General features: G+C 38.5%; 2 protein-coding genes and 1 pseudogene across 2 annotated transcripts in view; 2 read left to right on the top strand and 1 right to left on the bottom strand.

The window, feature by feature from the left end:
• BHLHE22 (basic helix-loop-helix family member e22) overlaps nt 1-514 on the top strand; it is a 1545-nt gene extending 1031 nt beyond the window's left edge. The window contains exon 1 of the mRNA XM_040995930.1: nt 1-514. This exon is cut by the window's left edge and continues 1031 nt beyond it. Within this exon, the coding sequence (XP_040851864.1) occupies nt 1-510 (510 nt within the window). The 3' untranslated portion in view covers nt 511-514.
• Nucleotides 515-15173: 14659 nt separating this feature from the next.
• Nucleotides 15174-47539, bottom strand: LOC121164859 (cytochrome P450 7B1). The gene is made up of 6 exons (XM_040993205.1): nt 47484-47539; nt 45653-45789; nt 35745-36332; nt 35080-35286; nt 25280-25455; nt 15174-16986 (listed from the first exon to the last, which is right to left on the bottom strand). The coding sequence occupies exons 1-6, from the start codon at nt 47537-47539 to the stop codon at nt 16699-16701; spliced, it is 1452 nt and encodes a 483-aa protein (XP_040849139.1). The 3' UTR covers nt 15174-16698.
• A 1606-nt stretch (nt 47540-49145) lies between these two features.
• Nucleotides 49146-49554, top strand: LOC121166674 (annotated as a pseudogene).
• The last annotated feature ends 22535 nt before the right edge of the window (nt 49555-72089 follow it).

Raw genomic sequence — 72089 nt, 5'->3', positions numbered from 1 at the left:
GGCGGGGGCAGCAGCGGCGGTGGCGGCGGCAGCAGTAGCAGCAGCAGCAGTAGTAGCAGCAGCAGCAAGAAATCCAAAGAGCAGAAGGCGCTGCGGCTCAACATCAATGCCCGGGAGCGCCGGAGGATGCACGACCTGAACGACGCGCTGGACGAGCTGCGCGCCGTGATTCCCTACGCACATAGCCCCTCGGTGCGGAAGCTCTCCAAGATCGCCACGCTGCTGCTCGCCAAAAACTACATCCTCATGCAGGCGCAGGCCCTGGAGGAGATGCGGCGCCTCGTCGCCTACCTCAACCAGGGCCAGGCCATCTCGGCCGCCTCCCTGCCCAGCTCCGCGGCCGCAGCGGCGGCGGCCGCTGCCCTGCACCCCGCGCTCGGCGCCTACGAGCAGGCGGCCGGCTACCCGTTCAGCGCCGGCCTCCCCCCGGCCGCCTCCTGTCCGGAGAAGTGTGCCCTGTTCAACAGCGTCTCCTCCAGCCTTTGCAAACAGTGCACGGAGAAGCCTTAAACACCCCCTCCCGCCCCCGTGTCCCCGGGAAAACACAAGACGGACCCAAAAGCTAGAAAACCCCGAGAAGCTGCTCCCCACCCCACCCCGCCCCTTTGTACTTTTGATCCTCTCGTAGTGGTGAAACGCTTGCAGAGCGAACAAAACGGTGACGAGAACTGAGAAGTTATCAGAGACGAGCCGGACTTTTAACCTTGACGTCCCCGAATCTCGGTCTTTCGGGGTGGAGAGGGAGGGAGGAGGGAGGTGGAGTTGGGATATCTGGTTGTTTTTGTTTTTCCCCTCTCGGAAAAGTGGCAACTTTTAGACCGAGAGGAAGTGGGGTCTTTCTTTTTACGTGAAAAAAAAAGTTGAGAAGTAGAGTTTGATTACTACGCGTGGAAACTGTTGAATGGCAAAGTGCTAACCCTATTCCTAATTGTGAATTTGCCTGGTACTGTTGGAAACAGAGGCGTCCGGGGTGGGACGGCGTGCGGGACAGGCTATCCATTCAGACAAATCAGAAAGGACACTTGAAAACAAATTTTCATTCTGAGCCAGGAGAAAAACTTGCTATGTAGATTGACTTCAGAGAGGTGGGAGGGAGGAGGTATTCCAGAGAGAAGGGAAAGAGACGTGTTGCTAAGAAAGACTTGTATTTTTTATTGTCTCTGAACTTTAATCCTGTGAAAATGCTCAAAGTTTTGGCGAGAGTGACTGTGGCTGGAAGAATTGCATTTTAAAAATATTTATGTGCACCTTGCTGCTTTCTACTCTGCAATGATGTATTAACAATTCACGGTATTTATTTGTTCTCCAATGAACCTTCCACATCAACAGGATTTCATATGTGTTAAGGTTATGGGTCTTATGTGCAGACTTTTTTTTTTTTTACTGCTTCTAAAATTGTTTTATAGGTTAACTTATACTGTGTGCCAAGTGTTTAAAGGTTTATTTGCCAACAGAGAAATATTGGTGTATCTGAGCTGCTTAGGTTTTGAAAGGCCACCTGGATTTTTTTTTTCAGTTGCATCACCCCTGTATTTAAATTGAGCTTTAATAAATTGCTTCAGTCCAAAAATTACAGGAAAGGTGTATTCTTAATTGATGACATGAATTAATCTCTGTTTTTTTTTTTTTTTTTTTTGGAAAGGGGACTTCTTTGCATTCCAAAAGGGAAGGACATCCATCACAACAGTAGACCCTCTAAATAAGAACATGCTAAGCAAATATAATTTTTCAGGCTGTGCTGCATATTTATAAAAGGCCTAGTTTAATTGCTTTTAATATATATGTACATATATATATATAAGTTATTTTACCTGCGGAGAATTATTGAAGTTTAAAACACTGGTTTGATTTGCCTATGGTGTAAAATCCTTTGTTATTTTTCTAAAAAAACAAATAATAAAATTTAAAAAGAAAATAGAACTAAGGAAGAACAAGATGCTATTTACCCAAAGTGAAGTTTGAGTTTGCATGGCTGCCTGCCTGCCCTTCTGTCTTAAGGAAATTAAAAACAAAACAAAACAAAAAACAAACAAAAAAAACCCCCAACTTTTTAAGAAATGGACTCCTTCTATTTTCCACTCCTTTCAGATAATACAGATTCAGGTTGCCTGGTTGGATGGTGAGGTGAGAGCTATGATGGATCTTCTGGTGGGTTTGGATGTGTAAAGAGTGATATCTATATCTATATTAAATAGGTCAATCAGACTGACAGCTATGTACAACCGTTTGTATGTGTATCTATGTCAGAAAGAATCTTTATTAAAATATTTTGATCAAACATTTTTATTATACTGTGCTTTGTGAAAGGAGCAGTCACCTCTCTTCTATGTTACTCTTTGCTTGAAAGATAACAACCAAGGAAGGAGTTTCAGAGAAGGTGCAACTAAAGTTTTGGCAGGGATACACAATGAGGAGTAGCTCTACTTCACTAATTTAAAAGTGCAATAGCTGGACATGTCCACAAAACCAGGGGTGAGTCGGGTCCATGGGCAGACCCAGGAGCGGCCCAGAGGTTCAGAGCTCCTGCTGCTGGCATGAACTTGGAAGGCCAAGGTTAGACCTAGTTATCTTTTCCCATTTATGTGGCATGCCTAACTATGCCAACACCCAGTTAAGGAGTTGATTTTTAAATAATCTTGAATAAAATTATTATTCCTATTATTTGCCTCCATAAGCCTGATGGCCAAGGAAAAAGATGGATTTGGAGTCTCTGAGCACTGGTTTCTATCATGGCTTTCCGCTTGTTTGAAGACAACTGCTAGGTTGAACTATACGTACAAATGATGCCAACAGAGATACTTAGAACTTAATACTAGTGCTTGTTTATGAGATTGCTAGATGCTTGGATCGAGTCTGGCATTGTTTTTGGTACAGAATGACTGCACGGGCTTGCCTCTGGATCTTCATGCTGTCTTCCAGTGCAGGAGGTGTGGCATCCGTGGTAGAACAGGTTGCAGTGATAGTGGTCATGGTGTTGGAGCTGTAGTGGTGGAAAGGCAGAGTGATTCCTCTCTACCCAGTGCATAACTGCACTTCTGTCTGTGCGGCCTCAGCTCATAAGGATATCCTGAAATGCCACCAAACAAGGTGGTGGGGTGGGGGGGTGAGGGAGGGTGTCTTCTGCTCCACTTGCCATCAGAAAAGATTAATCAGAACCTGCAACTTCGAAAAACATAACAGCACAGGGCCTTGAAGCTGAAGCCCTCCCTGACTGGGAGTGGGGGCAGATGAAGGGAAGACACCAGGGCAGCCCCCAGGCGGGAGGAGACCGTCTCTCAGCATTTACCAGACAAAGCCTGGGTGCGTCTAATTATGATTATTAAAACAATTTCCATGACGATGTCTAATATTATGTTAATTTGAAAACAACTGTGTATGAAAACTGTCGACTATAATACCTAAATTCATTTAATGAAACACATCGTTAAGGCAATTAGACCTCCTGGATGTGATTAAGAAACATAATTACGACACTGTTCTGCACCGTAATTGGGTGTCTTTAATCAAGGAGTAAAGTGATCAGCAACACAGCCATTAGTTTGTATTGTTCTGGCCCTGCTGTCCATCATTCTGATTAGGAATTAACCACAGCCACCATCCTTGGATTTTTTTTTTCTTTTTGCATATTAGCATTGTAAGGGATCCATGTTCTGCAAGATTTATGCCTATTATTTCTTGTTATTAAGGCCTCCTTGAAATACTTCCTGTTTAACCTCTGCAATGGCCAGCTACCATTAGGATGTGTACAGACTAACACATTTTGGCCTTCCAGCCTGAATCCTGAAAGAGAACTGAAATGGATGGGGGTGGCCAAGAGGAAAGGTTGGAGAGTAAGGTGAAAAGTCAGAGGAACAGTTCTAATCAGTGCCACAGAGTTAATGATATCTGTTAGCATCTTAATAATTCAAGGCCAATCAATTTTCTTTCAAATGCAGGTGTTGGCTGCCTCCTGGTTGCAAGAATAAACCTGAGGCAACTGAGAGCACCGGAAAAAGGGTTTTCTGAATGACCTGGGTTCTTTGCCCTAGCTCCAACTTCCTGAAGTTTATTCAGCCACAAACAGCTTTTAGAGGGGAAAACTGGTCCTTGGCAGAGGACTCTAAACTAGGGGGGAGGAGGGGTGTGCTGTGGGGCTGTGGGTAGCTTTGTGACCTTTCTTTTCAACTCTACAGCCCTGAATTCCCACCTGGTCCGCACAGTTGACCTCCCATAAAAACTGAGCCTCAAATATCTGTCTACAAAGGGGGCACCTGCGCCTGAACCGGGTAGTCAGCTTGGCGTGGGCTAGGGGCCCTTGGGACACAGAGTACAATCTGATCCCTGAAACTGCTGCATGAGCTAGGGTACCTTGGGCAGCCTGGACTGCTCCGGGATCCGCCGTGCCTTGGGGTTCTTCCGGGCGCCTCTCGCAGGCCGGTGTGGACCTGGAGTCCCACTTTAGGTTCTTCCTGAGAACCTAACCCCAGCTTGACACTGGCTCCCGACAGGAAAGTCAGCCTTTCCAAGACTAACAAAGTTAACCTTTCCAAGACGAACAAATGATCATCTCCGAAGAGCTCTCTGGTCTCCTCCTTTTACTTCCCTGTGTGTGTGTGTGTGTGTGTGTGTTCCCTCGTGTGCACGCGCGCACATTCTCTGCCCCGCTCTGTCCCTCAATGCGCCCTTTGCTTCCCGCAGCTGGTCGACTCTCTAAGACCTTGTGTTAGCACTAAAAAATCCTTGACTCTCCTGTCACACCCACCACCCATCCTTAATAGCCTGCAGCCCACTGAGAGAATTCCCCTCTCCAGGCATTCTTGGTCTCCAATCTCCGACGCCGGAACCGAACCTTTCCAAGCGACCCGGACCCTACGACTGCGCCAGCCAGAGTGGCATTGGCTTTTTCAATGTAATGACTTATGAAAGATATAATCATGTGTTAAATTGAATCCTCCGTTTAACTGTTAATGATGTGCTCTGGGCACATTTACGTATTAGATGCTATGGTAACTAATTACCACTAGGAAAAAGGATAATACACTTCCCAGTCTTTGAAAAATAATGATGAGAGTTCACTTCCCGGCTCGCAGCACATTGTGGCAGCTCTGCCCGGCGGAGCGAGGGAGCGAGCGGAGAAGCGTAAGTGGGCTCTTGGAACCACGGGAGGCAGTGGATCCTGGGCAGGGGGATCAAACCTGTAATGAAAGCGTGATCCAGATGGGGAATTCCGGGGCGGGGTTGAAGGTCAACTAAGTGCTCACAGTGCAGCAATGCAAAATTAAATGGTAATACTAAACACCAGAAGCATAAGTAAGTTTTGTTTTAATTAAAATGCAAGTCAGGTTAAATTATCTACGTGCCAAGCAATTTTGCAACAATTAACTTTTTGTTGTTGTTATGTGAGCAAAATAATTGAACCCGTATTCTGCGTGCTCCGCGCTGGCGTTTGTGGATTTGCCATCACTGAGCTTCAGGTTGATTAAACTTGGCCTTTTAAATCAAAGGTTAGACACAGTAGAGGGAAGGAGGGGAAACAAGGAGACACAGTAAGTTCAGCTGAAGGGTACTAACAACTTTCAGGATCACTGCGTCTCTCCCGGCCAGTTGTCTTCCGATGGACTGCTGTTGCTGAGTAGAGCCCCGGTTTTGTAGCAGCGGAATTTGCTTAGGAGCCGGCCCCGCACAGGGCCTGGGCAAGTGTGTGTTTGGGGCATCTGAAAAGCCAAGGGGCGAGCGACGCTTTCCAGAAGACCCGCCGCCCCGGACTGCTGAAGAGTTTAAGGACTTGCACAGCCTGCGCGCACCTAAAGGCTTGCCGTGCGCCAGGATGAAACTCAGGTTTCTGCAGTCTCCGAAGCAACCTTTTCGGGGTTTCCCCTTAGTCTGGGCCCCTCCTACTTGCCTTGCAGCCATCCAACCTCCACCACGTTTTTTGAACTTCAGGCATTCCACGTCAAACTCTAACATGGAGTAGCGCAAGGATTGGGGTGTTGTCCTTGGCAGCCCTGGGGCCAAGTGGGTGAAGCATAGAGGTGATGCTTTCCAGGAACACCCCAGCCCCGCCCATGGCCGTCCCAAACACTGAGATGCTGTGGAAACTTGCCAGTGTTAAATATCAAGAGCTCTTCCCTTCCTCACAAGGCAAGGAAACTTTGCTGGCCTTGACTTAAGTTTGTTTTGGATTAAATTCTGCCACAGAAAGAAGAGAGAGGAGAGGAGAAGAGAGGAGAGGAGAGGAGAGGAGAGGAGAGGAGAGGAGAGGAGAGGAGAGGAGAGGAGAGAGGAGAAAAGGAAGGAGAGAAGAGGAAGAAAGAAAAAGAGCTAACAAACCCCTTGACACTATGCAGGAGACTGCAGGACTTTATAGCAAAATTGTCAGGTCCTCTCGAATGTTTGTGTACAACTTTTCTTTCCCTTTTCTGGTGTTTTCTGATTGGAGGAAAGCAGAGAAAAAAAAATATGAGAGAGCTCTAAGAGAGTTAAGAGTGGGCTAGGCGAAAGGGAAGAAGAGCTAGCAGTTGCCCATTCCTTGCCTACTAGCTGTGTGATGGACAAGCCAGTATCACAAGGCACCAGGATGCTCTGATGGGAACGTGGTTTTAGTTAGGCACCATGTGATATCATTCTTCGTCCAGTTTGGGAAAGAGTTAATTCCTTCTTGAAGATCGTAGTTGCCCTTGTCTTCTCAACCTGATTCAGAGATGCAATAAAATAGGAAGCAAATTTATGATCTGTTTCAAGCATTTTACTGCTGTATTTTTAAATTCATATATGCACATATAAGAACTATGATCTGTGAATAATTTGAAATGCTACAGTAGAATGATACATTTTAGATAAAACATAACCATGTCTTTGCATAATTGTCTCAGATTAAAATAAAAAAGAAAAATAGATTTCTAATGTGGACCAAACTGAAAAACTAATGACAGCTATAAACTGCTAACTAACCATAAATTAACATCTTCATCAAATGTTAAAATGGTATTGATGTTATATAAAGCAATTATTACTCTCCTTATATAAGTTATAGAGTAAAATTCAGGCATATTTAAAGGATCCATTATTTACAAATATTCCTCAGTCTTAAAGATTGCATTTCTGATCAGGAGGATGGTTGCCATTCAAGGCTGGTATGTTAATACACATATTTACAGATGAGAATTTAGACCTAAGCATAAAAATGCCTCATGGCCTGATATCCTTTCATAAATTCATTCTGCTCTGGCAATGACTGAAGAATTTTGTACCTGGGTTTCTTTGTTAAATATCCCAATCTACACTTTGAAAAAAGAAGACATGTGCTAATTTATTATGAGACACTCTCCAAAGAGTACCTACTAGTTAAAAGGTGACATCACGCACTGTCTGTTCAAGTCATGATAGCTACCTTTGGCCTGCACAGCCTTTCTGTAGTACTGTGGTCAAAATTTGGCTGTCAGTCTGAGTCAGTGTGCTCCACTTGAGGCTTTTATGAAAAGACATGATTCTACTTGCCAGGCCTCCACAGATCACCAAGAACCATGGCACCGGAAGGATGTGTGTCTCTGAAATGCTTGACATCCCAGGACTCAGGGCCAGTGAATACTTGTGTCTGATTAACTTTAACTTTCCTGAACAGAAGCACCAGCCAGGCAGACCTTTAAAGTGAAGACTTCTCAAGAGAGAGAAATTTAACAAGACCCAAAATCACTCTACAAAAGAAGCTCCCTTAAAAATTTAGACAATTATGTAAAGGTAGCAAATCAGTATTAGAATTCTGGATGAACTGTAGAGCCCACGCACGCCAGGGATCTTCGCTGCTTGCTTCGTGATCCCTCAGAATCATCTAGATGACCCATCCCAAAGGCCAGGGACAAAGGGGTACTTCAGCTGCTGCAGTACTGGGCCCAGTGGCAAGTTTAACTCCGTGAAATCCTTTTTCAGTCCATCAAATACTTCTTTCTATAAAACTGAACATTATTTTAAACTTGTTGTAACTCTAAAATTAATTCAAAAAAGATTTGAAATATGAGTAAGCAACTACACAACATAGGGGAAGTACTACTACTTGTAATACTTTTAGCTGCATCAAAAGTTCAAAAGTGATTTCAAATACCTTAAAGATATTCTATTAAAAGCACAAAATAAAGACACTTTTACAACTTTAAATATGCTAGTTAGTTCTTAGAATTAGAGAATTATATGTATTTCATTTAAAATTAATTTCAAAATATAAGATTAAAGTTTGAGTTATCTGTCATGTGATAATGACACACATTTCTTATTAAATATAATAGGTTATTTTAGAAACAAAAGCTATGTGGAATAAATGTTCTTCTGAAACCAAATAAAAATCTCCTACAAAAAATCATAAATGCTTCATATTTATAACTGTTTAAGCTGAATAATTTGGGATGTTATTTCTGTTCCTCTGGTTTCTACTAAAAGCATACATTGTTGTAAGAGGGTAAGGGGACAGCTCCCTAATTCTATCTCTAATTATTATTGTGTGGCCTCAAATATACATTTCTCACATGATAATGCAATGCATTTATCATTGAGAACATCAATTAGTTAATGACAAGCAATACAATACATACACCAAAGACAGTGTGTGTGTGTGTGTGTGTGTGTGTGTGTGTGTGTTTTATTTAGATCTGTCATGAGTCATAAATGCACAGTATTACACTCTCATGGCTAATTCCAGAAAGTTCTACAAATTTTTATTTATTCAATATCTGTTTATAGAGTAAAATTGAAGGCAAAATTTCATATTGCACTGCTTGGCTTGTCAGAGAAAAATGACTCTTGTTAAATATTACTGAACCAGGCACCTTCCAACAAAGGACTCTTTAGAGAGTCTAATGCAAGTTGCTGTCAAAAATGAGAACTCACATGAGCATGTCTCAGGAAGCCAAGTGTCACAGTAAAATAACATCTACATAGTTAGGAATATAGCCACACTGCATTGTTACCAACAGCATTTGGTTTTATATGCTTTATTTGCAGTTTGCATTTCAGTTTTACAAAAAAAGAAAGTGTTGTCCAACTATTACTCAGCTTTATTCATTAATTGTGGTAAACTGGAGAGATTTATAGGAGATAAAGATTACATCTGATGATGTCTCCGTCCTACTTCTTGTTCTTATATATCCCTCTCTTTCTATAGAATTTTAGTGAGTGTAGCACAGCAAGGTCAGCCTGCTAAAAATTGAAACTGATTCTTGGATCAGCTTTTATCTCAGATAAAAATACTCTGAATATTATAGTGAATGCATTTTTAGACAAAGCATCAGAAAATAAGAATTTATGTATATGTAATGAGGGATATGAAGACATGATGGGCATTTAGGCAGCAAAATTATTTTCTAAATAGTTTGCTACTTGCCATTTAATTTTGTTGCCACCCAACATAATTTTACTTGTGCTTTAAAGGTTGATTTATTTAACTTTTATTGTAAATAACATCAGTATTAGATTTACAAAACATTTTAATTCTTAATGTAATATTTTTAAAGGAAACTGATCCCCCATACATTGTGCCTTATAGATAGATATGTCTGTGTCAGTTTAAAAGATAAAAACAAATAATTCAATGTTGTATTTGTTTATAACATACAACACTATTCTGTCTGAAAATATTTTAAAACATTAGTATTGACAAATAATTGCTCTTTAAATTGTGTAGTTGAGTTTTCACGAATTATATTTATCTTACTCTAAAAAGTGGTACAAACAAAACATTTAACCTAAAAAGTGAAAACATGAATGATCACTGATTTAGATTCACATTACGAAATAGATTAAGTGATAATTGCTTTAGATAAATATTGGAGAGTTGTACATGATTGCTCATTATAGTTTGAAAAAATGCTACAGGGAATGTAATCTCAACATGCTATCCTCCTCTTAATTGAGTATATAGATATGAATACCTAATAATGCAGTGCACATAAATAATAGTTTGAATTAATGGCAAATTCTTGCCTAAATCATTATCATTATTTTTCACATTAAATTCAAAATCTAGAAAGATTTTTTTTGCTGTGATCTAGGAAGCATTTTAGGATTCCATTGTCAAATTAGAGGAAGCTGACAGTTTCCCGAATTAAAAATATCTATGTATTCATTTCCTGGAGTGGCAGAGACACGTCTACACCCACACCCACACTGAGAAAGGGAGAGAAGAGACAGAGAGATGGGATGAGGTGGGAGAATGGGGGAATCTCTGGCTGCTGGTTTGCATCCCAAGGGCCCATAAGAGTTGGAGCTGGCTCGGCTAGCTGTGCAGAATTGGAAGCAAGGAAGGAGTTACAAGGATTTCAGTTTCCTGAACCGTCACCACTGCCTCTCATGATCTACATTAGCAAGGAGTGGCTGCTGGGGCTGGGAAACGGAGCAGGTACACATAAGGACAAATGGAGCCTACATGTCCCACTCTGCCAACTTGTTTAAGAGAGTAAGCAAACGTATCCCATTTAGATTTCAAGTCAGGAGGCTCCTTTGCCTTAAATTTGTGACCGAAAATTTAATGTTGAAATGGAGATGATGTAAAAATGTGCTGGGAAAGCCAAAACAAAGAATATAGATGTTTCCATGCAGATTGCATACGAATAAGCCTTATTAATTAGCGAACAGCTTTTTCTTAATTCGTTCAGGGCATTTGGTTTCTGCAAAATGAAATCTTCACTACTGTTGGTCATTGATTGAAAACAGTATCTTAGTTATCACCTAATTCTACAAAAAAACTAAATCAATAAAAATGAAAAGGCAGGGTTTATGGTATACATGGTTTTAACATATTCTGGAGCCTCATTGGCTACTTGGTTTGGGTCTTTTTTAATCATATTACCCCAATGTCTATCACATGTTTTTATTGTACATAATTTACATAGGAATATCTCACTATAGACATTATTTTGGAATGACTGTGCTACTTAGATTTATTGATGTCAGAATTTTAGAATGATCTTAAAGAGAACTTACAATTTTATCCATTAATTTTATGTAATCTTTATTTGTTCCTAGTTTCAATTCTAAAATTCAGCACACATTTCCAATTACATATCAAGCAGAAATTAAGGGAAAAAATACCTCCTTCCTTTATTTTGCTGTAACATCATGAAAAAGTTCCACTAAGTAAGAACATACATATTTCCACTACAGACATTATGGTGAAACAGATGACCTAAAATTGAATGAAAAGATCATTCAATGATCTTTGTGGATGGCAAGAGAGAAAGCATAGTGACCCGGAGCCTTGGCCTAGTGGCTAAAGTCTTTGCCTTACATGCGCTGGGATTCCATATCCAGGCTGCTCTACTTCCCATCTGGCTCTCTGCCTGTAGCCTGGGAAAGCAATTGAGGACAGCCCAAAGCCTTGCAACCCTGCACCCACATTGGGGACCTAGAAGAAGCTCCTGGATCCTGGCTTTGGGTCAGCTCAGCTCTGGCTGTTGTGGCCACTTGGGGAGTAAAGTAACAGATGGAAGATCTTTGTCTCTTGTTCTCTCTGTAAATTTGATTTCCCAAGAGTAACGAATAAAAAAAAAATCCAAAATAAAATAAGAGAGAGACAGAAAGCACAGGGTTAAGGCTGGGCTTACCTGTGCTACCTGTGCATTAAGCTCAACATACCACCACAGAGGCAAAAATGGGGATCTAAGATGTGAACCAGAAAGAAACTTCATCTTGCAGAGCCAGATTTGCCTGTTTCTCAAGGTCTAGGTGAACCATCCAATCAACCTAGAAAATATCTCCTCTCTATTCTTAGCCATGCAGTTATACTGTACCCCACACAAATATGTAGCCCTCATTTCCCCATCCCCAAAGTACAAACTAATAATTTAAAGTTATTTGACTTTTACACTAGCATCAACAAACAAAAGTAAACACAACTTCTTTCTGGAGAAATGAAACTTAAATTCAGGTATTAAAATATTTCCAGAGACAAGAATAAAAAAAAAAAAAATGGCTCAGTAAGCAAGCCATCTCAGGCAAGAATTCAAGGGGAAAAAAATCAACAGAGTCAGCAACAAAGCACAAATTGAAAAATCAGATAAAAGATAAAATCTGACTTAATATAATTAAAGCAATGAAAGTGGATATAATGTGTATGATGAAGCAATGATATTCAAAATGACCTGGCAGATATGAAGAACAAAGCATTCTCAAACTGTACTCATTGAAGTTAAGAAACTCAGTGGACTGGAAAACTTAAAGGTCTGATTCATCAACCATGGAGACCACATAAGTGAGAGAAGGGGCTGAATGGATCTGAGAATGCACATAGAACATTAAAGGGAAAATGAAGACTGGTAAGAACTGTGTGTATGTCAGAGAGAAAGAGAGAGAGGGAGAGAGAGAAAGAGACAGCAAAAAAGAGGAGAGGAGAGGAGGTTGGAAACTAAGTTTATAGCAACCCAGATATGAAGGTGGCTGGGTATACCCTTGGAAGGATAGGTGGACTAGAGTTTTTGTTTGTTTTTTAAGAGATTTATTTATTTTATTTATTGGAAAGGCAGATTTACAGAGAAAAGAAGGGAAAAAGAGAAAGATCTTCTATCTACTGGTTCACTCTTCAAATTTGGCTGCAACAGCTGGAATTGAGTTGATCTTAAGCCAGTAGTAAGGAGCAAGGAGCCTCTTCCATGTCTCCCACATGTTTCTTTTCTTTTTTTAAAGATTTATTTTTATTATGTTTTCATTGGAAAGGCGGATCTACAGAGAGGATCTACAGAGAGGAGAGACAGAGAGGAAGATCTTCTGTCCAATGATTCACTCCCCAAGTGAGCACAACGGCCGATGCTATGCCGATCCGAAGCCAGGAGCCTCCACACGGATGCAGGGTCCCAAAGCTTTGGGCTGTCCTCAACTGCTTTCCCGGGCCACAGGCAGGGAGCTGGAAGGGAAGTGGGGCTGCCGGGATTAGAACCGGCGCCCATATGGGATCCTGGGCGTGCAAGGCGAGGACCTTAACCACTTGCGCCACCGCGCCGGGCCCCATGTCTCCCACATGTGTACAGGATCCCAAGACTTTGGACCATCCTTCACTGCTTTGCCAGGCCATAAGCAGGGAGCTAGATGGGAAGTGGGGCAGCCAGGACAGGAATTGGTACGCATATGGGGTGTCAGTATGGTAAGATGGATTAGCTAGTTGGGCCAATGGTGCTGTCCTGAGCTTCGCTTCTTTTCTTTTCCTTTCTTTTCTTTTCTTTTCTTTTAATTTTTTTGAATGGTAGGGAAGGAGGGAGAATGATCTTCCATTTGCTGATTCATTCCTCTAATGCCTGGAACAACTGCGACTGAGCCATGCTGAAGACAGGAGACAAGAACTTTGGATGGGTTTCTCAAATCAGTGACAGGCATCCCAGGTTGATCATTAGCAGTAAATTGGATCAGAAACAGAAGCAGGACTAGATCCCTGGTGTTCTGCCAATAAAGATGCAGAGGTTCCAAGTGGAGGATTAAACCCATGTGCAACATCCATCTAGCTTTTTAAAGAGATTTATTGCAGAAAGAGAATTAGACAGAGAAAAATATCCCCAACAACTGATTCACTTCTCAAATATCTGCAACAGGAAGCCCTGGGCCCTATCAAAGACAGGAGCTGAGAACTAACTCTAGATCTCTCACATGGGTGGCAGGGAGTTAGCAACATGAGTAAATCACTTGCAGCCTCTCACTCTGCAACAGCTAGAAGGAATCAGGAACGCCAGGCGAGACTTGAACCTAGTATCCTGAGCAACATCCCAACCACTGTGCAGAATGTCCATCGCAGGGTACACTTCTCAAATTCTTCTTTATCACCCTCACATTAATGGACAATTATATCATTAATGGAATGTAAAGTTATAAGATCAAATGTAGAGTGTGAGGGGAAATAACTAAAAGAATAGCCAAGAATATGTACACTTCATGACATAATTCAAATCTCAGGGTCAAAAAGCAGCATAACAGGCAAGCAGGATAAACAGAAAGAAGCTAAGAATATCAAAAAGAGGAAATGTTAAAGCACTTGGAGGGAAGAGGCTGACTACCCACAAGGCAGAGGCAAAGACGGGGAACTTTTTAAAGATTTATTTTATTTTTATGGAAAGGCAGATATACAAAGAGGAGAGATAGAGAGGAAGATCTTCCATCCGATGATTCACTCCCCAAGTGGGCCGAAGCCAGGAGCCTGTTCCAGGTCTCCCACGCAGGTGCAGGGTCCCAAAGCTTTGGGCCGTCCTCCACTGCTTTCCCGGGCCACAGGCAGGGAGCTGGAAGGGAAGCGGGGCTGCCAGGATTAGAACAGGGGCCCATATGGGATCCCGGGCGTGCAAGGTGAGGACCTTAACCACTGCACCATCGCTACGGGCCCAAGGACGGGAAACTTTCGAACACAGAATAACATCAGTGCTATGAGGAACTGACTCTCAACCTAAAGTTGAGCATCTTGAAAAAGATTTTTCAAAGATGAATGCATCCAGGCATCTTGCTTCTGAACATTTTACTTAAAATATTTACAATCAATTTTGTTGAAGAGGTGATTGCACTGTGTGTATTAACACGCAGCACTCTTCAGAGTAGCCAAGTTACAGAATCAACACAAAGCTTCCGTATCTGCCGACATCAACGGGCGAGTGGGTAAAGGAAACGGAGTGTGTGAACAATGGAAGGCTGTTCAGCCTGAAACAAGTAATCTTTTTATTGCAGCGATGCAGATTGAAATTAAAATCATGATGCTATGGTAAAATAAGCCCGGCACAGCAACAAATGTATCACACACTCTCACTAACATGTAAAACCTAAACAGACTCATAAAGCAGAGAAAATAATGGTGATTACAGAGGCTAGGAAGTGGGAACAATGGAGAAATGATAATCCAAGTGTATAAAATCTCAAATTCATGGTATGGTAAATATAGCAATAAGAAAGAATATTATAAATGTCAAGATTTCTAAGTGCAAATTTTAATGTTTTCATCATAGAAAAGACTAAGTATTTGGGATGAAGGACATCTTGTCTAGCTTGATTTAGAAATTCCACATTATATTTCAAACAACATCTCCTTGTACCCCATATAAGAAAAAAAAAAGAGTAAAGAAGAATAGGGATAAAAACAAATACATCAATCAAATAAAACACAGAATTTGTCCTAGTAGATCTTTACTAAAGGGACAGTTAGAGCATTTTTTTTTCAAGAAGGAGAAAATAAATGCTAGAACATCTTATTTATTTGTTAACCAGAACAAATATTTTATTTAAAAATTAATTTTCTTTTTCAAAAACAATAACAATTTTCTGAAATATTAGACATTCCAATTAACATGACCTGAATTAATTGAGTCTTATCACCTGCCCTGCCTCTTTACATGCTGCACCGTCATTTGTGTCAAATGGCAATCACTTCACAAACTAATGCTGGAAACGTTTGGAACACTGAAGCCATGCTGCATTGTGTCAGATGCAATTATACCATGTTACACAATGTTGTAATTCAGAGTAATACAAATGAACTCCAAGTCCGAAAGGCAAGGTGTCAAGAACAAATATTGTGATCTAGTTTCTCCATTATATAAATGGCACCATTTAGTAAAGAGCTCATTGCACTATTATCAGTACCACCCTTATAGTTTACACTGAAGCCAAATGCTACAATCAATGCTACAATGATTTCAACATTTGCTTCTATAATAAACCCAATGCTGATGTCTAGGGCAATTTCTGAATATGTAATAGGTTTTGTGTTTTCTTATACATGAAATGTATCAGTATCTAACCTGAACAGGAGTTATAAAACAAGAAATTTTATCCTATTGAACTTTACTATATGAAGTAATAAAGAACATTTATGGATGATTAAATACTGATGCGAAGTTGAAGCATTTAATATTCTGCAAAACTCATTTAATGCAAATCTTCCCCGGCAATATATAGATATTATTGATATTATACTCGAAGGGAACATTGTCAGCTAGTGTAGCTCATGGAAATTTAATTTCCTTTATCTTTCAGAATTTAGAATTTGCCAGACTAGTACAATTTTCTGTTTTGAAAAAATAATTGTTTGTTTATCTGACAAAGTAACACAGAGAGAGTGAGAGAGACAGAGAGAGGGAAAACATCTGTCTGCTGGTTTATTGCTTTAAATTCCTGCAACATCTAAGGCTAGCTAATTTGGAGCTAGCAGCCAAGAATTCGATCCAGGTCTCCTACATATGTGGCTGGAGCAGGAGTTGTTCTATCAATCCTTCATACCTCCTGGGGTCTGTACCAACACAAAGCTGGAGACAGAAGCCTGACAAAAGTGTCAAACCTAGGAACGCTGACAATGGGATGAGGGCATCTTAATGGCATCAGAGCCATTGGATAATTTTTCAGAAAATTTTCCAATGGTATCCACAATGTGTTTATGGAAATTGGAGAGGAATTTTGAGTGACTTTAAAAAAAATCACACAATGCCAAATCTATTGCTGTTAAGGAACAGTTACTAAAATAACTAAAATCACAATAAGTAGAACCCAAGGAAAAACTATTTTGAGCTTATCATTAAATTCATTTTACCATCTACTTTTCATGCCACTACTGTCTTTTATGTTATGATAGGTTTGTAACAAAGAACAAACTGAGCTGATCTCAGATCAAATAGAAATTGCCATGTTTTGAACAAATAAACATGGAAGTTAAAAGCAAATAGATGTGATTAGATCATCTTAATTTTCACAGACTTCTCTTCTTCCCTCTCAGTGTCTCTAATATCTTGTCTTGTACCTAAATAAGACATCTGAATCGGGATGCTGAATTCCAAACATCATACGGCTATGATCTATTCCTACAGGCTTATCATCAACTATTTCTAAATCTAAGTGAGTTAAGAGGTAAAACATCAAGTGTTTTAGTTCAGCAACTGCAAGAAATCTTCCCGGACACATGCTGACTCCAAATCCAAATGGCATTAGGTAATGCTTCAGTTTTCTCCCTCTTTTGAAAAAGGTCTTTTTCTTCTTACCATCTTCGACGAAACGGTCAAATTTAAACTCCTGTAAAGAACAGATTAAAATTAAACAAATTAAAATTTTACATGAAATAGTTTGAGTTTAGTATACAAATTTGCCAGGTCTCCCTGTCTGTTGGAAAAACTGCCTTTGATTCCTCAAACACCAGAATGTTAATTTTGACTAAGTGTAAACCATGCATGAACTTTCAAGAAAATATTACTTGTTTGCTGTCAAAAGAAAATTCAAACACCCCCAATGACTTGTCTTCCCTATTCTTATGAGAGAACTTCAAACAGTGCATAGAAGATGAATTTATTTTGTTGCAAATATTGGAGTCTTTTTGCTGTAGCCTGAAAGGGTTGCTGTTGAAAAGGGAAGTTCATGAAATCTGGGAAAATGTTGCTGGTTACCTCACATTTTTCTTTCTTCTTTTAATCTATTTTCTAGTGCTATATCTGAAAAGTTGAGAGAATAGTTCATAACGAAGAAAGATTTACTTTGGCTCCTAATTTTGGGATTTAGGAAATCCAACTTCAGGTCATCACTGAGGGCCCAGTGCTGCTTCAACTCATGGTGGTAAGCAGAGGGCAAATAGCACATATGGAAGAGGCAAAACACAAGAAGTGGCCACTCACTCTCAGAGCAAGTACCTATGCCATGAGAGCTGGAACTCATGTAGGAAAAACATTATTCCCTCTGAATGATCCAATTATCTCTTGAAGGCCCCTTTTCTGGCACTACTACAATGACAGTCAAACTTGACAGGAACAATCTTGGAGAGAACAAACAATATTCAAACAATAACACCTATGTTGAGCTTCCTAAGGGTGGAGGTTGTGTCCTCATTTTTGCAATAGAAGATGTGTCTTGATATATAGGGACTGGACATATCAAAATTGGGTAAAAAAAAATGGCTTCTACTGTGTTACCATGGTTAGCATAAAATAATGAATCTTATTAATCCTAACAGCTGCCTAACTACAAGTTCTAATTTGATTGTCTTGTTTCTTCCAGAGCCCAGTGGGTGAGAACTATCAGTTTGGGATTCAATCCTTATACAGGGGTTAACCAGACAAAATATGAGACTGAGGTTAGAGAGGAAGTGAGCTATGATATCAATATTGTTTATTTTTGACATTGCAGCTAATTTCTCCGATGAAATTATCCTATGGATTTTCTTTATGGATTGTGGGTGGTGCTTCTGATATATTTAAAAAAATATGCTTATATTTATTTGAAGGGACGAGTTACAGAGGGAGCAAAGGAGAGGCAGAGAGAGATCTTTTATTCCTTGTTCCACTCCCCAAATGGTAGCAATGGCAGGAGCCTGGTCAGTCTGAAGTCAGAAGCCAGGAGCTTTTTCCAGGTTTCCCACATGGGTGCAGGGGTACAAGGAGTTGGGCCATCATCCACTGCTTTCCAAGGTCATTGGCAGGGGGCTGGGTGGGATCTGGAGCAACCAGGCCTGGAAGTGGCACTGGAATACTGGCATTGCAGGTGAAGGCTCAGCCTATTATATCACAGTGCCAGTGCTTATCTTCTTAATTTTGTCTTGTTGCTAAGGTGCTACTGTTCCAACTCTCAGTCGAATTTCTTAGAGGGGAATGAATGAGTTTATTTCAGTCCATGAAGAATAAAACTGTTGATTAGATTAATGCTTTTGGTTTGCATAGAAATGACCACCTGTTTCCTGAACTTGGTGCTCAGTAGCATTAAAACTGCTCAGCACACAATTTTAATGTGGGATACATGAAGTTGAACTTTAAGAAATAAATCCAGATTATTTCAATTTATGCTCAAAACCCAACATGCAGATAGAATCCTCACAAGCTATCCAATTTTTTCGAGACTTGCCAGTATTGTCGATGTCAGGATATCAATGAATGATGTCATTTAAATGTACTGTGCTTATCCTCACCTAGTAATACTTATGTAACACTTAACACATATATATTTTTTAAAGATTTATTTATTTTTATCGGAAAGTCAGATGGACAGAGAGGAAGATCTTCCATCAGATGATTCACTCCCCAAGCGGCCACAACGGCTGGAGTTGAGCCAATCCGAAGCCAGGAGCCAGGAGCTTCTTCTGGCTCTCCCATGTGGCTGCAGGGTCCCAAAGCTTTGGGCCGTCCTCCACTGCTTTCCCAGACCACAAGCAGGGAGCTGGATAGGAAGCAGGGCTGCCGGGATTAGAACAGGCGCCCATATGGGATCCGGCGCATGCAAGGCGAGGACCTTAACTATTATGCTATTGCGCTGGGCCCTTAACACATATTTTTACAAGAATTAAGCTATCAAGAAATTTGAGTATTTCATATTCTCTTCCAACATGAAAGATGATACAATAATTATGACAAAATGAACCTGCATTTTTGAAGTGTTTAATTGCTGACGGGTGTATTTTACTACTGTTCCAGTTGTAGGAATGAAAGAAGACACCCCTAGTTGACAGACTCTGTTGCTGGAGGTAGATTTACTATGTGAATCTCTTCACTGGTAAGCTTCTTCTGTCACTGGGACCTAGGTCGCTTGCCTTAGATGAGCCCTGATGTTTCATACTTGCCGAACAATCTGAAGGGACCAGTAAGGTCACCATGAGCTGCCTCTGAATGCCAGATCAGTTTAAGTGAGCTCTGGCTGCTATGAAATGATTTGCTACTAAAGGTCTCAGTGTTGCCCCATGATTTATGCCAGAAAATACAAAAGGAAAACTAAGTTTCAGTAAAGATGTCATACTGTTCTGGCAGCATGAATAATCAAGAAATCATCATAACCCTCATGTGCTTTGAGAAAATGAATGTGGTTTCTTGGGTTTCTTGTGAGAGTCCAGAGTGCAACACTAGCCGTACATGGAACGGTGTTTCATTTGTGACCTACAGTGAGTATTTACAGCGAATTCCTCCAGTTCCTTGTAATGAAACAGTGATGACGCTCCTTGTGTTTTTAGTTGCCATTTATAGATCTTCCTCATAATAAGCATTTTAGAAATCTATTTTGTGGCTTCTTTTAGAAAATTAAATAAAAATGGCCAGTAGCTTATGTTCTGGTACCACCATCAAGTTCAAAGGGCACATAACTCTACTTTTGAGTTAGGATTAATTTTCAGTTAGTTTCATGGAGACTTTCAGCAAGAACTGATGCTAAGACAAGCTTATGGCATTTGCTATGGATATAGTTTGGATGGGGTCTAACAGTCTCAGCTCTGAGATTTTGGGGTCAATGTTCAGGAAGATGTTCAGGAAGCTTACAATGTGTCCACTTATTTGGAACAATAGAATCCTTGAATTCAACCCTCTGATTAAGTTATTTTTAGTAACCATTATAAACTCAGCAACTTGCAATTAAAGGACAACTAAACTTATGGAAATAAAGTGATTCCAAGAGATAATGAGAGACAATAAAATCTCCATTGCTTTTCTGAAGGGTCTCATATTAATGCCCCAATATGGTTCTTCTTGTAAGCTTTATCTAAATAACAACACTGGGAACACATGGCTGTGACCTAAATAAGACGTGGTTTCAGGGATGTATGAACCGGCCTGATCTATCCTGTAAGGAAAAGGTCTGTGGGGCGTAACTTGGAGAAGAATTCTTGTGAAGAAAGAAAATCAACAACAAATGGTTCATTGTCCATCCTTCCCTGGATCCTGTCATGTGTGAACACGTCTGGAACTTCCACACTATCCTGCAACTAGGCTAAGGATAGAGCTAACCCATGGGAGATGGCAAAGCCAAAACTTCCCAGCAGAGTGCAGCTGCCACAATATTTTATTTATCTTTGCATTTTCCAAACCTCCAATACTATGACATTTCCATAACAGAGGTTCCATATGTGTTTGTTGACTTAGCAAATAAGCACATGAGAGTAAACTTTATTTTAAAAGAAATTTTCAAGCTTTTGGAGAAAACATAGACATTGAATAAATAGGCATTCAGTAAATAATGAAGAATATATAAATGTTCAGTGCTAACAATGTAGAAAATGGTATAGTACTGAAACAATTATATTCAAAGCTGGATAGTTTATACAACTTTCTGGACAGTGAAGAGTTTGGGGTATACACAATAGAGGAAGATTGTATAATATCCTAATTTATGTTTTCTAAATATTATGTTTAGTTCAGGTCAACAGATTTTTTTTGGCACTTTCCTATCTGTGAAGTTTTGAAGTTACAAAGACATGAAACAGTTTCTTGCTGAGGTGGATATCACATGACACGACCATTGAGTATTGCACTTATGCAATTTATAATTTGGGGTATTGAAGTTTAATTTAGACTGAAGTCATAATTCCTCTGTAATGAACCAAATTCACAACAATTTGAATGAATTGCTATGGAGCTGCACTGTCAGCCCTGGATTACCATGCTTGTAGTGGAAACACTGTGTCTTGGGTTCACATCCGCTGTGAGATGCAGACAGCTTGCACCTGCTTGTGAGGAGGTATACATCTGTTTTGACTCTGGCAGCACATACTCAGTAAAAGGTGAGTATATTTAATTCCATGAAAATGGACAAGCAGCACGATCCTAGGCCTTTCCCTACACCACTCGTTTCAATATGGCAGCTACGAAGGGCCAATTTACTGGCATGGCACAAAAATCTCTCACCATGAAGCATCTGGCTATGAAGAGCAAGTAAGCTGTTAACAGCAGGGGCCTTTTAAAAATTCTGTGACCTGTAATGCCTACCAAAGAGCTTTCTGGGTAGTAAATGTTCATTATAGACTCGTTCCATTGAAGTCTGCTGGAAGTCTATTGCTGTTTGAAAGACAGACAAAAATGATTAAGAGCATTTCCTCATCTGTCATTACCAGTATCTTGCAAGGCCAATGACATAACAAAAACATTGGTATTACAATTTGTATAGTGATCTAGGATTTCTTTTTCCCAAGGGCTTTCAAATTCTCTCATCTTTCTTATTATTCTACAACTCAGAGATGTGGAAAATGACAGAATTGAGATTCAACAAGATCTTTCAGTTTCAGAGATTTGGGGAATACACAAAGGCTTTAGATTTTCCCTGTGATTTCACTGTTTCTTTCTGAGGCTACATTTTTGTGATAATGTATAGCCATCTTGAATATTTGCTATTTCCCCCTAAATTTTAGCAGTGTCACCACACTTCCTTTAATTCCTTAGCATCTCTGATTTTCGAAAAAGCAAGCTGCAGATTTGATCTTCTCCAGAGCTCTAATTCTGTATGTTGGCAGAAGAGAAATGGTGATCACTTACTACTGATGACTTGAGTTGGCTGCTTGAATTCTGTCTGATAACATAAAAATTTTGGAAAGTCTTCAGAAAAAAAATTTTTTTTAAAGTTTATCCAGTTCTAGTTCGTATAATACATTATCTGGTCTTTTGTGCATAATAGGAACAATTGTAAAGACAAAAAGAGTCAAGAAGGGATGCTTATTCTGCTCTCTTTTATTGTATTCAATTTCACTTGCCAATTTTTTTTCTCCACACAGGCAAAAGCCACTATTACAACAAGCTAAGCAATCAAAATTCAAGGAAAGGATAATTCTTAACAGAGGCTTGTAGGCCAATTAGGTCTCAAAACCTTTTGTTTATCTAATACTATTTTAAACTTTATTTTCCAAAATATTTAAGAATTCAAAGTTGCACTGAAAATCTAATGTCTTAAATTCTTTAAAAAAAAAATGGCCCAAACTACTTGAAACGGATAATGGTTTGTTGGAAGATTCTGGCGGTGCTCTTTTCCTTTACTAGTATGTCTTAAAATATTTTTTTTATTTACTTGAAAGGCAGAGTTAAAGACACACACACACACACACACACACACACACACAAACACATTCCATCTGCTGGTTCATTCCCAAAATGACTGTAACAGCTGGGCCTGACCACATTGAATCCAGGAACCAGGAGCTTCATTTGGGTCTCCCACACGGGGAACAAGGGCCCATGTACCTGGGCCACCTTGTGCCATCCTTCCCAGAGCAACAGTAGGAACTCAGAGATGCTGTCACAGTTTTTACCAAATTCAAAAATGTTTCTTTTTATACACAAGACACTTCTTTATTTGATTCATTTAGGCCCCTACCTATTTGAGTATCCAATTTATGTCCTAATTTTAACTGATGCATATTTTCATTTTTAATGCATTCACTTTCATGCAAGTATCCTCTCATTTACTTAAGTTGGACAGACAACCAAGATGAGGAAGATATGTTCTTTCCCCCTCCGGAGCTTACAGTATGTAAGCGTCCAAATAGACAAGTAATTGCAGAATTGTGGGTTCTATCGTCACAGAGCACATGACGACAAACTTTGTGCAGAATATAGAGGCACCTAGACATCATCAAAAAAGAGGTAATGTGCATGGAGCAATTTTAAATCTGCTGGGTGGAGAAGTAAACAGGGACTTGCGGAAATAGTGATATGAATGTACAAAAGACCTAAAGCATGAGGCAATATCATAGCCATCTCTTAATCATACATTCTAGAATCCTCTGGAGTTTGGAAATTCTGAACTATGCCTAGCTCACTTGGAACAATATTATGCTCTTTGGGCATCATCCAAGAACAGTTACACCTATATTCAGAGTTAATCTTCCTCATACTTTTGACTTACCAGCCATTATCTGTTTTCTATCTCTAAGTTCTTCCCACTCAAAATCTGAAGCATAGAAAAGGCAGCTAGTATTGAATATGAATCTCTAGTGAGTACCTTGGCCAGCATCCTCAATGACAAATGACCAAGGACAGAATTTTCCTCTTTTTAACTGTTAGCACATGATGGTATGGGATGAATTTCTGTCACATGAGCATTTATAAGGCTCCTGTCCTTAGTTAAGAATAAAAAGAGTCAATTTATATTACTGACAGTGGTGGGTGCTACGTATCATTTGCAAAACTGAATACAACCTGGTCAAGTCATCTAAATATCATGTGGAAATATATAACATTTTTTCTTGTGCAAGGAATTCCCAACATTCCAATACTAATTTGAAGATGACAACATTATGACAAAAATTAGCTAATTTATTTGAACACTAGTCAGGCATAATGGGCTACTGTTAAATCTGGCATATGATGGAGAATATTCATCAAGTCAAGTTAGAACTACTCTAATGATGCAAAATCAGTACTCATACTATAGACAAGTGAATAATCACACCACGAAAATAGTAAGGAAAAGTGCAATAAATAAAAAAATTAAAGATAGCAATGAGGCCATTCTAAAACTTACCAGTATTTTTCAAATATTAGCAGCTCATTTCTTCTATTTCTTATCAACTTGAATGTGAAATTTTTGTTTTGATATTTACAGAAGTAGCAATAAAAGATATTCATTGGCTGCAGAGTGATCACTTCTTTATCAGCACTGTAGCCTTACTGCAATCACCAATGTACATAAAGCACACAACACATGAAGATTTGCCTTTGCACATTACTGCCTTGTCTTGGAAGTTTATTCTCTTCTTGCCAATTTCCACATTCTAACAATGTTGTTATTCAAACTAGGCATCAAGCTTCTAACTTAGAAATCAGAGTTAAAGGGGTTCAGCTATGAACTGCTCAAAGGATCACAGAAGACTCCCTTTGAAAAAGGGCATTTTATATGTGAAAAAAAATAGCTGCAGCAACATCACTTCATGAGAAGCACAGGCAGAATATGACTGCATTTAATTTGCATGCAGGTGGTGAATCTCTGAAGTGGTATTAAGGGATGAACCAGGGTGGATTAATTTCCAGTCTTTGATATTCATTAACTCCAGCCTCAGAAAAAAACACAAGGAGCTGACACAATTACCCTCGGAGCATCACCCGTTAGCGGCAGCTTTACAATTTCATGTTCATAATGCCACACTAATTGATCAAGAAGGGGTACATACCTTTATTGAAAAGGTATAAGGATTTAGCTACACAATGATGGTATTTGGCTCCAGGACAGTCAACCCCCCATTAAGAGTTTCCATTTGTAAACATTCAGCAAAATAGTTGTCATTATTTACTTTCTAAGGTGGCTCCCAATAGCTAGCCCTCCACAGTTTGCAACAACCCTCTAGGCAAAACCTAATTTTGGACTAATGGTTAAAGGTGGCCGAAGTACAATGTCCATTTGATTTGAAGTGACTACTAGCAAACAGTCTCATCACTGCATTTCTATTCATGGATTACACAACTTTTCAAAGATAAATTCCTAGGAAACACTTTATTCAAGGGGAAATTTTTCCTATTAGAAAGAAAAAAAAAGTTACCATTAACTTATCTCAAATACCTCCTGGAGAGGCAGAGTTCATGAGGGAGACAGGCATACTTGAAATAAGTAAGAAGTAGCAATGATTGGAGTAATGCTTATTTACCTTTGGAGCTTCAAAGATTTCAGGATCCGAATGTGTGATTGCAGGCAATATGGTGACAAAGTCTCCCTTTCGCAGACAATACTCCCCAATTTCTGTACTGAGAGTCATGTCCTCTTCAACAAAACGCAAGGTGCCCGAAAATGAGGATAGTCGTAAAGCTTCATGAATGAAGCTGTCTAAAGGAAGCAAACAATACCATTCTGAAATACACCTGCTCCTGTAAAGTGTTCTCAATTTACCATTAAAGCTCATGATTAACAGCTCTCATTGATATGGAAAGCATTTCTTCACCACATTCACTGAGCACCCTGGCGAAGCCAAGGATGGCTGTGGATGGGGAGAGAAGAAGGGAGAGGCTTTTGCCCCCCTCCCAGTTCCAGGCACTTCACTGCACAAGGCAGCAATGTGGTACTCAGGCAGAAGGTCACTGACTCAGAATTTTGCATGAAAGAATGGTGTGCGGGAGAGGGATGCTGTGGTAAGGAACATAGAAACATATCTCAGGTAAAGTACACTGCTGAAGGCTGAGTTCACCAACTTTTAGAAAAATAATGCCTTTAAATCAAGGTTTATCCATTTAATAAACACTTAGGCAGTTAATAGTAAAGTAATTGTGGTAGTTTTTTCTGAGATAACAATTTGTTTTACGTTACCTGCAAATAAGATGTGAATCAACATTCACTAGAAAAAAAGTCAGAGTGAAAAATATTTCTATAGGAATCAGAAGAGATCCATATTTTCCCCTTGCATCCAGAGAGAACAGCAGCTACTATCACATCATGGAAGATTCCAGAAACGGAATGTCCTTGCTTTCCCAGTGGCCTTCACCTTTTGCTCCTAGCACGACAGATTTTATGGCTAATTTCCGGCAATTTATCCTGGCAGTTTGAGGAGGAATTCCTTTGGGAATAATATGCATAATCTGCATAAATCATTCTGATAGAATGCATATCAGCATGTAGCTGCTGTCTAGGCCGGCATCTCTCCCTTCATAATCAACACTGACTCTTTCCACCAGCGTGAATGGGCCCTATAATAGGAAGCCTGATTTGTTCTAATCAGCAGTATGAAAAAGAGCTGCAATGGAGTTTTTCTCCTTCCCAAGATAATAAATGTTTGTGTTTATGACTGGTAATTTAGAAACCTCTCTCTTTCCTTCTCTATCTTTCTCTTTTCTCTCTCTGCCCCCTCTCTCTCACTTACACAGTCTAGTGTCTTAGTGTTCAGCAAAGCTCTGAATCACAGTGTACGCATATTATAAGATTATTAAAGGTAAGTCCATCAGTGAGGAATTGCATCAGCCAAAAAGTAAAAATAGTCATTATTTCAGTAAAACTTAAATCTGTATACAGCTTGCAAAGTGATATCTAGTGGCTTTGGTGCCTTCTCCCACGAGTTTTTTCCTTAAGCATGCATTTGTCTAAAGAAATGAGGCTGCGGTCAACTCGGTGTGGCCAGTGTGGTGATTCAATGTGACGTACAGTGAGCCTGTGCATATTCTCTTGGACTGCCTTCGTTATTATAATCAGGCAGAGTCAAATCGGTTTGTTGATGATGAGGCCAGAAAAGAACTTTGGTTTTGGAATATGGCTTCTACTGCAGATAGCCACAAGGCACCTGACACGATGGATTTCAGCTGGCAGGAAACCAACAACCAACATTTCTATGGTGCAAAGCAAGGGTCAGCTTTCCCTGTACTGCTCCTGGCTCAGCTGGATCAACAATAGCGTAGCATCCTTTTAGCTCGTGGTGTGAAATGGTAGCTGACATATGTAGCAGTGCTGTTCACCCAACAAATCCAGTAGGGATGTGGGGAGAAGAAATTCAAAAGCAGAAATGATGGTGGGGTGGCTGCTGTGACAGGACAGGCATCTCAGTCTGAATAACATGGTCAAATTCGATTGGCTGATGTGCTCCTGGAGAGCACAGCAGCTTGTGCCCACCCCAATATCATAAATGACAATTGGGCAAGCATATCTTAGGCAGAAGTTAATCACAATAATGGAGCACAAAGTGTGGCTCAGCAGTCAGATCGTAAGTGACAAATCTGTTTTACCTTCCAGTACCAGTTATGTGTGCAACACAAGGTTGGCTTTTGCTCTGAGCAACCATGCTGATAATTATTAGATGACAAAAGTAATGCATTATTATCAACAATGGAGAGTTGAGCTTATGTGAATCTGCAATACAACACACAGACACAAAAGCCAGCGGCTTTTCCACCAGTCCCACAAGAGCAGGCACAGTTATATGCTGAGGAGAATGACAACTGCACAATCAAAAAACTGCAGCCTCTACTTGTAGTTGTCATAGTTGAGCAGACACCAGCCAGTGCCACTGACAGACCAGCTGGGCCCTGGGAGGACTTCCATGCTGCACCAGGAGGTGCAGTAAATTACCCTGCGCCGTGGAGCAACATCTGTTTCTGTGCTAGTGCCGAACAAACAAGGCAATTTAAAACATACCAAGGGATAACCAAGCAACAAATGAACATGACCCTCATTTTCTTCCCCTTCTCACACACAAGGTGCTAAATTTCATTGTGCAAGCACTCCATGAAAGAGAAGCCAGGTTTTTATTCGATAAGGTGTTGTCAGAGAGATTTTACAAAACTCCAAAATGGAAAGAAAAAGCTTATAGTATTGTTATTCTTAGAATCTTTCCCTTTTTAATCTTCATTTCTTTTATACCAAAGCTAGCACTCAGTTCTCAATTCACTCTAGAATTTAAAAAAAAAAAACTTTCCATATACTTATAAATATTCAGTCTTTAAACCTAATTTGCTATACTTAGTTCACATGCCTTCAAGCATTTGTCTTCCAATTTCCACTGAATAAATGCGTACTAATGAGAACTAGAGCAAGCTGCTGAGGCAAAGCTGGGTGACTTGGGTCTGGCCTGCCACCAGCTTGTGATAGGCGGGCAAATCGAGTTAAAATGCAAAGTCTTGTCAGCTAAAATTCAACATGGTAGCCAAACAGCAAGCTGTCAATCATGCAGCCAAAACAAGAACTACAGGTAATCAAAGGTCACTCTGAACCATGAGTGCACTTGGCTGTCTTATGGAAGTTAATTTTAATTAAACATGATCTCTATCTGTAAATGTTTTATAAAACTTATTGTGCATAATGGATTGTTAATTTATACGAACATTTAGCAGGTAATAGGGCCCTCTAATTATTTGAATGCAATATGGCAAAATGGCTGTTAAGAATGCAAATATTTTGGGGATAAAATTGGTACCAGATGCGGCAAGATGTGGACAATCATAATTCTGCTTAAGATGAGGTTACTTGTGCTTTATTAAGCATTGAGCTTCACTGACCAGTCTATACTAAGAAATTGTAGCACAAAATTCCCACACTGAATTCACGTATGTGCTACCTTCTTGACGTGGGTAGGAAAGATGTTTCTATTTTCAGGATAGAAGAGCTGTTTGGATTGAATTTTCTACTAAAAAAAATCTGAGCAATGTTTTTCTATCAAAATATCTGAGCTAGGATGCATTACACTGTAACAATGAAGGAAAATGGCAAATGAAATGAAAGAACGTGCTGATAGCAAAAGGCACAGATACCTTCCTGTTTGCTCTCCCATCTCAAGCCTGTCTGTAGTAATTGACAGATGATACTCATTTGCAGATTTAAAGGCCTAAAACAGCTCATGACCACCAATAATGCATATTGCAATACAAACACAAACAAATACTTCCAGGCTTCTGCCTCACACTTCGGCCATTTCTGAATGTGTGGAATGAATGTACTGTGACATAGCCAGGCTGTTAATTTGGGTCATCTTAATGATCAGCGCAGCCTGGCATGCCATCTGATTAGCTTGGGTAAGATAAGTGGATAGCTGTGATGGCTGGAGTGAAAAGAACAGCCAGGCCCTGCCACAATCACTGGGGCTGAACACTTGGGCATTCTTAAAGAGAAGGTGACTGAGAAGGGGATGAGCAGATGGGCACGGAGGCTTTAGAAGCTGTGATTACATGATACTCAAAGCAGGCCCGTGTATGTGAATGTGCGTGTCTGCACTGCCTTTAACATAGGTGAGAAATCACAAATCCTTGGCTCAATGATCATGTTTTCAAAGTAAAATTAAAAGTAAATCTGTATTGATACAAATGCCTACCATTCTGCACTGTAGACACAATCTGGTCTTCCGTTAAAACATGCAAATGTAAGTTCAATATTCATATAGTCAATACATGTTTGTTAATATCTTATCCTGTTTAGACCGCTTGACCACTGTTGCTATTGGGAAAGGAACATAGCTCATGGATCACAGACACTGTACTTTAGGTAGTTCAAGATTAGAAGATATTTGGCAGCATGACGTTTCTAAGGCATTACTTCAGATTTTGCTGAAACATTTTTAAATTAATATTTTAATTTCTCATTTTCACTTTTCAAAAATTTATTTTATGTAGTGTTTACTAACTTTGAAAGGGACAGAAAGAGAGACTTTTATCTTCTGGGTTGCTTCTAAATGCATGCAATGGTGGGTGTTGGGCCAAAACCAGGAGCCCGGAACTCACTGTGGGTCTCCTTGAGAGGTGGCAGGGACCCAAGCACACGAGCTATCACCTGTTGCTTCCTAAGGTATAATAAGGAGCAGAGTTGTGGTTTGGACCCAGGGGCTCCAACAAGGGATGCTAGTATACCAATTAGCATCTTAATCAACATGCTAAATGCTCACCACTAATTAATCTTTTTTAGCTGACAAATAAAAATCATGTGTACTTATGGTTTGCGGCAATATAATTTGATGTATACCTTGTGGAATGCCTCAACCTAATTAACATCTTGAACATTAATTCACATACTTATTTGTGGTGACAACAGTTAAAAAATCTAGTCTCAGCAATTCAATATTACAGAATTTCTGATTGAAAAGCTAAAAGTACAATTTGATAGAAATCGGTTTTTCATATTGAGCTGTGGAACACACAGACAACAAAAAAGTCTTAATTCCTCTTCCACATTATGGCCCTTTCAGACCATGTGACGTCACCTCTCATATTCTTTTCTATGTGCCAAAGATGACTTGGTGCTAAGTCTTTTGCTATGTTTAATGAACTCAATGTGCCTTTTAAGCCTTGCAGAACTAGGTGTACTATTTCAGTCAGAACAACAGACACAAGCTATCATGTTCAGTGTCCTAGATACCACATATCTATTAATGTTTCATAGGAACAGATGAGCAGCATATTTTTGAAATAATATTTCCACTGACTTGTTTAGAACTTTCTGATATCCCAGAAGTTAGCAGCAGCCATGACTGCCTGTTAACATCACACAGGACTGATACACAAACAAGCAAATACTCCATCCTAGAGAAACAGAATCAAAGCTACTTTAAAATAGAGACCTTGAATCTTGACTTCATGGGGGAATAAAAAAATAGTTTCATTGTGATTCTTTTTTTCTTTTTCATTTGAGAAGCTGAGACAGAAAGAGTCCAAATTCATCGCTTTGGTCATGCTGAGGTTGAAAGCCGGGAGTCAGGAATCCAATCAAGATCTCCTACCTATAGCAGGAACCTAGCTATTTGATCCATCCCTGCTGCCTCCCATAGTCTGCAATAGTAGGACCTGGAGCTGGGAATCAAACCCATGTGTTTAAAGTTGAGAGGTAGAGTTTTATCCATTTGGCCAAACAATTAACCCTTGGGGAGCTTTTAAAGCCATCAGACTTTCCTGACAAGTCAATGAGATCAGAAATTTCGGAGACAGCATCAGACATGAGCATTAACCTCTCCTGCTCCCTCCAAGTTGTTTCCAATGAGCCATCAAGGCTAGGAATAACTATTTTAAACTATTTTTTGCTAAGCTGCACATATTCTTATCCTATTCTTAGTTGAGTTTTATACCTAACTATAATAATTTGAATTCTCAAGAAAGCTCTCTTTCAATCCTTTTAGTTTATTTCCATTATTTCTTATCTAACTCACTTAGCTCTGTGCTAAGCTGAGAATTTGATGAATATCCAAATCAGTATTTTCACTGATGTTGCTTCATATTACATAAAAAAATCTTACTGCCTATATATCCTTGACTTTCAGATGCACTTTTGTGTAAGATGCTTGCAGTACGAGGTTCCTCATGTGAACTTGTACTTATAATCTTAGCCGGTGCTGTGCCTGTGAGGTCACATCCTATGTGGGCACTGGTCTGAGTCTTGGCTGCCTCATCTTCAATTCAACTCCCTTGAGAATATAGCAGAGGATGGTTCAAGTGCTTGGGCTCCTGCACCCACTTTAGGAGACCTGCTTGCTGCTTCATACCCCTAATGTTGGTCTGGCCCAGCTCTAGGTACTGAAGCTTTTGTGGAGCAAACCAGCAAATTGAAAATCTCTCACTCCATTTCTTCATTTTTCTCTGTAATGCTGCCTTTGAAATAAATATTTCCAAAAAAAATGTATACCCACTTTATCTGGTAAAGAAAGAATATTGTTAAACTTCACTATTATTGTCTGAGTTTTATGAACTTCGAATTTTTCTTACTTATTTTGTCATGTTGAAACAATTTTCTCACATAACAGGAATAATTATGACAGACTACACTAATACAAGATGCAACTACCGATGCATGAGGATTCTCTCTACTATCTTTGTTAGCTTTTCTGTAAATCTAAATTTAGTCTAAAACCAAAGGTTGATTTTTGTTTTTAAAAATAACCTCCATGTTCTAATATGAACCTCCAACTCTGTCCTAATCTTTCTATCCAACTACAGAATCAACCATACACATCTTACTAGAAAATAGTGGTTTAAGGTCTTTGATTGATTTCTAGGATTTTTTTTAACCACAGTGACACTGATTATTTATGATTTTATCTTTGAAATTAGATAGAAATGACAACAATTTTTAGTTGTGTCTTTACCTAGTTTTATGATGTTGGTGTGTTAGCCAATTTTTATGAACCTTATTATGTAATTGCTAAATGAAGTAATAACAGTTGAACTGACAGGTAGAGCATGTATGAGAAGAATCTGCTTTGTTGTATTAATATCAAAATTCTCTGTCCAAGTAGGCAATGTAGCATCAATATCACTGTGATCTTTTTTTCTAAAGAAATTGTATAAAAAAATAACACAACTCTGTGGTTAAGAATATGAGAATGGTAAAAACAGACACTCATACCACACAATATACTGTAAATACTGAAGACATAAATCTTGCCTTTGTACATACAACTAATGCTCTTTTTTTTAAAAAAGATTTTATTTATTTATTGGAAAGTCAGATATACAGAGAGGAGGAGAGACAGAGAGGAAAATCTTCCCTCTGATGATTCACTCCCCAAGTGACTGCAATGGCCGATGCTATGCTGATCCGAAGCCAGGAGCCAGGAACTTCTCCGGGTATCCCACATGGGTGCAGGGTCCCAAGGCTTTGGGCCATCCTCGACTGCTTTCCCAGGCCACAAGCAGGGAGCTGGATGGGAAGTGGAGCTGCCGGGATTAGACCCTTGGCACCCATATGGGATCCCGGAGCGTTCAAGGCGAGGACTTAAGCCACTAGGCCACGCGCCGGGCCTAACTAATGCTCTTTTGATATAACAAGAGATTTACAACTGTGCCATAACTAAGTGTAGATTAATTGCTGTTTAAATTATCAGTAAATATTTACTCAGATTTGCAGAAAACCTGTTTATTAATGAAAGACAATGTCCTGCTATTTTCCTGAAAGTCACAACTGACTCAATCGTTTTTTCCTTGTTGTAATGAAACTGTCCTCTGCTGGCATCAGGGATGATAATAAGCCCTGTTGGGTGCTGAGGCTCTATCATTATCCAGGCAAATATGACACTTGGGACTTTGGTATTGTACTCATCATTGATGATTGGGAGCTGTAAATATGTGAAGATTCTTAGGAATTTTATTGCTCTAAATATGGGCCTTAAAGGACCTAACTTGTTTTGTGATTAAGCAATTCAAAAAACTTAAAAATGGTATTAAAAATTTTTCTTTCAATGATAGAGAATTGAGAATAGTGGCCAGTGTTTTGGTGCAATGATTAAGCTACTAGCTACAACAACGCTGGCATCCCATATTGGATTGCTAATTTTAGTCCCAGCTGCACTGCTTCCAATCCAGCTCCCTGTTGATGCACCTTGAAAAGCAGTGTTTGGGCTCCTGCTGCCCATATGGGAGACCTGGATGGAGTTCAAGGCTCTTGACTTGGGTCTGGCCCAACTCTGGCTCTTTGAATCATTTGGGAAGTGATCAGCAGATGAAGGCTCTTTTTCTCTGTTGTCTATACCTGTCTCTCTCCTCTCTGTGTCACTCTGCCATTCAAATAAATAAAATGAATCTCTACAAAAAGAAAAAGAGAACTGATCAATTTGAATGTAATATTTAGTAGTAATAATTATGTATAGAGTATATATACACATTACTTGAAACAATATTTGCATGCACCCCAATATGAATCATTTTATTCATAATATACAATGGATTGTTTGAATATATGAGAAATGTAACCTAAGTGTTTGTAAATATTCTGCCCAGAAAATACTGTTTATCCAAATGGAGGAACCTACTCAGGATTTTACACAAAAATTATATACTTGCTTCCCATTAAGTTGGTAAAGAAAAAAAATCTGCATTTTAATAACTTGAAATTGTTAGGTTTCTCCACCAAAGCATAAAGTTCCCTGTATAATATTTCCTAAAAACAGCAAACTACATGGTGTTCCATTTTTGCTGAGTGCCGGTATGATGCCCACTGTCACCTCCAATGGGTCAGTGTGATCAAAAGGAATAATTTGTAGAACACTTGGGCCATTCTTCACAAATGGGTGTGACCAAGACTGGGCAAGCTAGATGAGCCATTATTTCCAAACCCTGGCACATATTTATAAGGTTAAAATACTTGCCTACAATGTCCAAGTAGTGACACATATATACCTTTGCATTTGTGCCAAAAGACTTGGACTACTGTATTCTAAACTATTGTTAAGAAACCACAGGACAAGGTGTCAGTACTGAACAAGCAGCAAATAAACACAGGCATGGTGTTTAATTTGGGGAGTACAAGTCTATCTGGTAACGGTAGGGGAAACCCAGCACAGAGGAAGGTGATCTGCTGGGAAATCTCACGTAACAATGTGGAGACTTATGTAGAAACAAAACTTAGTCATAGTGTTAGCTGGTACATATTTTAGAAATTACCGACATTTCACAAAAAGTAATTTATTTTTCCTGATTTTCTCCTCTATATTCCTCCCTCTCTCCTTCTAGTCTTTCTTTACCTCCTTCCTTTCTATTTCTTCCCTTTTTCTGGAGTGTGTTTAAATCATTAATTTCCAGTGAGAAACACTTAATACTATGTTTTGGGGAATCATACACTCCAAACTATAAAAAATAACCTAGCTGCACCATTTTCAAAAAGAATAAATGCATCTTGCATAGAAGTTGCATTTCTGCAATACTTTCTTTTCCAATCTTTAGTAATTTTCTCATCAAAGTAGCTCCTGGATATTTAGAAAGCATTAGCATACCAACAGATGCTCAGAATCAAATGACTGAATAGGAATAAACTTTTTTTTTTATTGCAAAGCTTTGGTTTAGCCTTTTGCATACTTGCATAGTTAATTACCCAGGCCTTGATGTTTACATGCAATGAAAGTATCTACAGCTATAAACTACATAATTTATAATTGATGTAAATGTGTGTTATTATGTCAATTAGGCAGCTGTGTCCTCTACCTCTTGGTAAACAGCAATGAGTGATAAACTGAGTTTGCGGAGAGGTACCTTCTTTTCTGCATAACCAATAAAAATAAATTACCTAGGTAGATCAGACTGTCCAATTGTTCTTTGGTGATGTTAACCCCAAATCCAGATCCTTGCTGTTGACCTGTTGACTGCCAAAAATGGTCAATTTCGTCACGCACGGCTGTCATGGCTTCTGGGTGCTGCAGAATATAATACATGGCCCAGAACATAGCTGGAAAGGTGTTCGCCACAGAGGCCCAGAGAAAGCCTAAATGATGTGCTGGGAGAAAATAAGTGAAAAGGAAGATTAATAGCGTTTATTACACTGATTAGATTTGCAGTGTGCTAATTAAAAGATGTTAGGACACAGACCCAGCCAAGGATCAGTGCATGCTAATGAGAACCAATAGGCTTCTGAAGTCTAATTTTCTGCTTAATGAGAATAGTTTAAAATGTAATGTGTGTTGGGGGGGCAGGGAGGTGGAGGATGAGATAAGAAGACTAAATGCAGCTTAGTTATACTCCTTCTCATTATCACCATTAAGTATCTTGTTTTACCACCTCAGCAAAAAAAAAAAAATCAATTATCACAGAGGGTTGTTTCAGAGTAAAACATTTTATCACTAGCCAATTAGAAAGAGCATAAAAATTTTCAAGGTCGCCATTTTATCTTTTTATTTCAAAGGTCTATTGTAAATTATTTTATTTTAGGCAACTAATCATTCACAAGTTTCTTACCTCCTATTTCAATGTCCTCACGTACGTAGTATTTCTCCAATATCTCTTGCCTCTCTTGAACAATTTTTGACCATCCTTGCATCTTAGCTAAGCTTTCTGATGCCAAACATTTTATAAGTTTCTGTTGTATGGACTTGACATTGCCTAGGAGCTCAATGGGTATATCAGACGCTAAGTACACAAACTTGTCATCAAACTTGAAAAAATTTTCTCTTAGCGCACTAACTTTTTTACTGTTGTCAGCAAGAAATTTTCCATATATGGTTGTAAAGTTGATGTCAAATACTAATGAGCTGCAGAACTCTAGTAATTTTTCTGTTTTCCAGTTTGTGGCTTTTAATAGTTGAGCTTCAAACATTTGTTTCATATTCTGCACCATGTCTTCCAAGAGTAGGTCCAGAGATTTTCCTTTCAAATTTTGATAGCTGACATGGAGCTCCCCATCCATGTCATGGTTGTACATCAACTGTTTGATGGAAAACGTTTTCTCTGACACTTTATTACTAAACTTTTGAAAGCTCAATTGTTTCTGATTTTTTATTAGGAATTGATACTGGAAAGGGTCCAGGACAAATGTCAGATACTTCCCTAGAAGAAATAAAAAAGTGTAAGTTCATTTGGTAGCAAAACAAAAGTATATACCTTCATTTTGAAAATAGCTCAATGAGACTTAGAAAGACACTAACAACTAACACATAGCATTGAATAAAAATGAATTATATTTCTTTTGATTAGAAATACATGTTTCTTTTAAAAGTGGAAGAAGCTGGGAAAAAAATCCCAAAAGCTTTTAGTTGAATATATTGAAGTTGTTATTGACCTCTAAAAAAATAAACTGCCCTTTCACATTTCAACTAAGCATTCAAATATTTTGAAAATCTTATAAATGTTCCTAGGACCCCTTGACTTACACATTGCTCATATTTTCCCCCAGTAAAGCAAATAAAAATAGTGAATTAAATTGAAACTAAGCCATTCCATTACTGATAATTTAGATTTTACCAAAATCATTTCCCTATTTAGCATTGTCATTTTAGCTCTAGTCAGATATGCCTAGGATATGAAACAGGCATCCACAAAATCAATACTAACACAAAATCATAAATTTCAAAGTATTTTCATTTTTTTTAATAAATAAGAAAATAGCAGTTCAGGGAGATTTAGTAACACATACAAGGTCATTACTGACCTATGACTGACATGGAGTTCCAGTCTAGAACTTCTCCACTCATTCAACATTTATGACATGCAGAGACTTGCCTGGATGCCTTCTCTCTTGAGTTATACAGATGTAGAGATCACTGAATTGTTACAGACAAGGGTACAGGAGAGATGTACAAAGTAAGGGAAGCAGAAGATGGAATTTGCTGAGTTGTCAGCACGAGTTCCTTCAGATGATAATACTAGGTTTCCTATATGTCAGTATTCCCTAAGACTATTTTATCATTAAAAAAAAAAAAGAAACAAAAAACTTTGAGAGCCTTGGCAAAAATGCAGATTCCTACAAGATTAAAATTCACAAGGCTTAGAACTGAGGCCTCTGAGTTTAGGTTTTTAATGAGCTCCTCAAGTAATTCTCATAAGACAGCACCCTTAACAAAGTTATAGTTGACTTTACAAGACCTATCAGGGACTTGGGAGAATAATAGCTTGACCACCAGGTTTATCAGTAGAGAAACTTTGGGAAATCAGAAAGAGCCAGCATGGAGCTTATGAAAGCAGTAGCTGATGGGTCAAGAGCTTGGGTCTCTATAGCCACTAGGAAAACTGGAAGAAGCCTCTGGCTCCTGGCTTTGGCCTGATCCAGCCCTAGTCACTGCAGCCATTTGGTATTATTTTCAAATAATAATAATAATAATATGAAAACAAATAAGAAAATCGGGAGAAGTTGAAACAGCCAAGATCCTGTTGCTGCTTTTTTCTCATTAGAGTGTTTTAAAAAGCATTTATTTGAGAGGGAGGGGAGGGGGAGAGGGAGGGAGGGAGGGAGGGAGAGAGAGAGAGAGAGAGAGAGAGAGAGAGAGAGAGAGAGAGAGAAAATATCACTTTCTAAATGCCTGCGTGCAAGCTGGACCAGCTTGCAGCTGGAAGCTGTGAACTATTCAGGTCTCCATGTGGGTGGCGGACACTCAGCTACTTGAGGTATCATCTGCTGCCTCCCAGGGTATGCATTAACAGGTAGTTGGAACTGGAAGCCAACCTGGGAAGCCATCCAGGCACTCTGATGTGGAGTGTAGACTTCCCACCTGGGCATCCTAACTGCCCCACCACACACCTTCTAAATAGAGACATTCTAAAAATTCCTTCTAATTAGAAATATTATGCAAGTAGTGTTTAATAAATCTTTTTGTCCAAAGTATATTTGAAGTCTATGTGATTTCAAAAACTTTAATATCTATTTAGTTACTGTCTTCGTTAATCCTGTGTATATTGGGGATTGGAGTGTGTACAGCTATTTTAGGTGAATAGCTTATCACTTGTTATTTGTGGTAACTCAAACATGGCATTATAGAAATTAAAGTTGATACAGGACATTTAAAATAAAGGTTGGAACATTTTCTTATTTATTTGCTCAATTATTTGAAAGGCGAAGAATGAGACCACATGAGTGAGCAAGAGAGAAAGAGACAAATATTTCCCATCTGCTGGCTCACTCCCCGAATGCCCATAACAGGATCAGGCTGCAGCCAGGCCTGTGGATGCACTGTCCATCTCCCTTGTGAGTGGAACAAACTCAATTCCTTCAGCAATTTGCATTAGCAGGGAGTTGGCCACTCATTTTGGTCAGATTGGTAATTTGGATCAGTTAGTTAATTAGTTAGATTTTTGCCCCAGGGAGAGCAAAAAGGACTGTACTGGAATTGGGCACATTTTATGTCACTTGCTTTATCATAGCCGTTTAATTAAATCAACATTCTAGCATCTGCCTGACAAATAATTGAAAATAATCAAATATCATTTTGCAAAACGTACAGTTTTAGGCAAAGTGGTGTATTTTTACAGGTGATGATTCATACTTTTCTCTCCTCATTAAATGAAAAAATATTTTGCTAAATATCCTCCTGGCTAAATTATTATCTAAAATTCAAAGAGTATATGAAAGATTGTAATACACAGTCTTATAAAATATTTTTAAAATTTTTATCAGCACATTATCTACATTCAACTAAATCTATGTGTAAAGACAAAAAATATAATCAGACTTGATGACAAGATGCACCTGTTGCTGGGATGACTTCATTAGTGGCTGGAAGATGTTAGAAGTTCTGTTTTATTTCTGATTATAAATACATGTGTTCTCTCCCTCTCCTCCAGATCTGCTTACTTACTTTTTGTCTATCTCTCCTCCCGCATCCCTCTCTCCCTTTTTTCTCTCCCTGTTTCTCTTTCTTTTCCCCTGTTTCTTTCTCATCTTTCCATCATGGCAAACTCTTTAGGAGGGAAGGTATGGAAACTATGAGGTTAATTACAAATACAACAAATAACTTGTGAAAAAAACTATTCCAGGATAGAAATTAATCACCAATAAATTAATTTGTTAAAAAGAAATCTATTACATTTTGGTTCTGCTCTTTAAAAAACATTTCTGATAAGCTTAATTTTTTAGATAAAATTCTTATTTTTTTTTTCAAGGCTCTTTTCACTCTAGAATTTTTAATTTCATTCCGACCTTTTTATTTGCTTTTATTCAACATAAAGGCACTGTATCTCAAGTACCATATTTCTGTCTGAGTTGTGGATTGCTACAGAAGCAGACATTTTATTTCTTTAGATTTTACTTTTCAAGTGGGTTTGGAAGTACTTATAACCCTGGAGATGTTAGCTGGCTTTCCAACTTCTAATCTTCAGCATAAACAATTTAAGCTAAGTTTTCCAAAATTAATATTAATTTAAACCATCTGTCCACCATCTGCTAATGTGAGATGCAAAACCAGAGTTTCTTTGTGATCTTTAATCAGGCAGTCAGGAAAACACATATACATTCATAAAATAAATTAAAACTTTCTAACAAAGGAAACTGTCTAAAAAGTTATTGTGAAAACCATGTATTCCTGGAGCAAAATTAACTTTTGCTTCAGTGTGATTTATGTAAATAAATGCCAAGTGTCAACAGGCATGCTGTATGGTTCACAAAGATCGCAAGGTACAGACAATATTCTTTGCCATGTTTTCAAAAGAGAAGAAAATGCTGTCAGCAGTTGGTATGAAATATTGATTTAAAGAATATCAGAGTTTGCATTTGTCTAAAATACAAATGTCAAAATGGAGCCCATGTCTGCAAAACTGAAATATCAAGTCATTTCTTTGAACATTAAATTTGAAATCGGATTAAAAAATTTCACATATTTATTACCAATTATTTGATTCATGTTCTTTTTGAATAGTTAGCTGGACTATAAATATTAACTCTAGCATTGCTGTATAACTTAAATATAACCCTTTACTAATTCGATTCAACAGCCATTTTGTATTCTTCAAAATTAATTCTGTAGAAAGCTAAAGACACAGGATTTGAAATACGTTGAATATTATGTTAAAAAAAAAACCCTCAAATCATTCAGCCCAGTGTCTCATAAATAAGAAGTATGACATCTGTATAACCATAAATTGAATTTAGATGCTTAAATTTCATATATTTGTTGCTGTATAAAGACATAGCCGTGGGCCCGATATGGTGGGCTAGTGGCTGATGTCCTCACTTTGCATACACTGGGACCCCATACGAGTGTCGGTTCCTTTCCTGGCTTCTCCACTTCCCATCTAGCTCCAAAGGATGGGAGAGCAGTGAAGGATGGCTCAAGGCCTTGGGATCATATACCAGCATGTGAAACCCAGAAGAAGCTCCTGGCTCTTGGCTTTGGATTGGCTAAGCTCTGGCCTTTGGGACCACTTGAGGAGCGAATCAGTAGATGGAACATGTTTTTCTCTCTGCTTTTTCTTCTCTCTGTAAATCTGACTTTCCCATAAAAATAAGCAAATCTTAAACAAAAACAAAAGCTAAAACAAAAATACAACATAGTCATGAGAATTCAGGTTAACTCTTTGGCTTTTTTGTGAACAGACATAGCCACTGAACAAGTATGAGAAATTTGAATTTTGAAGAAATTCTACATAATTATCAACTTTTAGTCAGTTTTAATTGATTCAATAGAATGTCATTAATATCTCAAATTGAAAATACTAGATGGCAGAGTACAATGGGAACCAACTTCTTATTTTCGAAGATAACCACATTTACCTACCCACCCATTTATTAGGGAGATTTCACTAACCCTTGACAATGACGTGTGGTGAAGCTTCCCTGGGATGACATGTAAGGAAAAGATTCGCTGCACCAGCACACAGAACCAAGTAGAGAACTATTTTCTGCGACAGGTCACGAATCTACACACTTTCTCACGAAAAGATGTACCTTTTAATTTCCTTATTAAGATGACATCTGTGTCCTTTGGGACTTTTTCGGGTGACAATCATTTGCTCATCACGCAAGAATGTACAACCACTGAAATCACATTGTGGGACAATAGTGGAAGACTTTGTTCTTCACATTTTCCAAATGAGCTAATTTGAAAACTGATCCAAAGAACCATATATGTTAACTGGATTTCCGGATAAGAGTTTACCCAACCTCAAGTTAGAAGTGCAAGGAAAGTGGGAGTATTCGTTTTTAACGGTAGTTGTTTACCATGCAGTTCAGTATAACCACGGTCAAATTGTTTCACATTAGAAATACAGCAAGCTTCTTCATGTCTCAGATGAAAATATCAACTATTGGTAGAAATATTTTTTTTAAAAAAACGAATAACATTATTTGGATACAACACAAGTTTATAATTAATTCACTTAGCTTATTTTGGATACACTATATTAAAAACAAAAAAGCAAAAAGAAAATGAACCATTTGATCATTTGATGTGTCCACTTATTAGAAACCCAAATTTAGATTTTAAGGTAAGAAAAGTGAAGAATGCAGGTTTGCATCATGCAGCCAAAAGCTCAGTTAGAAAAGAAGCATAAGCCATGGTCTTTATTTGTATTATAACAATTCATAACCTCTGAGGTGTTAGGAATTTCCCATCAAATATTTATTGTGAATTAATCAGTGCTAAGCTCTGGACAAAATGTTGGTAATAGAGAAGCTAACAGAATAATGAAGGGAGACAGACAAGTGAATTAGCAATAAATTTACAATGTACTAAATGCTCTGACAGAAGTGATACTGGGAATAATTGGACCCTGGAGAAGAGGCACCAACTGAAGGAAGAAATGGCTAGCAAGGGCATTTGGGAAGTCATGTGTGGTCTCAAAATATAAGTTCATGCCACTCAGGGAAGAATGGAGTCTGGCAGGAGGAAACACAAGAGAAAACACAGAGGCACAGAAGGGGAGGAAATTTAGACAACATGGTACGGTAATGGTGCATTCTATACAAGCAAATTGTAAGAAGAGCTAGAGTTGCAAATGTAGGTGGAGACTGGATCTTGGAGAGGTTGCAGAGCAGTAATAAGTGCTCTTCTGTTACTAAGATGCATGCTTTTCCTTATTCAATCTTCCTGATACCAGAGTGTATATATTATATTATTATTTGAAGAGGCTTTTCCAGCTGCCAGCAAAGTGAGTAAGATGTAATAAAAACTACTGCCTGCTTACAAAAGCATTCAGTTACATAATCTGGTTGGTTCATTCCACCCACCCACCCCTTATTCTACATTAAAACTATTGCCCTGAAATCAAGTCACTGCTCTTTAGGAAGAGAATAAAATAGAGAATTGGAGTTAAGGAACAGGTGCACTTGAAGATGATGCAGATAAGAACTACTCCGTCCATGAAAGAACAAAAAAAGCGCTTAAGTCAGGAGAGTCAACAGTGTTTTCCATAATTCAGAAAGAAATGAGAAATAATCATGGTGAAAGCAGGTAGACAGGTCTAGTCACGTGGATCTGTAAACTTGTCAGCAAGCTGGAGTGAGAGCTCCACGGATGAGCCACAGAGTCAGCCACTCTGGGTTATTCTCCTGAAAACTCTAGATGCAAAAAAAAAAAAAGGCAGAAAGAGAGAGGGAAGAGTAACTAGAAGAATAAAACTGAAACTTAACCATGATAATAATCTAAGGGGAAGGACTCAAGAAAAGAAAAGTTAAAAATAGGAAGGTACTTCAAAGAGTTAACAGAAAAGATATAATTTAAGGGCCCTGTGCGGTAACCTTGTGGCTAAAGTCTTCTTCTTGTGTGTGCCAGGAGAGATCCCATATGGATGCCGGTTCCAATCCCAACAGCCCTGCTTTCCATCCAGCTCCATGCTTGTGACCTGGGAAAGCAGTCGAGGATGACCCAAAACCTTGGGACCCTGCACCCATGTGGGAGACCGGGACGAGGCCCCAGACCCCTGGCTTCGAATTGGCTCAGCACCAGCCATTGCGGCCATATAGGGAATGAATCAATGGATGGAAGGTCTTACTGTCTGTCTCTTCTCCTCTCTGTATACCTGACTCTCCAATAAAAATAAAATAAATCTTTTTTTTTCTAAGAAAGTATGATTTATTTTATGACTCAAATTTTATTTTCATAATCTCTGGAAAGGTGCCATAATGCCAGCCTCTACTATTCAGGGCTTTCAAAATCGTTTTTGCATCAAATTAGAAATGTCTAATTCTATTTTCCCATTAACTTTTTTATTTTAAAGTTCTCTCATATTAGTGTGAAAGGAATGAATGATGATGTAGATACTTCCCATGGTCAGACAAGGTTAAGAACAAAGAGTCGTTGGGTTATCGCAAGCAGTCTGAGATTGGAGAAAAGGTGGTGAGGGCAATTGTGAAGCACAAGTACATCTAGTAAGCTTGTGGGGATGCTGAAGAGATTAAACCTCATGACATCAAGTACTTTATGAAACAAAAGGAAAAGAGTAGACTGTCTTACCACAGCCAGGAGTCAGGAAGCTCATACACAGTCTTCCCACTCCTTCCACAGGCAAGGAAGGTTAGAAAGCAAACCAGAGATTAGGACAAACTAGTCTAAACTTCAGCTTTCTGCATATTGGCAGGACAGATAAACGTGAAGTAAAGGAACCGCCAGCTAGGAAAGATGGCCAGAATCAATGTGTCTTGCCTTCCCACATGTGCGCCTGTGCAGTGTAACAGCTGCTGCTCCAGGAAGAGATAGAATCTAATACAGTACACTGTTCTTGAACCTGGACTGTACCATGATTTAATCTGATAGAATCTAGTGGAAATGATGCTTTTGCAGTCTCTGAGACCAGGACTCAAGAGATCTTGCAGGTTTTCCGATGCTCCTCGTTGAATCACTAACTGCCAATGTGGGAAAAATTTCTTTAGAAAAAAGGACCATGGGAAGGAAGCCGAAGCAGGCGTGCAGGAAGGTCATCTTGGGCCATCTCGCCCGAGTTCAACCCATCCTCTGACCATTGCAGGCCTGCGGGCAGTAAACCAGAAGGTGGGAGTGCTTCTTCTTCCTCCCTCTTTCCCTTCCTCCTTTCCTGCCTTCCTCCTTAAAGAAAAGAATCACAAAGAAAAAAAAAAAACAAGAGCTAAAATGTTCCTACTTCTCCATCAAACATTATGATGTTTACAGGGAATAGTAATCTTGCTGTTTGTTTTGGCAACCATTTTATTGAAATTTGAAACCGAATGAACATTTTGACATGAAAAATGTATTCTACATCAATGGCTTTTAGGAATCCCAAGATGGAACACCTGGAATGAATATGTGGAGCATGATGCATTTTTAGTGTAACAAAACTACTCTTTATGATACAGTAACGATTGGTATTGCTGCTATGAATTTATCAAAACCCTAAAGTCTACACAATTCAAAGAGCAGGCCCTATTGTTTCATGGACTTTTAATAACATATGAATATTGGCTCGTTTGTTATAATGAATGTACTTAATATGCTACAGTGTATTAAGTCTTGAAAGAGAAGAAATGAGCATATGGGAACTCTCTGAACTATCCACCACATTTTTTGAAAACTTAAAAGCATTGTACAAAGTAAAGGAAATCCTAGTGTTTTTTTTTCCTTTTTCTTTAATTCTCTTAAAATGGAACCAAATCAAACCAAATCAGAATGACAGGTGTTAGCAGGAATGTGAGGTTCTGTAGGTATCACCAAGAGGTTTTTGTATTCTTTCATTTCTTTCTTCATTTATTCACTCAAGTGGCAGGAGAAAAGGAGGGAGAGAAAGAGCCAGCATTCCCATCTGGTGAACACTTACAAAACATTCATGGTGGCCTGGATGCTGAGAGCCAGGGGCCAAAGCTGAGAGCTAGGAATCTAATCCAGGTCTTCTTGTTTGTGATGAGGACTCAACCAACTAAGCCATCCATTTGCTTGTCATGACTTGCATTAGCAGAAAGTTGTAGTCCGGAGCAGGGCTTGGCTTCATACCCAAGCACTCCAATATAGGATGCAGGTGTCTTAATTGCTATGCCAAACTCACCCTGGATAATTAGTTTTTTAATGTAAGGATTATTGTACTCAAAACTCTTGCTTTCTTTTGCACTGGTTCTAAAACTAAGGTACTATTCTATAGACATTCTTCATTTTGCCAGGAGAAAACTATGAAGACATTTCAGAACAGGTCAAAGATTATACCATATATTTGATGCTTATGGAAGTACTTCTGGGATCCATTCGCGGCACAGCAAGCTAATCTTCCATCCTGTGGCTCTGGCATCCCCCCTGGGTGATCTTGCACCCTTGAATCCATGTGGGAGACCTCTAAGAGGCTCCTAACTCCCAGCTTAGGATCAGCTCAGTGTGGCTGCTGCGGCCATTTGTAGAGTGAACCAGTGGATGGAAGAACTTCTCTCTATCTCTTATTCTTTCTCTCTGTAATATCTACCTTTCAAATAAAGATAATCTTAAAAAATAATAAGATCTTCTCACCCCCAAGCAGAATAGTGAAAATGTCACCATGTTGCTTTTGAAGACTTCTCAGGAAACCTAAGGGATCTTTTCGGATACTCAATATCACTCCAAGATAGGGAATCCAGCCTTTTATCAATGGAGGTTCACCAGGTCTCCTACAAGAAAACGAAGACAAAAAAAAAAAATCAAACGACTACTATTTCAATGCATGTAATACTTACTTACATAATCTAGAAATGATTGGCATGAATTGCACAGATTCTTCCATGTGTTTTCTTAGATGCTCTAATATGTATGGCTCTTAGTTTAATTCACAAGTTTTGGTAAGCAACTTTTTTTTTTTTTTGAGAAATCATGTTAATCAAGGCCCAAATTGCTACTTGACAGTGTAGCCACAACCTGTCTCATTCACAGCATGTTCAATTTCCACCCTTATAAATAGGCACTTATAGACCTGTAGCTCTGTGACTAAGGGGAACTCAAGGAAACTTAATCAACTTTCATGTAATACAGTCTATCAAATTGTCAACTTAGTGTAATGCTGGTAAAAACAAATGATCACCGCCTGGATTTCTTTTTTTTTTTTTTCATAATCATGATATAAATGTTGCCTGACAAATTGAGTCAACAAGACCCAAACTTAGTTTGGCTAACGCTTGTGATTGTCTACTATACACTTTGTGGTTTGCTATCAGCCAGACCTAAATCAAGTTTTAGTTAAGCTACTTTGTTGGAAATTAGACAAACAAACCATTTTCGTTACTACTTTATATTAACACTATGGTTTTATATGCTTTGTGCCAATCAAACTAACCCTACTTCATTTTAAGAACAACTATGTAAAGGTATTTTTGTCTTTCCACAAAACAAGAATATAAGCCAATTTTTAAATTAAACTTAAGATACCCTCAATTATATTTTTAGCTAGCTGCAATTCTTAGGGAGGTGATGTATTATAGCATGTTCAGTTCTTAAAAATCACTTAAGTGTACTAAGTGCAGTAATGGAGCTGTGTTCTTCACAATGTACAGTGTATTTTAGAAATTTTCTCTGAATTGACAGATTGCAAAGTTAGGACTTGGATGACATTATTGAAACTTCATTGCAATCTGCAGTTTGCAAGTAAGGGAAATCTCAAAGCCTGAAAGTAAAAACGAAATTTCTCTAAAGTCATGAAATGACTCAAGGGCAAGATGTGTATAAGGATGCAAGCCCTGGAGTCCCACAACTGTATCTGTGCCCTTAGGAACATTTCAGTCACCTCTCAAAGATGTTAAAAACCCCTTCAATGCAGCTCACCACCCTGCACATCCTAAATGACAAGCACCTTCCGTAAACTGCTGTGTGTGAATCTGAGAGCTCCTGCTGCGTGCTGGGTGTTAGATGTGTAGCTGCCAGAGTAAAGCCCTTTGTTATCAGATGTCAGTTAGGCTGGAACTGCATAATCCACGAGGGACAGTTAATAATCTTTAAAAATCTCGTATGTCATTGAGGATAACGAAAATCTTCATGTTATTTCCAGGAGACAGATACTTAAATATATTCATCTTTGAAGTTTCTTTTTATTAAACATTATAAATGAATAGGATGCTTTGCTACATGTTAATAACAATTTGACAACTTTTAAGATGTGTGATGCCTCTTTTACAGTACTATCAATTAAACAAGTTTGCTCTTTTTTTAAATCTATAATCTTGGCAAAATTGCCCTTAAAATTTCTTCCCATTTATTGGCATAGTTCAATCTGAGTCAAAGTTTACCTGCCTTTCTCAACTCAACACAACAAACAAAACGAAAAACCAAAGCCATTTTTATCCTAGAAGAGATTAAAACAAATACTTAAAAGTACCCTGATTCTCTGGTCCATCTGTGAAGATGACTTATACTAAAGGCAGTGTAGTACATTTTGATTAATCACAAGACATTACTAGCTCAGATTTGATCAAAAATCAAGATTATGATCATACCAGCATGAGCTTCCATGTAGTTAGATTAACTCTATCATAGGCTTTTCTTTTCCTACAACCCAACGTGGGAGAACTAAATGTATAAAATGAAGATCAGATTTTTTTTCAGGATTAAAAATTAAGAATGAATTGACTTGTCACAAAAGGAATAATTTTCCTTTTTCTTTCCAAAGACGATTTTCCTTAAAGTTAGTTTACAAAATTAATGCTTCTTTCTAAAGAAAAATACTTAGAAGTGAAAAGCTGCACAGAAACACAGATCTTATTATTCATACTTCTTTTTTTTAATGTAACACTTAAGTAAGGGGAGACTTGCGTTTTTGAGAAATATAAAAAAGACAGTATACCAACTCATGTTACACCCAAGATCAAATAAGAAGAGACTGCACGTGGGGTTGAAGAGCAGGATTTTCAAGTAATAAACTGCTTTAGCTCACTCATTTCTTATCAGTGACCTTTTTAAATCATGTATGTGATCTCGTTCACAAAATTTCTTTTTTCCATTTTAGCTCTCTTCCATAGTCTACTTTCACTCTGGTTTAATGCTTGAATGTTGCATTGTGACAAAGATTTGGAAAGGCTTTTTGTCATATTCTAATTTAATGCAACTAATTTCATCCTCTATGCTCTGTCATTCGGTCAAAAGCTGTATTCTTCATGGAGTTTCCACGGGGGTGGGGGGGAGGGAATGAATGGGACTCAGAAATCTAGGGGAATATTAACTTAATGTCCAGAATCAGGGAGACATTAGGACACTATTTTATTATTACAAAGATCAGAAGATCATCATTTTTTACAGCTGTGTTTATTTTGGCAATGATAAGCTTAAAGCCATGTCAAAACTGTGAATATTTTCAAGAAAAAATAGAGTCCTACTTTGATTTATGACCCACTGAAGACAGATAACAGAAATCTTTTTTCATCAGTATATTTGTAAAAAGCATTTAGGGAAGAAAGACATCACAAAACATGATGCAGAAAGGTCACTGACACATGGACCAGAGCAAATGCTGTTGCTTCTCTTGTGCCCTTTGACTTTGAAAACAAAAACAATCTGCTACGCTTAACATGTATTGGGGGTGATCAAGCTCCAAAAGATGAAACAGAAAAGTCTGAATGCAATTATGAATCTTTAAAAATCTGTAGTTGTAATCCCCCATTTAATCTAGCTTAAACACTATGCACGCCTTCAGATCTTTTCACTACTATTAAAGCAACAACTTCCCTCCAGTATGTTCATTAATACTAAAGGAACTACCAAGATACACCTAATACATTATTAAAATTAGAGCTAGAAATACACATGCTTTGAATAATCAAATTCAAGTTCTACGGATACACCATTGCATCAAGAGTTGTAATTTCTTCTACACCAGTGGTAGGATACATATTAAAGTCTGTGTAAAATGTTGGCACAGCCCAACTTAATCCGGAAGCAAGTACTGGAGAATAATCAACATACATAAAATGGTTATAGACCATAAAATGTGTTTAAGACTTATGCCCTTAAGTCCAGGCAGCCCAAGAGTGTGGTAAGTAACGGTCTCCAGTGCAAGGGTCATTTCGTTGCTGGGAAAGGACGGCCCTCGCCTGTGGTGATGGTGGTTAGTAAGATGAACAAAGATGCACAGATGAAAGCAGCGATTAACCACAAGTTGATAGAAACTGGAGAACGAGAATGCCTCAAAGAGTTGCTGCGAGCTAAATTAACTGAATGTGGCTGGAAGGATCAGCTGAAGGCTCCTTGAAAAGAGGTAATCAAAGAAAAAAGACTAGAACAGGTTACTGTTGATGACTTGGTGACTGAAATTACTCCAAAAGGCAGAGCCCTGATACCTGACAGTGTAAAGAAGGAGCTTCTGTAGAGAATAAGAACTTTCCTTGCTCACCATGCCCGCCTTTAAGATTGAATTAGACTGTGTTCTGTGATTTGATTTTTGAAAGTAAAATTTGCCATAAATTAGAGGTCACTTTCCCAAAATAAAATCTTTTTTTGTATAATGATTAAAAAAAAAAGGATTTATCCCCTTCTCTAAAAAGAACACTGAAATTTAAAGAAATGGACTTACAGAATGCTGGGTTTCTCATTATACATTCTAGTTTACATTTGTAGTTAAATAAACAGGTAAAATATTGGGCGATTGATCTGTTGCACATTGTTCCTCTTGACAGTTACAGCCCAGTGCTTTCTAACATAACCTTTACCACATTTCCTGTAATCATTCTATGATAAGTGTCTTGGTTACTTTTGCACATTTTTAAGTAAATGGTTCTTGACCCTTATACAAATACATCAGTTTAGGAAGAGTAAAAAATCTATATATATCAACTCAAAATCTCTAGATATATTTTTGCATTATTTGCAGCAATCCCTTAGCAATTTCTATTTTTCCTAATTCATGAGGATGTATGAGTGTGTGTGTGTGTTTAAAATTTTAGAAGCAATACAATTGATGGGTATTATAATATCTGATTATAATACTTTAAATTAGGCTCCTTGCAGGGCTATTCTCAGTAATCAGAAATGTGGAAACAATCTAAATGTGGCATACACACAGAGTAGAATACAATTCATTTTCACAGAAGGAAATCTATAATCTGCAACAGCATGAATGAACCTAAAAAATATTATACCAAATGAGATAAGCCACTTATATAAAGACAAACACTACCTGATTCCACTTTGTGAAATATTTAAACTAGTCAAATTGATATAATTAAAAAATGGAATGGTACTGCCAGGTGCTCTAGAGATCTGCTCTGCCATCTTGTACCTGTAGACAACAATAACATGCCATATACTTAAAAAGCCAACGCTAAGTGTGATTGCTACAATAAAATAATAAATCAAAGAAACTTGAAGAGTCTAATTAAACTCCAAGAGTCATATCTGATAAAACCACAAGGAAAGTAGAAATAGGGTAGGATGGTCAGGTCAGGATTGTGACACAGTGGATTCAGCAATGTCAGTGTTCCATACGAGCACAGTACCTAGCCCAGTACCTATTCTCCACCTGCAGTCTAGCTCCCTGCTAATAGTCCTCAGAGAGCAACAGGGGGCCATCTAGTTACCCAGATCCCTGCCACACATGAGAGAGATCAGGATGAAGTTCCAGGATCCTGGCTTCAACCTAACCTTGACCATTGCAATCGTTAGAGAGCGAATCAGCTTGGATGATCTCTCTCTCTCCTCCTCTGCAGCCCTATCTTTTCAATATAATATACATTTTAAAAGCATGGAAGGGAAGTTCCTCAACTTTACGAAAAATCCCTATAGCTAACAGTATGCATAATAGTTACAATGTGGATGTTCTCACTAAGATCAGGAAAAAGGAATGCCCATATTATCACTCCTACTAAACATTATACTAGAAATCTGAGCAAATGGAGTAAAATAAGAAAAGTCTAAAAAGACATACATTTTAGGAAAAAAAACCCTAAAATTGTCTTTGTCCACAGATTGACATGACTGCCTAAATAGAACACCTTAAAGAATCAATATTTATTAAAGTAAGTTTGTGGGTTACACTGTTATACAGAAAGTCAAATACTTTTGTATAGTAACAATGAAAAACCAGGACTTCGAAATTGGAAGTATATTAGCATAAAACATGAGATATTAGGTACACTTAATATACAATGTTCATACGAATGTTCATATTTAAATCTAACAAAATACATAGAGATATTTATATGAGAAAATCTGTAAAATTCTGATAAAAGTATAGAAAAACTCTGAATAAATAGAAAAGCATTCTATGGAAGGGAATAAGGTAATCTAGTATCAGTTCTTAATTTGACTTATAGTTTCAACACAGTCTCAAAAATCCAAGTTAGTTAGGTTGGAAATAAAAGCAAACTGATCTAGTGTATCTATGCTTAACAAAAACTTAACCATTGTTTGGGCATTTGACACACTGGTTAAGAGGCTGCTTGGGGGCCCAGCGCAGTGGCGCAGTGGTTAAGGTCCTCGCCTTGCACACCTGGGATCCCATATGGGCGCTGGTTCTAATCCCAAGAGCCCCGCTTCCCTTCCAGCTCCCTGCCTGTGGCCCGGGAAAGCAACAGAGGACGGCCCAAAGCTTTGGGACCCTGCACCCTCGTGGGAGACCCGGAAGAGGCTCCTGGCTTTGGATCGGCATAGCATTGGCCGTTGCACTCACTTGGGGAGTGAATCATTGGATGGAAGATCTTCCTCTCTGTCTCTCCTCTCTGTATATCTGCCTTTCCAATTAAAAAAAAAAAGAGGCTGCTTGGGACACCCCACATTGAGGCGCATAATTTAAGCCTTGGCTCTACTCCTGATGCCAACTTTTCTGCTAATGTGTTGTACTCCTGACACCAACATGGAAAACAAACTGGGGTTCCCAGCTCCTGTGGAGATAAAGGACACATGTGGGCCATGTCATGGCTGAGAAAGTTGGGAGGGAAAAATTTACATACAGCAAGAGATGTATGGTTTCCGACTCATGACTTTAAGTTAGCTCCATAGCGGTTTGATTTCATTTCTTCCTCAGAGATTTCTGACCCTTGATCTTAACAGTTGCTTAAGGGTGCAAATTCACCACATCTTTTTAGCAAATGCTTGCCCATCCCAGTTTCTGAAATCTCTTATCAAATGGATCCTTTTCACAAGCTGGAGAATTGCTAACTAGCACTGGTGGTTGTGTCCCCCATATTGCCATCATTATTTTGAGAGGTTGTTGATTCCATTGCACATGAATCAGCAGTGGAGGTGACCCAATATGGAACACCTGAGTTGAGGCTAGATCATATACCCATAGGCTTTAGTTCTTGAGATCTGAGATTCTGACATGTCTGAGATCAGAAGGACATGACAGCATGGGCTGCTTGCCAATGTCAAAATCCAATGGTAGCTGCTCCCTACCTGCAGTGAGTACTGTGGCCTGAACCAGGGAACCCTAGCATGTCAACCTATCAAGCTCCCAGTCCAATCCATCCCCAGTTGTGGCTCTTGTGCTCATTGATGTGTGTGCACTGGCCTGGCCTCACGAGGCACATGGCATGCATTCTTTGCTTTCCCCTAGCCAGCCCATCTCAATCTCCATTCTCACATACATGGCAGGTGCAGTGGCCTGGGAAGGCTTGTGGTGATGGCTCTGCTAATGATAAAATCCCTGAGTGGGCTACAACCTGTTTTACCCTACTAGTGCTAGCCCCGCAAATCCCTACCCTGGCTGCCCCAACAGGCACCTATAGTCCAGCTCCTGCTTTTAACCTAATCCAGTACTGACCACTGCATGCATTTGGAAAGTGGGACCAGCAAATGAAGAGCTGTTTCTGTCACTGAGTCTGATTATATATTTCTCTCTCTCTCTCTCTGCTTTTCAAATAAAGCGAAAATAAATGCACAAAATTTACAAAAGCCCTGAGCAAGAATGTGGTAAGGACCACTGACTTCAACATCTCAAATCTGAGAACTACTTAAAAAACCAAGAATAGTGAGACAAAAGAACAGATTGTTGGGTTGCAGAATTTAGAATAACAATGTGAGTCATCTAGATAAAGATCATAAAATATAAATCAAATATAGGTAAATTATCAAAATTGTACTAAGGAAGCAGACAAAAAATTGTTACATTTTTAAAAAGCCCTCTTGTAGGATGTTCCTTAGTTTGAGATGTCTGATATTTTCTCATGACTAGACTGAAGTTATCATTGGGGGAAGAATTCTACAGAAATGACAGCTGTTGGGCCCAGCGCAGTGGTGCAGTGGTTAAGGTCCTCACTTTACACACCCGGGATCCCATATGGGCGCCGGTTCTATCCCGGCAGCCCCGCTTCCCTTCCAGTTCCCTGCCTGTGGCCCAGGAAAGCAGTCGAGGATGGCACAAAGCTTTGGGACCCTGCACCCGCGTGGGAGACCCGGAAGAGGCTCCTGGCTTTGGATCGGGATAGTATCGGCCGTTGTGCTCACTTGGGGAGTGAATCATCAGACGGAAGATCTTCCTCTCTGTCTCTCCTCTCTGTATATCTGCCTTTCCAATGAAAAAATAATAAAAATAAATCTTAAAAAAAAAAAAAGAAATGACAGCTGTTTTCATTGTGATGCTGCTTTTTATGATAAAGAAACAATGTTTCAATATTAAAAATGAAAATCACTTATAGAAAACACTACGTTCCAAAAAGTAGTTGATGGCAAAAAGTACACTATGACTGAATCAATGACCGATTCTAAAATGAACTCAAGGTTCTTACATTAAATGAAGAGTGACGCAACCTCAGATTTTCTCTAGGGACAAGTAGGACTCACGCCACTCTATTCTTAGAATAAAGAGCACACAATGAGCACCAAATGCTGTGACTACAAATTGTGGACACAGAGTCATGTGGGAATATCCACTGCCTCACGGGATCCAGTTGACACACTACAGGGGCAGCAAAAAATAATTTTCTATGACAATGGTGGGAGGGAGGATGGGGTACATGTGTCAGACTAGGACAAACGGAGTTCATGATTGTCTCTAAGGTTCTACTCACAGGATGAAACCTGCGACAGAGACATGCCCTTATCTTGGGGCATTTCATATGTACAGCTAGGGATTAAGGTAATTTCTCCCTTCCTACGTGGTAAGTCTTGTTTATTGTGGATTCTAATGTCAAATATTGAACATAGATGATCTTCTTAATATTTATTTACTACAGGGATCAGATCTACCATAATCTCTTTTCAAGATGAGCATTAATCCAACTATGCCTGGAAAAAAACGACACAATTCATTAAGGTAAGTAATCTCTATTGTATCCGGTGCTTAATGTTCGTTTCCCATCCTACCCCCAGCCCAGGCTTATAATCTTTCAAATCTGTTGGTGAGATGAGATTGGTTTCTGGTGTTCACACAATCTCTGCCTTAAAACAAATAAATTAAAAAAATTTCTGGATAAAAATGTTATTTCCGAGATGTTAGCGATCCCACTGTCTGCTCTTCGATTGCTTTTAGATCTTCAACAAAGTCTAATAATATTGGTCAAAAGATCACTCTGGAGAAGTCTATAATATAACAGATTTTCCAAAAGTATATGGAAACTGGAATTAAAGATAAATTGGTGTGAGTGTCTGTCCTAATGGTTAAGTTACTAGTTGGATTGTTCAGATCCTGTATTGGAGTTCTTGTTCCAAATACTTCCCTGATTCCAACTTCCTACTTATGTTCTCTCTGGGAGCTGGCAGTTGATGGCTGCAGAACCTGGGTTCCTGCCACTGACGTGGGAGATGTGAATTGAGATTCTGGCTGCAGGCTTGGGTTCCCAATCTGAGATCACTGTAGGCAACTGAGGAGTGAATCAGTGCAGGAGAAAGAATTCTCTTTCTGCCTCACAAATAAATACATTTTAAGTTTATTTTTTTGTGAAAAATATTTTAAAATCAACGCATAAAAGGAGTCTTCAAAGACTTCACAAAAATGTATATTACGTCAGCCAGCATTGTACTGTAGTATGGTAATCTACTACCTTCCCAGGTGGCTGCTGGTTCATGTCCCTGCTGCTCCAGTTCCAATGCAGCGCCCTACAACGGCTTAGAAAAAGCAGAAGATGATTCTAGTATCTGGGCCATTTCCCGCTACCTCTGATAAAGACCTGGATGAAGCTACTGGGTTCTGACTTTGAACTGAGCACTGGCTATTCTGTCCATCCAAGTAGCAAACCAGCAGATGGAAAATGCTGTTTCTTTTTTCTCTTTGCAGTTCTGAATTATTGTTTTAATAAAAAGATTTATTTTTTAATTTAAAATCCAGAGTTATAGAATCAGAGAGAGAGAGAAAGAAAAAAAGGGAGAGAGAGAGGGAGAGCGAAAGAGAGAAAGGCAGAGCCAGGCCAGTCTGAAGCCAGAAGCTAGGAACTTCTGACTCTCAGTGTGGGTCTAGAGGCCTAAGGCATTGTGTGCCAGCCTCCACAGCTTTCTCAGGCCATTAGCAGATAGCTGGGACATAAGTGGAACAGCCAGAAATCAATCCAGTACCCAGAGTGGCAGCCAGAGGAATAATGTGCTAGGTCACTGCACATGCTCCTATAACACTTTTAATATAAATATTTAAGATGAATAGATGAAAAACTACACATGGATTTAAAATTCTCTTATCAAAATAAATACCTTTTAAACCCATTTTGTGACAAACTTTATGAAGTATCATTACAGTAAACAAAATCTTTATTCTTGAAATATATTAACTCCTCCTGGATGGCAATTGACTTAAAACTTGCTTTAATTTCCTTGCAGCAAATATAGTCACTGTTCAAGCACTTTTAATCAAAACATTAAATATAGTGTTGATATAAAACCAAGTAACATTGATTGTTCCACAAATGTCTTCATTACAGGCAGGAAGTAAGAGCAACACTAATATGAATATGGCTGACTATATCTTCCCACCATATAGCATTACTCATCAAGTCATACACAAAATAATTCTTTAGACATCAATTCATCAAAGTAATTTTGTGATCTGCTTAAATGTGTGTAGACAGCAACTTATAACTCAATTCTATTACCAGATTCATACTTATGCCCTGATTAACCAAGTGATATATAAAAATCCTTCTTTGAATAACAAGCCAAATCACATCAATGTAGGACTTTCCTAGAAAAAAAAAACACATACTGAGCTTTTTAAAAATTATGTATTTTAAAACTGCTAGTTAAAACTTCACTAAAGATCAATAAATGAGCCAATAATGAACCATGCCACTGTAACCGGAGCAGATTTCTTTACGAATCTGACTCTGGGTTCAGGGGACACAGGTTTGGACCTCATCCTTTGTCATGTGTGTTGTGGCTATAAACATCTCATGACTACTTCCACCATGCTGAACTAGGGCATCATGAGCACACTGTGTGGCTCAGATTCCAGGTTCTGCCTAGGTCGGTGGCTATAGCCAAGTCATTGAGCTTATTTTTTTTTTTGCCTGTTTCCTTGTCTCTAAAATGGATGTAGTACTTTGTTTTCATTTTGTGAGAATAACTTGATGATTGCAAAAGACTATGAGTGCACAGAATAAACATTAAAAATATTAGCTGCTAAGTTTTTTTTATTACTGTCTTCTCATTCCTATTTTGAATCATTAAAAAATAAATCAAATCACACCTTCCTTTGGGTTTCTCTTTCCAAGAAAGAACCCCTTTTCAAGATATTTTTCATTTGCTTAAACACCTCTTTTATTGGTTTAATTTAGATTTTATTGAGAGTTGCTATATAGGATTTACCTGCCAGGGATGAGGAGCAAGAACCACCTGCTTATATTTGAAAGAAAACTACCTTTTCACATTTTACATTCTCTGGGCATATACACGCAGAGAGAACAACACTGACTCAGAGAAGCACAGAATCGTAGGAGAAAAGCAGTTAAAGATGTTTATGCAGCCTGGACAATTCTAAAAGTGGAAAATCAATTCATAATTGAAACTTATATCAACTCCTTAATTAAAATAGAAAACCATGCAACTGAATTTGTAATTTCTGAGATGATCAGCTGCTAATTCACTTTACAGATGGGATTTGATTGGATTCCGTGGAAAAGATATCAATTCTATTAACTCATCATTTCTTACATTTGATTAAATCATTTGATATTGAAACATTTAATCAAACATTTGGACAGTCAGTTTTGTGGAAACACATTGTAACAGAGGACTCACCCAGAAAGCCTTGGTCCTGAATACAGAAGTCCGTGCCAATGATGTATAAATAATGCATAGTTATCTACTGACATTTCATCAAGTAAAGTCAATGAAAAAATAATGTTTCAACTTCCTCAGGCCAACACTAACATGATGAAACAGTTTATCAGTACCATAGGCAAAGGCAATTCATGAGTACCATAGTTTGCTGAAGTGGGAAACTAACAAAAAGCTGGAAGGCCATATGCTACACCTGCTTCATAATACAATAATTCATAGTCATATTTTAATATTGAATGATGTATTAACATAGCAAAAGCCAATAATAGCTTTACCTTTGTAACACAGCCCAGGGCACTGGGAAAGGCAATGTTTTGATCTTGTCAGGAGTTGGAGGGCATTTTGAAGAAAAAAACACTTTTTCCCAAGATCAATTACTAACTCTGGTGGGTGATTTTAAAATCATTTTATAAATAAGTGTATGATGGTATAATGCACATCCAGAAAACTCATCATCACCAATAGCAGAATAGAGAACATAGAAGTCCCAACATCACATTTATATATGTAAGTCACTAATCTTTAAAAATTCAATATCTCTATTAGAGATAAGTCTTAGATATTTTGAAACAGAGTCCTTTGTTTATGCTACTCTTCTTGCCTATAGCCTCCTTCTTTGCTGGAATCAATTTTTATGTTTATATTGTTATATAGACAGTGTTCTTGGTTTTGCTTCTTTAGCTTTCTATGTACTCATCACTAATTCATGCCAATCTCTTCCAGCATTTTCTAAATTCTCAATACGGCTGGACATATGGCTCTATAATTTTCATATAGTTTTCCTTACTTCCCATCAATTTTTGTTTTTGCTCTACTAAGATATTTTCTTGACTTTGTCTCTTTCTATTATCTGAAAAATTAAACTGCTTCCTTTACTTTCTCAAGCTAATAATGTACCTTGTTCTCTGGGATTTTCTCTTTTCCTCAATTATCATTTGCTTCTAAACCTTCATTTGTTTCTTTGTTATGTTATTTCTCTTTAAAATGTTAGAAACATGGAAAATATTTGACCTAACAGTTCCATTCTCATTTATCTCTGCTCAAGAGAAGTGAAAAGATATGCCCACCCAAAATCTTCTATATGATTGTTCATGAGACATCAATCATAATATAAAAAAATATTAGATATTATTCAAATGTCTATCCATTAGTGAATGATTAAAATTGTGACAGAGGCACATATATAGTGGAATATTTTTCTCTAATGAATAATAATTTTAAAAAGAGGCCAGTATAACAGCCTAGCTAATTAACCCTCCACCTGCCATGCCAGGATCCCATGTGGGCACCTGAATCCCAGCTGCTTCTCTTTCATTCCAGCTTCCTACTTGCAGTCTACAAAAGCAGCAGAGGTTGGCAAAAGGCCTTGGGCCCCTGAATCCTCACAGGAGATACGAAAGAATTCTTCCCAGCTTCAGATCAGCCCAACTCTGGCCACTGCAGACCCAGTGATGTAAAAGTGGTGAACCAGTGGGTTAAAGGCTGTGTGTGTGTGTGTGTGTGTGTGTGTGTGTGTGTGCATGCACGTGTGCACATGTGTATTTTTGTAACTCATTTAAAAAAATAAATCCTTTGAACAAAGAACAAAATAAACTCATGAAAACAATATCCAAACCACAAAGCAATATCAAAATTGAAAAATTCCAGGAGAAATAAGCCAGGCAGATGATCCTATTGTATGAAATTTCTAGAAAATATAAAAGTAGAAGACAGATCAATAATCCATTGTAATTGAGATTAGGAGCAGAGACAAAATGCAAACAGGCACTTGGTGTTTTTTGGGGAGTGATGGAATATTCTAAACTGAATTGTGATGCTCATACAACTAATACTAATTTGTGAAAACATCTAATTGTACATTTAATTTGGGTGGATTTCATGATATTCAAGTAACATCACAAAAACCTGCCAAAATATGTGGCATTTTTCTGATTAATTTCAGACAAATGGCTAATGCATTATGTTTTAATATTACATTGAAATTTCTATTTTTAGTCATAGTAAATGTTAGGACCATTGTACAGAACCCAAACATTAAGTTTACTTTTGACATTAAACCATTTCTTTTTTTTTTTTTAAGATTTATTTTTTTATTGTTTTTTTATTGGAAAGGCGGATATACAGAGAGGAGAGACAGAGAGGAAGATCTTCCATCCAATGATTCACTCCCCAAGTGAGCTCAACGACCGATACTATCCCGATCCAAAGCCAGGAGCCTCTTCCGGGTCTCCCACGTGGGTGCAGGTTCCCAAGGCTTTGGGCTGTCCTTGACTGCCTTCCCAGGCCACAGGCAGGGAGCTGGAAGGGAAGCGGGGCTCTTGGGATTAGAACCGGCGCCCATTAAACCATTTCTTTTTATGAAGAAAGATTCATATTCCCATATTTCAAAATAAAACTCTTGTTGGCTTCTGTAAAATTCTCTAAGTACCTCAGGGTCCTGAAACTGGAAGATTTGGTAACTCATGAAGTTCCTTGTGTGCATTATGGGTAATGATATAGAATTGAAGAAGCAAGCAAGCAAGCAAACAAAATCAAAACCAAAACCAAAACCAAACCAAGCAAAATACCTGCCCAAATACACATGGATGGCAACAAAGCATCTGGAACAAACAACTGGGTCTGTTGAATAAAAATTCAGGACTCCACGCTGTTCAAGGTAAGATTGGCACATTTCTGAAACCAGACTTTGCTCTTTTCTGATACATTTGCACTTGTAAAGAGCTCCGAGGTGATAATCCTATAAAGTAAATAAACATAAGATGCTATCACCCATAGGGCAACTTCTGTTTGTGGCTAAATGAGCCAAGATGAAGAAACACTTCAAATAAAAGACTCAGCTGGAACAACATAGGAAAGAGGCTGCCTAGCTTGAAAGGGAACCTGGCATGTAGCCATCGTTATTCATAAACTATAATGTAATAAACTTGTATGAACACAAATCTAATTTCCATATTCAGCATTGGTTACCTGAACGACCCATGTGAGAGCTAATTTTTGGAAACAACATTAATTCTCTGGAAACAAAATGAGCCACTTGATACCAGCCAGAGTGGTAGCTAAAGGGCTTTCAAATCCAACATCCTATTGATATCGTTTTCTTATTTTCAGATTCTGACAGGCCTTTCTTGAAACAGAGCCTCACCTGTGGTTGGTGCAATAGAAAAGTTAAGCATTTCAATAAAAACAGAGGAATAATGAAGACATCTGAGTTTTAGAAAACTTTGAATACTACCCATTCAGAGAGCTGTCTTGTAGCAAATTGACAAAGAGATCAGGAAATCTGTTTGCAATAAAATCCTGAAAACAAGAAATCTGAACTTTTTGTTAGCCCTTAAATATAAATTTTAAGAACTTAAGAGCTAAATAAGATTGTAGTTGTGTCCAAAATTGCACTGTTTCATGTTATGGAAGCAAAATTCCTACTGATGCTAGGCTTGATTTTTCACTCTCCTTGACCAATAAACTAGATACATCCTACTTCCTGGCAGACACTTTATGACCTATCACACTGTCCCACTATATTCTCTTCCCATGTTACATGTCAATAAATGCACCCCCCCAAAAGATGCTCCTTAAATGCAACCGAGAATAAAAAGTGACTTATGATAACTATCTAGATTAAACGGCAATCTTTCTGTTGGAAGCCACTAAGTTATTTGTTACCACAATGTAACAAACTCTATGATGATTGATGACAGTGGTAAACAATTTTTATTTAGAGTAATGAATTGCATGGTCCTTTAAATATCTCATATTGGGGGCTGATGCCATGGCAAATCAGAATAATCCTCTGCCTGTGGTGCCAGCATCTCAATTAGGCAGTAAGTTGAGTCCTGGTAGTTCCACGTCCCATGCAGCTCCCTGCTAATATGCATAGGGAAGTATCAGAGGAAGGCCCAAGTTAAGCCCTGCACCTATGTGGGAGACCCAGAAGTTGTCCTGGCTTTAGCCTGATCCAGCTCCGGCTGTCATGGTCATTCGGGAAATAAACCAGAACCAGTGGATGAAAAATCTCTCTGTCTCTCCTCCCTGTGTAAATTGGCCTTTCAAATAAAATAAATAAGTAAAATTTCATATTGATTAAAAAAACAACTGCTTACACATATTTTCATCTTCCCATAATATTGTTTTGCAAACACTTTTGCTCAAAAATGTACAGGGCCCAGCACAATGGCTCAATGTCTAAATCCTCATCTCTGCATCACTGAAAGGAATGTTATTACTTAACACAAATACGGCATTATCTAATGACGCTGCCTGTCCCAGAGCACATATTCAAATGCTCATGTGAACATATTACTCCCCTATGGCTTGCTCACAGTCTTACAGTGTATATTCACATCCTCTCGGAATATACTGATTTCACATATTAATTTCAGCACGTGTCAAATGATATCTTGATAAATCCTTGAGTATTGCTCTCTCTGTATCTCTGGTATGTAATTGAAATATTTAATTCAATTGTCATTTGCTCTAGCCTTTATGAGTAACTACTAACTATGTAATAATTATCTTTCCTTAAAATTTTAGTATTTCTATCATAAGAAGGCTAGCTAAAGGTCATTTAATGACAGATGGTTAGCACTTCCCCTGTGTTCGATCTAGAGGACACTAGAAACTTTCTCAACATCCAGCTTCCCAAAACACATACGGAAAGTTCTGCTGAATGAGAAATGGCAGAGTCCTTTGGATAACGACCATCTTGATGGGTTTGGGTTGCTATCTCATTGTACTTTTATTCATGTTTCCCTAAAGATTATTGGTGTTGAACAGTTATTTATGTACTTATTGATAATTTACATACATTCTTTGAGGAACTGTCTATTCTAGTCCTTTGTTTACTTTTATACCTGCTTATTTGTGTAATTTTGCCTTTGTTGAATTGTAGAAGTTTATTGCAAAGTCTTTTCTTCTAATTTTTTGGGGTGTGCTGCTGATATCTTTTATTTTCTCATTTTTAAAAAATATTTATTTATTTATTTATTTATTTATTTATTTATTTATTTATTTATTAGCAAGGCAGATATACAGAGAAAGAGATAATAGAGAGAAATATCTTATGTCTGCTGGCAACAATGGCCTGAGCTGAGTCAATCCAAAGCCAAGAGCTTCCTCTGGGTTGCCCAAGCCTTTGGGCTGTGCTCAGCTGCTTTGCCAGGCCACAAGTAGGAAGCTGGAAGGGAACTGGAGCAGCTGAGATACAAACTGGTGCCCACATGGGATCCCAGCACATGCAAAGCAAGGACTTTAGCAGGTAGGCTGTCGCCGGGTCACCTAAAAGATGCTTAACAATAAGTTTCACTCAGCTATAACCCTTGTAATTTTTCCTCATTCTCTAAGTTTTCTTTTCACTCTGCTGATTATTATCAATTTGCCTATTTTTGTCAGAGCTGTACATGCTTGTGCATGTGTTTGGCATAAAAATTACCTTATAGTTTATTTAACTTGAAAATAAATAAAAGCCTACACTTACAAAAGCTTCTGTCTAAAAACACAACACCCTGAAGAAAAATGTATGTTGACTGCTCTGTATATGGGTCAAGTTTATTCAGAATGTATGTCTCAACTTCATAATAAAATGATGACACAGGTATAGAGAGGTGTTACTATGAACTGCATTCCTCTGCTAAAAGCATAAATGGATCATCTGTATAAAGAAATAATAGATTATTTATGTGGAAAGTAAGATAATTTTGTAACATAAGCCTGGTAAATATTTTTAAAAGTTTAAAATATAACAGCACTTGAATTTATTTTTTACTTGAACCTCTGATAAACTTATAATTCAATAATGTCAGAACTTGAGAAAATTTTCTAGATTTAATCTTTATACATCTTTGAATTAAATAAGTATGTCTTAACATAGAGTGTGTCAAAGATCTGTAGAATCTACAATGGGGTGGGTTGGACTCGGAAGAAGCACACAACTGTGGACTTTTTTACAGTTTTCACAGGGTAACCACAAGTGCTTTATTAGGAAAATGAAGACATGTCATTGCAGAAACAAATTTCTGAAAAGAGTAAGAAATAAGGAAGAGGGCCCAGAGTGATAGCCTAGTGGCTAAAATCCTTTGTCTTGCATGCCCAGGATCCCTTATGGGCGCTGGTTCTAATCCCAACAGCCCCACTTCCCATCCAGCTCTCTGCTTGTGGCCTGGGAAAGCAGTCGCATGGGAGATCCGGAAGAGGCTCTGGGCTCCTGGCTTCAGATTGGCTCAGCTCCAGTCATTGTGGTCGCTTGGGGAATGAATCAGCAGATGGAAGATCTTCTTCTCTGTGACTCCTCCTTTCTGTATATCTGACTTTGCAATAAAATAAATAGATCTTAATAAAAAAAGAAGGCAGGCAGAAAGGAGGAGGATGAGTGGGGGAGACAGGGAGGAGGGAATGTAGGGTAAGAAGTGTCACTGTGTTCCTAAACATGTATTGAGAAATAAATAAAATCATTTCATTTCACATTAATAAAAAATTTAAAACAATTTCTTAGAAAAGTTTATCAAGCTGTGTTTGGCCATTAGAATGGAATGCTTCATACACAAGTCAGAGTTACAATTGAAGCTGAAATAAGTAAATAGTGTGGTTGCAATTCAATCTTTGAAAATTGGGTGAACACATTGAGACCAGAATTTCGAATAAATGCCCTGAGTAATTTTCTGAGAAGCCAGGTTGGCAGTACAGACGGTTATGGACAAAGGATAAGGAATCAGCGCATGGTCTTACTTCTGATTTCACTACAACTCAATAGATCATCTTGGGAGAAGACCTCTCTGTAACCTGATTCCTGTTATAAAGCAAGTGCTACCTGATCCTGAACTTCCTATGTTGAAATGTAACTCCAACATGAAGGAATCTGGAAGTTGAGTTTTGGGAGTGATTAGATGAGAAGGGCAGAAACCTCCCCCAGGGGGGTGGGGGTAAGGCCACTACAGAAACAAAGCAAAACAAAACTGAACAAAACAAAACAAAACAAAAAACCAGAAAAGTACCTCATTGTAGCTACTGTGCAAGCACACAGGGAAAAAGCTCCAACTCTGGACAGGAAGTAGGTCCCCCACAGACACCGAACATGCTACCTCATTCAATTTGTACTTCTCCGTCTCCAGAGATGGGAGAACAGATTTGCTGCTTATAAATCACTCAGTGTGTGGTGTTACACAGCCTGAGTGGCCGAAGGCAGCTTCTGCATGGCAAAATAGGACAAATATTACTATGTACTTCACAAGGTGGTTGTGAAGATGCAGCGGTGTTAAGTAAAATGTTTTGGAACCTTGGAACATTTAAACTCCTGAGGGTGACTCTCTCCATGATAACATTTATGGTGAGCCACATTTAATCAAATCTGAAAATTGGCAGATGACAAGGCCCATGCCTTTTTCATCCTTAGATATGTAGCCTTCACTACACTGCCAAAGAATGAATGATAAAGGAAGAGATGCCTACGTCAGACTTTAAAATATGCTTTCACTGTAGAGACCTTGTAAAATGGAGATAAACAAAGCACTGCTTCTGACCCAGCCACTCCAATGTAAATATTATCTTCGTAGTGTACACCCCAATGATTTCTCTACTAATGCATACAGGCAGGGCTTATTTTGCACAGTAGTGTGGGTACATAAAAAGGACCATTCAAACTGTAACTGTAATGTGATCTCAGTCTGTCCCAGCTGCTGTATCCAAACATTGTAAATGGGATAGCTAATAATCATAATAATAGTAAACAGTGATGTTTCTCTTAGTTCTCGTGGGTTTACAGAGATTCAAAACCGATTCCAGTTCACAGTCCCCTCTAGCAGTATCCTCACGGGATAGGAGCTGTCGGTCTCTCTTTGAAGGGTACTAACCCCTCTCCTGAGAGCCCATATCCATGAATCACCCCCTGAAAACCCCTACTTTCTAATATCATTGCCTGTGGGTTAAGATTCCAGCGTATGAGAATGAGGGAGAAAGAGTCATAACTTTCAAACTGTGGCATGATGTTAATAACAGGAAGCTTTCCCATTGTTCTTTCACTTTTAAAGGTTATTTCAAACTATTAAATGTCAATGGAAATGAAAAATGGTAAAACTACATTTATTAGGTACACTGCCATTTAAAACAATAGAAACAGAGGATTAAAGCAATGATTAAAATTGAGTGTTTTCGTTTATGTGGTTTTACAATGCACCAAGTGTCCTTTGACCAGTGCTTATCTTCTCGTTGTCTTAAAACTCATGAAACGGAGGGAGCATCATTTTTTTTGCAGCTTGGTACACTCACTCCGCTCCAGGCCTGATCTGAATCATCTTCCAGCATTTCGTCCTTAGGCCTTTCAAGATGAAATATCTCTGAGAGTTTCTTTAATGTGAAATTACTTGTTGTTCTCACGTCCCCTGCAAGATCTCGATCCCTTTTACTGCTACTATGCCTCATGGATGATGGTAAATTTCCTCTGGCACATCCCATCTCTTCAATTGCAGCAGTGTGAACATAGCAGAATCAAATCTTGTTTCTAGTACTATCATATTGTGTCTGTGCTGCACTTTCTTATGTCTTCATCAATTTCCTCTTCCATGCATTTAATTTGTCACATTGGCTTATCACTAGGAGATGAAGCAGCAACACAGCTGCACATGGGTGTAGACTGCACCATGGATGTGCAGTGATGGAGAACTGAGAAACTTGCAAAGAAGCAGCATGTTTAGTCATCGACTGTGAAGTACATCTGTTATTTACACAGTGATTCTTGGGTTGAAGAGCCTGAAGTAAAGTTTGCATTTTACTTAGCACAGCAATACATTATAACTGAAATTCTAGTTGCTTTGTTGGGGAACTCTCGTCATTTATCTAAACTGTAGTTACTGAAAATGTATGTATTCCAAGACCATACGAAAGATTGCTTACAGTAAGAACTACTTATAATACATATATTTACATCTCTACAAAAATATGTATTTTATATTGTGTTGTTATATGCCTTTCAATAATCTGCTTTTTTCTTTTCATGGTATTTCATAATAAACTTTTCCAACTGGCAAATCTATACCTATAATACCTTGTATGATTATAAACATGAATGCTTCAATGATCTAAGTGACATAGCATGTATCATGCTCTATAATTGAATTCTCACAAAGCAAGGAGTAAATAAATGTTAATTTTTACTAGCTACCAGCATGACTTAGGTTGTTTCCTATTAATAAGCACTTAGAACGCTCCTAAGCTTTAACACATATTAAACAGATCATTTTTGCATGCAATAGTTGTCTTAAAAGATAAAAAAACCACATGGTTAATAAAACTGGGAATAAGATTCTTGGAACATGACTTTTGAGTAGAAGGCTTAGAAGAGAAACAGGTAGTTTATATTAGGAAGAAACCTGGGAACTCAAACTGAGTGTCTGAGTTGTGATACCTGTGAATGGGGTAGCCTGGTCCATTTGTCAGAGACATAAAGCCTTGGTGATTGTTCATATGTGGTTGGGACCTATAGCCTTGAAATGAATGAGATTGAACCATGACAGCCAATAAGAAAAGAAGAAGCTGAAGGAAAAAGCCAACATTTCAAACAAATAAACAAGCAAAAACAAATGAACAATAACAACAACAAAAAGACCCACTAAAAATAAGATAGTTAGCACTTTTGAGGTACTTAGTATGTACTTGTACATCTTATCTCAATCAATTCTCAAGTATCCATATCTATGCAGAATATCCTATTATTATTGTCTTTTTTTACAGATTAGAAAATTGAGTTAGATAATTTTCCATATCTGCTCAAATAATACACAATGTAAGTAGAATTGCATATATACATTGTGATTCCTAAATCTATAGTTTTAGCTTTTTGTTATTTATTATTGTGCACTGTGAAAAATTATCCACAAATGAGAAGCTTGAAACAATATGCCCTTATTATTTCACATATTCTGTGGGTTGACAACGTAGGCATGGTTAAAGTTACTTTTGCTCAATATCTCACTTTGAACTGTATGAAACCCATGCATAAAAAAAAAATCACATACAATTAATGGAATTACATTCAAGCATTGATTGAAGCTGTGTCCTTTTCCAGACACTGTGAGGTGAGGCTGTTACAAACCCTGATCCTTCACCAAATGGAGTTGCCTCAAGGCACAACAGCCCAAAGACAGTGTTCAAGACAGATGCCACAATCTTTTGTAGCCTTGTCTGGAAGTGACATTTCATTTTTTTTCCCCTGCTGCATTCTTTTCAGAAACTAGGTAGTACAGTCCACAACCAAAGGCAAGGGAACATACAAGGCTACGACTGCCAACACGTGAGGCTCACTGGGAACCATCGAGAACTGCCTTTCCCACCAGTCAGAAAAATACATTAGATTAGCCCAATCAGAGAGACTTAGGAGCTTGAAGTGGGTATTTGCACTTCCCTGAGGTATAACTCTGAAATCTGGACCACCAGTTCTTGAGTAGAAAGGCTAAGCTGGAAAATGTAGTGAGAAAGCAAACTCACAAAGCTAACCCCTGAGAGACTGGAAAAACACTTGGATATTCTGAAATAATTGAAGGGAAACTTAACAGAGACCTGAATAATGTAACAATGGTATCTGATTACTGACTTCATCATAAATGGGAATAAAACATGGTGGCCTTAAACTATACAATGCAGAATTTCACCAAAGTTTTAAAGAATAAAGTTGAAGGAAAGCACTCTTTGGTATACGCAGCCCACTGCAACTTGCCTACAGTATTATCAGAGTAGCATGAGGGTGGTCCTTCTGAAACATGAAGGATTAGATAAAATATGGATTTCTACTGTATTAATTTCCTGACAAAAATTAAACAACATAGGCCTGGTGTGATAGCATAGTGGTTAAGGTCCTCGCCTTGCACGCACTGGATCCCATATGGGCACCAGTTCTAATCCTGGCAGCCCCGCTTCCCATCCAGCTCTCTGCTTGTGGCCTGGGAAAGCAGTTGAGGACAGCCCAAAGCTTTGGGACTCTGCATCAGCATGGGAAATCCTGAAGAGGCTCCTGGCTCCTGGCTTCAGATTGGCTCAGCTCCAGTTGTTGCAGTCACTTGGGGAGTGAATCGTTGCATGGAAGATCTTCCTCTCTATCTCTCCTCCTCTCTTTGTATCAGACTTTCCAATAAAAATAAATAAATCTTTTTAAAAAAATTAAACAACACTTCAGCACTTGGAAGAAGGCATTTGTATCTTCTAAATAAATGCAGTTTGGTCTCCCTGAATGCTAGTATCCACCAGCTGAAGAACTCTGCTAGGATTTCTTGCCATTTGCTTGCAAGTACACTCATTTTTATTTTTATTTTTATTTTTATTTCATTTGCTTTTTTGGGAACTGGAGATTATTTAAACTGTTTTTCTATTACAGTAAATCAAAGCAGTTGATCCTAGCTATAGCCAGATGTGTTTCATTGCTTAGGCTGATACCTGTTAAATTGATGTTAATAATCGTTTTAGTAAATTTAAACTTGCATGGAGGGCTAAAGGGGACAGGCTGTAAGTCCCAGCTCCTGTAGGAGTTCTGTTGATTTGTTAAATCCAACTGTGGTCCTAGTACTTGTTCCAAATTTTGTTGAACTCACAGTCACCTCTTCCTTTAAGCTGTGACATTCAACTGCAATGGTGAATTAACAGCAATATCCAGGGAATGTGGATCTAACTGTTCTGAAAATGTATATGAAATGCTTACTTTGATATGAAATGCTTACTTTAGAAAAATGAATTGAACTGTGTCCCATAACTATGTAGAGGAAAAATGACGCCATGAGGGAAGCAGTGGCAAAGGCAACATTATATTCTACATTCAATGAATCCCAGGTTTGTTGATTTTCGTTCTTTTTCATTTTCTAGTTTTTTAAGATTTATTTATTTTTATTGCAAAGTGAGATATACAGAGAGGAGGAGAGACAAAGAGGAAGATCTTCTGTTCAATGATGCACTCCCTAAGTGACTGCAATGTGCCAGGAACTTACTCCAGGTCTCCCACATGGGTGCAGGGTCCCAAGGCTTTGGGCCGTCCTCAACTGCTTTCCCAGGCCACAGGCAGGGAGCTGGATGGGAAGCAGGGCTGCCGGGATTAGAACCAGCACCCATATGGGATACTGACGCGTTCAAGGTGAGGTCTTTAGCTGCTGGGCCATGGGGCTGGGCCCTTTTTTTAGCTTTTGTTAACAACAATATTTTTTTATTAGTTTGATTTTCATTCTTAAACATCAAATATTCAAGTCCATCGCCCCATTCCATATGGCATAATTCCACCTTGTGCCTCAACTAGACCAGAAAAAGTATGGCTAATGCATTTCTTTGCCTTCAGTTTCACTCACATAAAGATAATCAAAATAACAACAAAGGTATGTTGGCAGGCTGCTGTGCAGTTAGGTACAGGGCTGAATGTTTGCCATGATTTCATTTAGCCTTCACAATGACAGGAGGAGGTAAGATCTATTACATCATCCATTTTACAGATAAGCAAACTTAGGCTCAGAGAGTTTAAGCGATTTGCCCAAATTAAGTATTCACTGCATTCTTCTCATTGTTGTGGCTGAGATGGGGATGGATCACACCCTGCAAAGGTTTATGGACTAGAAACCGCATTCAGTTACAACATAGAAAAATGATGGATTGATTCGCTTTGTTCTGAATAATCACTCCTGAGTTTGTCGTGATGTGTCTTATGTTTGTATCTTGTCCCATTCTTGACACAGCAATGGAAACTTAGATATTAAAAGATCAGTGAATGCTTAATAAATGGAGACAGCACTCAGGAATGTTGGGGCGCGGGGCTGATTCAATGGCAATCACTTCTGAATCAAACCAGGAAGCTCCCAAAGTATGGGTTTGCAAGATTCACTGTTTTCTCCATTGTTGGACAGGGCCTCTTTGATCTAAACATCGTTTTTTGAAAAGATCTATTAAATGCAAAAGAAGTTTTGTTAAAAAATTTCAGCAGAGTGATCCTTCAAACCCTGAGTTTTCTCTCTGTCCTCCCTAAACCCTTGCCCTGTGTCACCCACATACAATCTACAAATAATAAATAAGCATATCTAACAGAGCGGAGAAAGGGGAACAAATGCTTCTCTCTATCCTCTGTGTAAGGAACAGCAATTTTATTTCTATCCACTCTCATCTGGCACTGCAACGCATGTCTCTTTTTATCCCCAGGCAGCCCATCTTTTCCCCAAAGCCTCCTGGCATTCTCTGGCTCTTAGAAGCAGTACCCCCTGAGCAGACTTGTTCTACCTACTCCAGCAAGGTTGGAAACATTGGAACAGATGCCAGTTGGACAGTTTCAAGACCCATCAAGGCCAGGAAAAAGTGCTTTTCTCATTTCTGAGCTCCCCACATCACAAATATTGCACATGCCCAGGCAAGAAGAATTCACTATTGGGGCCAGCATTGTAATGTGGTAGGTAAAGCTGCTGCTGCCTGCAACGCTGGCATCCCCCATATAGATTCTGACTTGTGTCTGAGTTGTTCAACTTCCTATCTAGTTCCCTGCTAGTGCACTTGGAAAAAAGTAGCAGAATATGGTCCAAGTGTTTGGGCCCTTGAATCTGCATGGGGAACACGGATGAATCTCTTCACTCCTGACTTTACCTGGCCCGCCCCTGGTCACTGAGGCATTTGGGGAGCGAAACAACTGATGGAAAATCTCTCTCTCTCTGTCTTCTCTCTCTGATTTTCAAATAAATAAATCAATCTTAAAAAAAAGTCACTATTGTTCAGGCCACAGCATATGCGTTTGCACACACACACACATACAAGATTATATTGCTAATGCTTCTGGTTAAATTTTAATAATAATAGCTATTATTTATACAATCTATTAATGTCAAACACTGTACTCAATGCTTTGAGAATTTTCACACCCATTATCAAAAGCAGATTTCATTATTATTATTGAACATTTATTTTTTATTGGAAAGGTAGATGTACAGAGAGAAGGAGAAACAGAGAGAAAGATCTTCCATCCACTGGTTCTCTCCCCATGTGGCCAAAACAGCCAGAGCTGAGCTAATCCAAAACCAGGAGCCTGGACCTTCCTCTGGGTCTCCCACACGGTGTGGTGTCACAAAGCTTTGGGTCATCCTCTGCTACTTTGCTTTTAATTTTTAAAGATTTATTTATTTTTATTACAAAGTCAGATATACAGAGAGGAGGAGAGACAGAGAAGATGATTCACTCCCATCCGATGATTCACTCCCCAAGTGAGCACAAGAGCCAGTGCTGTGCCGATCCAAAGCTGGAAACCAGGAACCTCCTCCAGGTCTCCCACGCGGTGCAGGGTCCCAAAGCTTTGGAGTCGACCTCAACTGCTTTCCCAGGCCACAAGCAGGGAACTGGATGGGAAGTGGAGCTGCTGGGATTAGAACAGGTGCCCCACCTATGTTCATAGCAGCACAATCAGTAATTGCCAAAACATGGAAGCAACCGAAATGTCCATCAGCAGAAGATTGGATAAGAAAGCTTTGGTTATTCTACTCCATGGAAGGCTACTCAGCTATTAAAAAAAACAAAATGCAGTTCTTTGTGGCTAAATGGGCCCAACTGGAAACTATAATGCTAAGGGAAATGAGCGCATCCCAAAAGGTTAGATACCACATGTTTGCCTTGATTTAAACTGTAATTTTTGTTTGTTTGTTTGATTGTTAATTTTTGAACCTGTCATTGATACTGTCTCAATCCATGTGTTTTGAAGAATTGAATTTGCATTATTTTTAACATATTGTTTACTCAATACTATGTCAATTAATTCCATAACATTGTATATTGTTCTTGATGTTTAGTTGGGGCTTTTAACTGACCG

This window comes from Ochotona curzoniae, unplaced genomic scaffold (assembly GCF_017591425.1).
Source record: "Ochotona curzoniae isolate NIBS_2020 unplaced genomic scaffold, NIBS_Ocur_1.0 contig_1071, whole genome shotgun sequence".
NCBI classification, from domain to species: domain Eukaryota; kingdom Metazoa; phylum Chordata; class Mammalia; order Lagomorpha; family Ochotonidae; genus Ochotona; species Ochotona curzoniae.
The sequence above is the reverse complement of the archived record's forward strand: the minus strand, read 5'-3'. Positions and strand labels throughout refer to the sequence as shown.

Bases quoted from the DNA above. Each gene is read 5' to 3' on its own strand.
- LOC121164859 (XM_040993205.1), bottom strand. From the start codon at position 47,539: ATGTACTACACTGCCTTTAGTATAAGTCATCTTCACAGATGGACCAGA. The intron at 45,790-47,483 runs GTACTTTTAAGT...GTTTTCTTGTAG, and splicing joins AGATGGACCAGAGAATCAGG to GAGACCTGGTGAACCTCCAT. The intron at 35,287-35,744 runs GTAAGAAACTTG...ATTTTCTCCCAG, and splicing joins TGAGGACATTGAAATAGGAG to CACATCATTTAGGCTTTCTC.